The sequence below is a fragment of the Girardinichthys multiradiatus genome, chromosome 13 (genome assembly GCF_021462225.1).
Source record: "Girardinichthys multiradiatus isolate DD_20200921_A chromosome 13, DD_fGirMul_XY1, whole genome shotgun sequence".
Classification (NCBI taxonomy): Eukaryota; Metazoa; Chordata; class Actinopteri; order Cyprinodontiformes; family Goodeidae; genus Girardinichthys; species Girardinichthys multiradiatus.
This window is the reverse complement of record NC_061806.1, coordinates 11,669,948-11,742,036: the sequence shown is the minus strand read 5'-3', so window position 1 is coordinate 11,742,036 and position 72,089 is coordinate 11,669,948. Positions and strand designations below refer to the sequence as shown.

The window sequence follows — 72,089 nt, the reverse complement described above, 5'->3', positions numbered from 1 at the left end:
TTCTCCAACCCTGACAAGCCAATTCCAGCCTGATCGAAGCGGCTCAATATGGCCTATTAACTCAAAGCGCCTTTATTTACCTGTGCTATAGCTTTGCATTGCTTTGGAGGATATCTCTTTATTTCTAGGTGATCTAACATACCCACACACACAGCATCAACAAAAACATTCAAAGGCAGTGACAATCAATGGAGTCTCCACCATGTCTGCTGTTTTGCTTTTCACATAATACAGCACTAACCAGAGTCCATGGCCTTGAATAATCCTCGAAATTTCTGTATGTGTCAAAATGGAGCTTAAATTAGCCATGTAATACCACCAGTGTGGTGTTCTCTAATTGAACTTGTTTGATGTGTGCTCTAAAAGAGTCCCATCTGTGGAAAGTAACCATAAAGGTGAGATGTGTATAGCTGTGGATGTGCTGGGACGCTTTCATGCCCCCCCGCTGCGGCAATAAATTCATCACTTGATTGGAGGGTGCCGAGGTAATGAGGGGCCCACGGTGAACTCTGCAGCCACACAACGATAGGACAGACCGCACCCACACTTCTCTGTAAACAACACCACGACCGACCCTGACAGCCATCTGATCATCTCGGTGTGGCACGATCGCCTACCCACAGTAAATCTATCTAATTAACTCTGCTGCTGAAACCAACGAGCCTCTCATCCAGTCGGTCACTCGTGTGTGTCGCCTAATGGCTTCTGACAGTATGCAAATTTTAGTGGGTAAAATTAAAAGTCTTGTCTTTTTGCTATAAATTGTGGTTATCAAAAGTTTTAGACGCGCCGAACTGATGTCCGGGAATACAATTTGGCTAAAGACGGACAAATCACTTTTGAGTTGGCGTCAAAAACAAGGGAATGCTCATTGACAGCCCGTCACTTAACTGGATGAATTTCTGCTCGCCGCCATCATGCTTCACTGACTCCGCTTGTTTTTCGAGCCGTCTATTATTGATGTTACAGGCAGATTGAGTGGGAAATGGAGAAAACACAGAGGAGTGATGATAAGTGGATTAGAAAATTGCCTCTGTGCCCTTTAGCGGGCCTTAAAAGAACCTCTCTGGTTCTTTACTTTTGACTCCGACCACAACAAGCCAAGCCCAGCTGACCTTTCGCATGTAGTGTCTGAGTAATTGAATGAGAAAATGGATAAAGTTAATTGGCTGTTTTCTTATACTCTAAGAGCCGCTGATAATTAATCAGAGAGAACAAAAGCCACTACATCACTACCTAATTATGGGTGAGCGCATGGCAGGCTCAACACCCAGCACCCTCACTGGCGTGGTTTTCTCTTTTATCTCCAAGCAAGGTAATGTGTATGTGAGATATCTTGCCTGTGTCTATCATGCAAGCATTTGTTACCTGCTGTTCTGCCTCATTACATTCTTAACAATGTGGTTTGATTACAGGAAGCCAAACACAAATATCTGATAATATTAAGAGAGCGTTGGAGAAATCCTTTACATGGATTTAAGGTTTAATAGCTAGAATTTTCTGATTAGAACCACGAGAGAGTTAAAGGACAAGACTTAAGTTTCCCCAAATGCAGGATTTAGAACAACTATGTGAAGAATTTAAGCTGTAAACTGCAAGCCTGCAAATGCAATCAGATTCCTTAAGCTTTTCCACATTTTTGTATGTATGAGCCAAGAACTGTAATGCATTTTATTTGGGATTTCATGTGATACACCAACATAAAGTAGTGCATAATTATAAAGTGAAATGAAAAAGAAATATGTTCTTCAACAGTTCTTACGAAAGAATATTTGAAAAGTGTGGTGTGATTTAGTGTGACTCTCATACTCCCAAATCAATTACAGTGCAATCAATAGCTTCCAGATGTGAGTTAGTAAATAGAGTCCACCTGTGGATAATTTAATGTCAGTGTCAATCCAGCTGTATTGTGAATAATTTAGAAGTTTATTAGAGAAAATTAGGGAACAAACTGGTGAGGAAGAAAAACAACGGGTGGGTTAGGGATACAGTTGTGAGGAAGTTTAAAGCAGGGTTGGGTCATAAAACAAAATCCCAGCTTTCGAATATCTTACAATGATCTATTAACCAAAAATAATAGGAATATGACACAAATGCACACCTGTCAAGACATGGCCATCTTTGAATTCTTAAAGGAGAAGCAGCTGTTGGGACCCAGCCATGGATTTCAACATTAAAACTCCGGTACACACTTTTCTGGAACTTTCAAAATAAATTGCATTTAACTGACTTCCAGCAACTGAGGAAAGGGGGGTAGCAGCAGACTTTCCATGATGCCACTGTCTGAATAAGAGCACCCCCTCTCCAACAAGTCGACCTCTTCCACTGTTCCTCTTTGCGGAACCAGGATCGGAGAGGCAGCGCGCTGATGTCTCTTTGCTGGCATAAAGACACAACTCTTCAACTGGATCCAAGAGTGTCATAAGATCACGCGATCATATGCACAAGTTAGGTATGAGTGAATAACTGTTTGTGTACCCAGTATTCATTCAGAAAAACGGGAATTAAGGTACATGCCTGGCTTGACTTTCTCTCTCTGAGGCCCGCAGAAGCAAACTGTCCCAGAGAAGTCCCTGCAGAGAAGCGGTCTCTACGAAGCCGAGCGGAGCGGTCTCCCAGTCTGGAAGGAAGACAGCAGAGACCCCATCACCGTGGTTACGGTAACGTGTAGTGTGGTTAGCGGAGAGAATGGGCCGTCTTTCATCTACAGCCACGGAGGTTAGCTAGAAGCTAACCGTTTGTTCACAGAGCTCTCTTCAAACTTCGTCGTCGATTGGACAATGTTCCTCACCACAGTTCATGAGGTTAAGTGTTTGGGCAGAAAAACATAGAAGTGATTTAGATTGAAATGATCTAAACGTTTTTCATTTTATGAAGTTTGGTTTTGTTTGTGTTGAACTCAGCTATCTTGGTGCTAGCAGACTATCTGCAGCGCATGTGCTCAGGTTGTGTTCTTTGTGTGTTTTTAAAGTTAAGACAAATTTTATTTAAAGGGTGATTTTAAACACAGAAGATCGGCCATAACTCGCCGTCTGCGCTTATGCGTTTTAACCCTTTTTATTGAAGGTATTTTTAAAGGTGTGGGTTTGATTCTGGTGCTAAGCTAGCAGCTTCTTTGTTAGCTTAACTGCTAACAGGTAAGGACATGTGCTTGATGCTAAATAATATTTACTCAGAAAGGTTTAGTTTTCAATCCAGTAAATAATGTGTCCCTAACATCATTTTACTAATTTTTAAATAAACACCATTAAGCCCATTTCTCCAGAAAGATTTGGCTCTTTTCCAAAATACATCCTTAAATGTTTTACCATTCCCTTAATAATATTTCTTTAAATATTATTTAAATAAAGGCAGCTAATTAGACACCGTTGAGAAATAGACATCCAGAAAGTTGGTTTTATTCAGCAGATCATTCTTAAAGTATTATTTTATTAAAATATTTTATCTGATCTTGCATCGTGAAGGGTTGTCTAAAGGTATGCTGATTATTGCCCAAGTTAGTTCCAAGACTAACTTAACTTCATTTCCAGATTCTTCAAGATAATTCTTGGTTCTCAAACATAAATAACATTGCATGGTAATGTTGCATCACTCTTTTGGTCATGGTTCTCAATTATCTTTAATCAACTTGTTTATATGGTACATAGCCCATTAGTCTTCCTTATTCTTTAATTCTGCTTGGTAGTTTAGTTGTATTGTTTTAGCATAGTTAAGAGTTTGTTGATTTAAATATGTTTGACTTGACTTATTTTTGTTAATAAATTCTTGTATTTTAAGAAATTGTGAATTCATTCCATATATGTGCAGAGTTTATGCTGTTCAATAATGTCAGAGCTTGTCTCACACCTTTCTATTTTGTCCTAATACCATTGCCTTACTGGGCTGGTATTCACAGGACAACCCTTAACAGACCGAAACATTATTTGATAAAATATTAATATTAAATAATATTCTCAGATTCATAATCCCAACACAGCCAAGACACCGAGATTAACTCTGGAGCAGCAGCAGAGAGCCATGGCTCAGGTAGAAGAATTAGTCATCAATAGAAACTTTAAACATCCTCCACAAGATTTGAGTGTGTTCATAGTTGGATAAGGAAACCACAATTGCACCCTCTGCTCTTATTCTTCCAAAAAGTAATCAAGAAGGCTGAGGTCAGGACTCTGTGCAGGCCAGTGAAGTTTCTTCACACTGAACTTTTTTGTTCAGTATATAATTCCACATGTGTTAATTCATAGTTTTGATGCCTTCAGCTTAAATCTACAATATTCATAGTCATGAAAATAAAGAAAAATCTTTGAATGAGAAGGTGTGTCCAAACTTTTGGTCTGTACTGTACCTGGATACATTTTATTTTTCATGGAAATGTTCCCACATCAGAGGGGAAATTCCTATTTCCCCCACTTCAAGGACGAGTGCCTTCAGTAATCTCTGCCATTATCAAGAAGGATTTGCTGAAAGACTTCATCTGATTAAAGGGTCAGTTCCTTCTATCTATGGAAACAATGGACACAGCAAAGTGGTAAGCTGCAAATAATGCTAAAATGACTGCAAACTTTATTTTAGACATGAATATATTGTGTGTTGAAATGACATCTTGGCCATTGTGTTGATAGCAGCAGCATAGTGCCTTCTGCTTATGTGAGCGCTGTGTGCTGCTTTTAGCTCCATGAGGACAGAAGCAAACTGTGTTCTGAATAGTATTATTACATAAACAGTTTTGCATTTTTTGCCGTTTTTGTCTCGTTCCTGCGCCGCTAGATAATCGTATCTATGGTATCACACTACAAAAATGTATGGAGTGGAATGCTCTTTGACCTGGAGGGGGGCAGGGTGTGAAGTGCTTCAGTACCATTTACGAGTACCAAAACGAGTTGTTCTCAGATGCACCTTAGAACAGGGGTAAAAGTGGAACCTCTGGAGGTATAATAATGTGGAGTTCAGACCCCAGCATTGCAGTTCCACTTTATATAGACCACAACTGAATGATTTAAGTGTGAAAAGGAAGGATTTAAAAGCATTATATGTCCCCTTTAAAATGTCTTCTGTTTTTGTTAATAAGGTCCAAGACGTTATGTGTCCTTCTGCCAAACAGCACTTTCAGGGGAGAACATTTTGAGGATCATCCTGAAGTTCATTCATTTATCACAGTTATGTTCATCCTTGTTAATCACAGACTTTAAGTTCTTTTTCAGCTGCTCCACCATATACCATACTTTGTAGCGGTGGTCCAAACAGTGAGTTGCCAGGCACAAAGGTATAGACTGTAATACAATCTTAGCTTTTAGAACCTAGCTGGGACTGGACCTCAGCTTTTTCAGTAAATTTGTAATAAACTATTTAAACAACTACTTGCCCTCCTCTCAGGGAACAGGATAACATCATACAAAACAACTAATAAAGGTTTTTATAAATTAAATCAGAAACAGAAAAAACAGAACAACACTGTTAATATCACCTACTCTATGGATGCTATTTTTTGCAAATCGTCATGTTTTAGGTTCTTGTTTTTAAAAAAAGGTTACATCAGTGTATATCAGGGGTGTCCAAAATGAGGGCTGGCCCCTGGATTGATTTGGTGTGGCCCTCAACTGCAATTAAAGCACCAGACATATTTGGCTCACCAGCCCAAGACGTTGATGCAGAAGGATTGCTTTTTTTAACTTTTATTAGAGCTAAATATTTGCTGACCAATCAAAATCTTCCTAAAACATAAACTGTTAGTTCACAATGTATTCATCTTTCAGTCAACATGCTTTTTGCTTACTTTTTTATTAAATTTTTCAGCCAAATCTGGATTTAAGCGATTCCATAAATTTGGCTAAATATAGAAAACCTAATCAAAGAAAAAGTGAGCCAAATTCTGTTCTCGATGCTGAGACAACACAAGAAACTAAAAACCAGTACCCCCCCCCCAAAAAAAATCTAGAAACGATGCCTTTCTTTGAATAAGGCCCACCAACAAAACCCCTTTTTGTGCTTCGGATATACAACCATTTATAGATCCCTTTCCCACGAAAATGACAACTTTATTTGTTTCACTAAACTATTACATATGTAGTTTATCGTTGAGGAGGTAAAAAGTTTTTACATAATCTTGGGGGTTGTGACTTAAAAAACCAAAATCCTATATTTATGGCACGCAAGCATGTTCGACTTAAAAGTTTTTGACCTATATAGCAAAATGTTTGGACACACCTTGCCTTAAAGTTTGCAATACATCAAAGCCAACACTACTAGGAGGAGCAAAGATAGACCATAAACTCAGTTTGTCAGTCACTGGTGAGATAAATCAAATTTAACATTAAGGTGTTCTTAAATCATTGCAATCTTTTTAATTAGGAACATTTCAACCATAATCAGTTCATTAATTCTTTTACCTTCAGAGAATTAATTTAATGTCACATGTTGTCATTACATTGTTTTGACTGTTTAATTAAGACAGATCTTCTCTATTATGTAGCTGATAGCAAAGTCACTTTAATAGCGGAAGAGATTTTCAGGCCGTTGCCGTTCCCTCTCCTTTTTCTTTTCTTTCCTGGCCAGTCCTTATCTGCCTGTGGCATCTGCCTTTTATTAAGGGATGCAATATCTACCACACCACAGGGCCAATATTCCTCAGACTCTGCCTCTCCCCTTCCCCATCCCTCTTTCCCTTCTCCAGACCCCCCAACCCCCCCTACCCAATACGTTGACATACCGACACATACACAGCATAGCGGGAGCTCCATCTTTGAGAAAATGAGGGAAGCTGGGGAGCAATTAAATTCAGCTGGAGACATTTAATGTGAATTTCTCTTGAATGCAGTGTAGCTACCCTCTGGAGAAATCTTAAAGTCAAATACAGGATCTTTGATCATTTACTGCCATATGGTGCGGTGCAGGCTTGGACCAACATGATGTGTGTTTGCAAGGTCAAATGATGGAAAATTTATTTGAGATAGCACACATTCCTGAATACACAAAGAAAAATCATAAATCAGGTGTAACTATAAGGCAGCTTGCTAATGTTTTTGCAAAATAAACCAGCATGGAGGTGATTGCAATATTTGTGGAAAAACTCTTTTGACCTCTGATGGTCAGCCCTGTCTTCTTACAGCACGAAGGTCTTGGGTTCAAATCTCAGCCTGAACTCTTTTTACATGCATGGGTTATCTCCAGGTACTCCAGTTTCCTCCCACATTCCATAAACACGACAGTTAGGTTGATTGGTCTCTCTAAAATGTCCCTTAGGAATGAGTGTGCATGGTTGTTTGTCCTGTGTGTCTCTATGTTGCCCTGTGATGGACTGGTGAACCGTCCAGGGCTCTCACCTAACGAAGACTAGAAAATTATATGTCAACAAGGTTTGATTACACAGAGGATGTATTTAAAATGTATACATAATAATGAAAATGATGGTAGAGACAAGGGTGTGAAAATAAAAAAATATATATTCTTACAATATGTGATTTTTAAGATTGCCATAGAACAAAGTCATTACCTTATCTGCTTGTGTTTTAGGGTTGGGTAACCTAGAATATAAGACATATTTTCAGTTGTTTCACACTTTTTTGTTCAGTATATAATTCCACATGTGTTAATTCATAGTTTTTATGCCTTCAGTGTGAAGCTACAATATTCATAGTCATGAAAATAAAGAAAACTCTTTGAATTCAATTCAGTTTTATTTATATAGCACCAATTCACAACACATGTGTCTCAAGGCACTTCACAACAGTCAGGTACATACATTCCAATTAATCCTAACAATTGAACAGTGCAGTCGGAGTTAGCTTTTTATTCAAATTGGATAAAAAGTTTATCTATCTAAGGAAACCCAGCAGATTGCATCCTGTCAGTGACTTGTAGCATTCCCTCCTCCTGGATGAGCATGTAGAGACAGTGGACAGTCACTGGCGTTGACTTTGCAGCAATCCCTCATACTGAGCATGCATGTAGTGACAGCGGAGAGGAAAAACTCCCTTTTAACAGGAAGAAACCTCCAGCAGAACCAGGCTCAGTGTGAGCGGCCATCTGCCACGACCGACCGGGGGTTTGAGAGAATAGAGCAGAGACACACAAAAAGAACACAGAAGCACTGATCCAGGGGTATGTTCTATGGGAAGGAAAAGTAAATGTTAATGGATGTAGCTCCTTTAGTCGTCAAGAAAGAACAGATAAACTCAGCCAGTTTTCAAGGTTAGAGTCTGAAAGAGAGCACATAGAGTTAGTCACAGTAGAAGCTCACTCAATCGCCATGTCTAGGAGAGAGAAAGGGTTAATGAGAAAGGTGTGTCCATACATTTGGTCTGTACTGTATATATATATATAATATAATATATATATAATATAATATATATATATAAATATATATATAATTGTGTATATATATTTATTTATTTATTATTTTTTTGTTTGTGAATTTTGGATTAAAAACATAGATGTTAACCAGGAAGGTTACTTAAAATTAATTTAAGTGCAATTAGAGGGAGAAGGGGTATGAAAAGTAAGTTTTAGTTCTTCATACCCCTTTTTGGATAATTTATATTACTTAATAATCAATGTCAGATCTCAGGTTAAATATACTGACAAGTTTACTTATTGGAAAATGTTTATTTTACTTGTTTGTATTTATGTTCAAGTTAATTTAATTTATTTGGAAATTTAGTCAGTCAGTCATTTTCCACTGCTTATTCCATAGTGGGTCTCAGGGGAGCTGGTGCCTATCTCCAGCAGTCTATGGGCAAGAGGCAGGGTACACCCTGGACAGGTTGCCAGTCCATCACAGGGCAACACACAAACAACCATGCACACACTCATTCTTACACCTAAGGGCAATTTAGAGTGACCAATTAACCTAACAGGCATGTCTTTGGACTATGGGAGGAAGCCAGAGTACCCGGTGAGAACCCATGCATGCACGGGGAGAACATGCAAACTCCATGCAGAAAGACCCCTGGCTGGGAATCAAACCCAGGACCTTCTTGCTGCAAGGCAACAGTGCTACCAACTGCACCACCGTGCAGCCCACTGGAAATTTAATTTAATGTTTACCAAACACTTCTTCGTATGGTATTTGGATATTTGTTTGTTTTAAGCATTTCTGAAATTGATTTATTTATTTACTGTTATTTGTCATTGTCTGAAATCATTGTCTGAAATAAATTCTACAGTTCTACCACCTAGACTTATTTGTACTGATACTTACTGCTCCTTCAACTTTTTCATGTTTTGTAACCTTACAAAGTCAAAATTCAATGTACTTCATTGGGAGCCAACACAAAGTACTGTGCAATTGTAAAGGGGTATGAAAACAATGACTTTCCAGCAGGACAAAGACCCTGAACAGCAGTACTTTAAAAAAATTATTGATCAAAGATGCTTTCCATCCAAGTTGTCAGTGCTGGAGATATCAAGCAAAACATGAATGTGTTAAAATTTTAGCTTGTAGATGTGCAAAGCGGGTTGAAACAAGATATGCAGCTGCAGATGGAACAAAAGTGCCTCCAACAATGCAAATGAAACAATAATACTTTGGCACCCCACCTCATTTCAGTAGGAGACATATATACTGCAGACTCATAGCTGTATGCGGCATTATGCCCTGTCTAATAACCAAAAGAGCAGCTAAGGAAAATACATGACCTTTGCCATTAAATGTTAATTACACTTATTTTGTCCAGTGTTGCATACTTTTTTAATTGACCTAAAACAAGAGTGTGGTAGTTCAAGAACTAAATTTAAACCTATCATGACTTTATTTTTAATATGTGAGAAAACCAATTATTTTTCACATCACTTTGGCCCCAAACTGACCCACTGTTGCCCCATGGCTGCTTCAGACTTCTCAGCTGACACGGATGGTTGCGAAATGCTTTAGTGGCCTTTTTAAAACGTTTTTTTTTTCTCTATACATAAATAACTTTAAATTATAATTTCCTTTAACAGCTGTATACTGTAAGATTACTTTTCTAACAAATGCTGTAGACTGGGACTGTAGAGGCTTTTGACATGGAGACATAAGTTTGTGAGCCTTCACATAAGCCACGGGTTACAAACTCAAACCAGTTTTCAGGCTTTGCCGGATTGACTGCGTTCATTATTGCCAAAGATGATTTGTTACTTTAATGATGATACCACTTCAATCTGAGATATTAAGAGATTGAATTTAGGTCTAAACCTCCAGTTTAATGATAGCTCAGAGCTATCATTAAACTGGAGGTTTGGACCTAACTGAGGATTATGCGACAGTCGATGGACAAGTTCATGAAGAAATTTGTATGTGCTAAGAATGTACAAACCTCAGTTTTGTAATTGTGAAAGTACACACAAAGGGAATATCTTCTATAGTAGGTTATCAAGGAGTACTTTCTCTCTGCATAGATGTAGTTTGCCCAAATTAAAAAAGGCATTAGGCATGCAGTTAGGGGAAAGCACACTTTGTGCAATTCACCAGTACCACTTTTAGCAAAACAGACCCACAACACCATGCTTCCCCCACCGTACTTGACAGATGTTAAACTGTTCCGAAACAGTTTGAACTGTTAAACTGTTCGAAAGCCTCACCTCGACTCTTCCAAATATACAGGCATTTGTCCTATCCATGTGGCCAGCTGCAAATTTGTCAGTGGGCTTGAAGGTATCAGTTTTGGATCATTGGCTTCTTTCAGGGTTGGCAGCCTCTCAGTCCATGGCAATGTAAAACGCTGACCTTGTTGTTTCAGCAGCTTCCAGCTTGCAGTAAGCTTGAGCCTTTGTGCTTCCTGTATTGTAACTGAGCATCTGAACCCATTTTGTTTAATCTGAGGGAGACAGTTTGGATCAAATGGGTGAAACCTGTTCATCCCAAAGTCACATCAAAACGGGGTTTAGAATGGAAAAAACAGGCTAACATTAAGCTGACAAAGAACTAATGTAATCCTTTGACTGAAAAACCAATATTAATAACTTTTTCTTTCGAGGAAAAACAGTGTATGAAAAAGCATCGATAAGCTTCGTTAACATGATCCTGAAAACTCACTTTCAGTTCTTTCCCCTGAGTGTCAAACAAAATTAAAAGGAAATATCTTGTTGAAACAGGTAGCTGAGAAATAAATGACATCCCAGACACATAAAGGAGTATATACAGGTCCTTCTCAAAATATTAGCATATTGTGATAAAGTTCATTATTTTCCATAATGTCATGATGAAAATTTAACATTCATATATTTTAGATTCATTGCACACTAACTGAAATATTTCAGGTCTTTTATTGTCTTAATACGGATGATTTTGGCATACAGCTCATGAAAACCCAAAATTCCTATCTCACAAAATTAGCATATTTTATCCGACCAATAAAAGAAAAGTGTTTTTAATACAAAAAACATCAACCTTCAAATAATGTACAGTTATGCACTCAATACTTGGTCGGGAATCCCTTTTGCAGAAATGACTGCTACAATGCGGCGTGGCATGGAGGCAATCAGCCTGTGGCACTGCTGAGGTCTTATGGAGGCCCAGGATGCTTCGATAGCGGCCTTTAGCTCATCCAGAGTGTTGGGTCTTGAGTCTCTCAACGTTCTCTTCACAATATCCCACAGATTCTCTATGGGGTTCAGGTCAGGAGAGTTGGCAGGCCAATTGAGCACAGTGATACCATGGTCAGTAAACCATTTACCAGTGGTTTTGGCACTGTGAGCAGGTGCCAGGTCGTGCTGAAAAATGAAATCTTCATCTCCCTAAAGCTTTTCAGCAGATGGAAGCATGAAGTGCTCCAAAATCTCCTGATAGCTAGCTGCATTGACCCTGCCCTTGATAAAACACAGTGGACCAACACCAGCAGCTGACACGGCACCCCAGACCATCACTGACTGTGGGTACTTGACACTGACTCCCCAGTTTTCCTCCAGACTCTGGCACCTTAATTTCTGAATGACATGCAGAATTTGCTTTCATCCGAAAAAAGTACTTTGGACCACTGAGCAACAGTCCAGTGCTGCTTCTCTGTAGCTCAGGTCAGGCGCTTCTGCTGCTGTTTCTGGTTCAAAAGTGGCTTGACCTGGGGAATGCGGCACCTGTAGCCCATTTCCTGCACACGCCTGTGCACGGTGGCTCTGGATGTTTCTACTCCAGACTCAGTCCACTGCTTCCGCAGGTCATCCAAGGTCTGGAATCGGCCCTTCTCCACAATCTTCCTCAGGGTCCGGTCACCTCTTCTCGTTGTGCAGCGTTTTCTGCCACACTTTTTCCTTCCCACAGACTTCCCACTGAGGTGCCTTGATACAGCACTCTTGGAACAGCCTATTTGTTCAGAAATTTATTTCTGTGTCTTACCCTCTTGCTTGAGGGTGTCAATAGTGGCCTTCTGGACAGCAGTCAGGTCGTCAGTCTTACCCATGATTGGGGTTTTGAGTGATGAACCAGGCTGGGAGTTTTAAAGGCCTCAGGAATCTTTTGCAGGTGTTTAGAGTTAACTTGTTGATTCAGATGATTAGGTTCATAGCTCATTTAGAGACCCTTATTAATATGCTAATTTTGTGAGATAGGAATTTTGGGTTTTCATGAGCTGTATGCCAAAATCATCCGTATTAAGACAATAAAAGACCTGAAATATTTCAGTTAGTGTGCAATGAATATAAAATATATGAATGTTAAATTTTCATCATGACATTATGGAAAATAATGAACTTTATCACAATATGCTAATATTTTGAGAAGGACCTGTAAAAGATGATGCAACTACATTCTGCATGTCTAGATCATAAAATTAAGATTAATTGAATGTCGGTTTTCTTCAGAAACATCTTAGAAATCAAACTCAAAATTGACATTGTAACAATGATTGTACCCAGTATGAGGATAACATAAAGTCACATTTTAATTCTCTAAAAGGTAAGTTTATAAAGGTTTTTAAAAATGTATATTGCTTCAACATTACCCAATTTCTTTGCAAGTTCACTGTTTAAAGGACTCTATTTGGTAAAACAGACCAGTGAAAGTAATTACGGCACACATTGCTTTGTTCTCTAAAAACTAAAAAGTGCCACAGTTGTCCACTTGTGATCAGTCTCTTTCACCTTTAGGAAGTTTGTGTCATGTTTTTGATGCACCTGTGGTATATATATATTGAATGTGTATTAGGATGAAGAGGATGAAGGGTGTACTGTGTGCTGCTGCATCAGGACAGTATAAATTCCTTGGTATCTTGTTTTTTTCCTTTACCATTCTTTGTGATTGGCAGTCTATCTTGGGCTGAAAGTTCAGTGCCCTATACCCTGTCTGAGTGCCCCCAAGTGGGCAAATAATTGTTGGACCACTTGTTTGCTGAATATTGGACCATGTGCATGTTGTCGGACGTCACTATGCCTTTCCAACGGCATCGGCCATTTTGTATCCAGGACAGTCCACTCCTACATATCCGGTCGAACACTACGACTGATATGGCGTGGCGTCCCAAGTCTGACGTCACAAGACGCTATATAACAGGGCCTCCATTTTGAACCCCCGCCTTCAGCCGGAGATCGTGACCCGATCTCCCGAGTGGGTTTCATATATTCTCTCTCGTTGGCCAATGAACAATTCATAACTGAGGTTTCTGGACTAAGAAGGCCAGAAATTTCACTTTGCCGATCGAAGATGCGAGTTTAACATGTAACTAAAAACACGGAGTTCGAGGAGATGAACCGCCACCGTGTTTCATCCTAAGTCGACTTTGATGGTCAGATCACGTTTTTCGCCAAGGAGGCCAAAGGACGAAGACTGACCGCTTTCTTGGAGTTTAACTGCGGACGCGCAACAACGCTTCACCCCCCCTTTTTCCCTTCCTCGCTCGACCCCGCTCAGAAGAAAGCCGACAACAAGTAATACCCATCCTTTATTTTATTTCTTTCTTAGAAAGCCTGGGCAGAGTAGGATGTCTTAGTGTGATGAGATTCGCTAATTAGAATCTAATGTGTTCTGAATAATATGTGCATGTAACCTTGTTATTGAAACTTTGATGTGCCGTGTTGATGTCTGGAAGCAGCTGCGCTCCCAGCTCTTTGCGTGTTTTGTGGGGTATTTTACCACCTGAGAGTCAGTGCAGGTGCGCTGTGAGACTGGACTGCTAAAATAACCTCATGGTGAAATTCCCCATTTTTCTTTGTCTTCAACCTCACTGCTTGCTAGCTTGCCGCCAAAAGTTTTATAACTCTTTGTCTGCTCAGGAGTAGGGGGAGGTTTTATTACTGAGTATAACTGAGTTACAGTTGGAGGTGCGCCCCACCCTCCACTCACCCCCAAACCCTTTCGTCATATTCTCATTTTTGCCATAACTGCTGGTTGATTCAATACACACCCACTGCTGTTTTGCTTTATTTTGCTTAGTTAGATAATTTACCCCTTTTATGTAGAACTTTGCATGTTGAGTAGGTGATTTAATAAATATTCACACAGATGATAACAGAAGGCGTTCTTTGTTTATTTTGTGCAAGAGTTATTTGTCAGTCAAGATAAGGTTAAAGTTCCACACGTTTCGGCAGAAACGGTCGATTAAACAGTGACATCTCTGGTAATAGTTATTAATTATTATGGAGTATTTAACAGTTGTAATTGTCAAAGGCGTTGAGCCACAATTACAACACCTGAAACATCTCTGGTCTCGATTCATAAATGAGGATTTTGGTTAAGAAATTGATTTAGTCAAATTATGATTTTTAATTATAATTATTGATCAAGATTAATCAATCAATAATCATAACTCCCAATATATGGCGTCCCTGGGTGGGCCTTAAAAAGACAGACATCAAATCACTGTTGCACAGAATAAACAATTGTGATCTCCGTTAACTAGACGTTTTATTGTGAGATTTTTGGAGTTTCGCACAGAACGTTTGTGAATTAGGGGATAATTTGACTAGGGTTTGCTCAGTTCTGCTGCAGAGGATAAGATAATCTTTCAGAGGTGTTTGTTGTGGATGCAAGGTGAAAGTTGGATTAACTTGTGGAAAATTTAAAGTCAATTTCGAAGCGGTCAGCCTGCTGGATCAGCTGCGGAAAATCAACGCTGATAAGCAGCAAACCTGCCCCCAGTGTCCGCTGGGCGTAATTACAGTCGTGACCAACATTCTCCCAGTCAGGTAGAGAACAACACCTACATCTGGTGGCCATTCAATAAAATTGCAGTTGCAGCTGGATTTCCCAAACCGCAAACCTGCACTCAGTACGATCTGGTGGTCACTAGGGAGAATTGCATTTCCTACTTTGATTTTGATCACTCAATTCATTAACACAGGCAGATAATTCCATCAGCTATGATCAAAAGGGCATAACTTAAAGTTGAAAGTTGAAGTTACAGATCATTCATTACCACTTTTGGATAAAATTTAGGCGTTTTGCTGGGTTTTATTGTGTGAAGCATGTTTTGATCTAACTCATAAAACTAACTTAGTTGTCTAACAAGAAGGTAGGTGATCCATATTAGAGAACACTAACATTTATTTGAAGCTAAGAACAGCATTGAATGTTTTAGTTTTGTTTTCCCATTTTTAAAATTGTATTTTGAATTTGGTTTTGGGTTATTTCAAAATTCTTTCTCTTCTTTTTTTTCTTTCCCTTGTTGGGTGTGTTTGCTTGATTACTCCCATTAAAGCATAGACTTGGGTAAGCCACAGTTTGAACGGTCAAACCTGTGTGCCCATTTTAAGCAAACCCATACACCTGGAAGATACATATATGAATCAGCTTAGCCTGTTTGTGCTGCTAATTAATTTAGCTATCATTTAATCACTGAACAGCTTAGCTTGTTTCTGCTGTTAATTAATTTAACTATCATTTAATCACTGAACAGCTTAGCCTGTTTGTGCTGCTAATTAATTTAGCTATTATTTAATCACTGAACAGCTTAGCCTGTTTGTGTGCTGCTAATTAATTTAATAATCATTGGTCACTGAACAACTCAGTCTGTTGCGTTGCTGCTAATTTCTTTAGTGGTGGTTCATAGATAAACAGTTTTGTGTGTTTGCATTGTGCATTTTGGGCCAAAGGAGGGAACATCCCAGACTACAGCTGGAGATGTGTGTATGGTGGAGGACCCCATAGGAATGCAGGCACAAGAGGTGATTGGGTCATTGATTCTGTTGTCCCCAGAGGAGCATAACGGTCTCAATGAGTATGGCATTGAGCAATGTGAAGCCAGGATTCAGGAGTTGCTCCAAGTCATTAAAAACCCACCGAAAGACAGACAGGTCTCAGATGTGTTAGGACAGCTCACTCTGTTATATCAGCGAAGGTTAATGTTGGAAGTTGACCAGCGTGTTAAACTGCAGTTCGAGCTGAATGATACTTTGCAGACGGTGGATGTCCTTAGAGATGAACTAACAGAGGTTGGAAATAGACTGGAGGCAGTAGAGGGTAGCCATGCCACCCCCCCATCCCTGGAGGAATGGGGGGACGAACCGAAACCCACCTCACAGGTTGAAACCTTTGGAGGTGAGCCACACCTGCGTAACCCTGAGAGAACCTGCAGGTCAGATCTGGAGGATGTAGAAGCTGCTCTCCAGAGATTACCTTTCCAGGCTCATAGGGTTCCCCATACATCCACCGAGGCAAGAACAGGTGTAAGTAGTCAGAATAGGTTCAGTGGTTGCGGTGCCCCACCCCACTGCAATCAGCAGCCATGAACGGTACCTAGCTGGGGACCCAGCAGGTGTAAATAGTTCACGGCTCAGATGCGAGCAGCCTTCAAACTTGACTCGCAGTATGGTCCCCTACGATCCCTCACCTCCGCCAAGGTGACAGGAAAGCCACCCCTGGGATTCAGGTTGTTCCTACCGCCCTCAACTGCTGCCCAGGGCCCGAGTCCGGGAGGTACCGGGAGCATCCTCCACTGCCTCCTCCGAGGATGAGACGTGATGCACTGATACACCCTGAGTGCAGCCGGAGTGAACTCTCCGATGATGACTCAGATGGGCCGGCACCAATCCCTGAGAGTGGATTGCGCACCCGCCAGCTTGAGTCCCTTGCCAAAGACATAGAGCGTTTCGACCCTAATAATGCAGAATCAAACATTGATGATTATCTTAGGGAAGTTGAACGCTGTCTTCTAGATTTGTGGAAAAACTGAAGCTCATCTGGAAGACAACATCCAGGAGCGTCCATGTTTTCATGGAGAGCCTGACACTCGCAGTCCGAGACCGTTATTCAACCCTTTGCGAAGCTTTAAGGGAAGAATATTCTGTGTACACGGACCGGGCCTCCGCCACACTTGGTGCTTTCACTATCCAGCAAAAGAAAAGCGAAGCACCCAGGGAGTATTACCGGCGCTTGAGAGCCGTTTACTTCCAAGGAGGCAATGCACCCGGCATTGAGGAGGAACATGCTTTTAAATCCCTGTTCCTCCACAACCTTCATGAAAGTGTGCGATACGATGTTACTATGTATTGCAGAACCAAGGCCATGAGCATGCAAGAGATCCGCAAATATGCTCAGATGGCGTGGGAAACACGTGCTCGCCCAACCAAGGGATCGGAGAGCGAGGCTAGGGTTTTACAGGTCCAGACTGAAAGAACCAGCCTTGCGTTAGAAGGTCAGGAAATGCCTCCAGCAGGAACCCACGTTAAGAACCGGTTCAGGGAACAACGTAGGTTTGGTCAGCAGGACCGGGGGGTTGGCAATGAACGGCAACCAAAGTCTGGTAAATCTGATAACCCTAGGTCCAACAGGCGCCCTGACCACCAAGCGAGGCCGAAAGGTAAGACTGATGGAAAAGGGTGGGACCGACACACAGAAGGAATTATGGGGAAAGAGACGAAGGAGGCCTTACGCAAGATGGTAACAGAGGCCACCGCACCACCACCACCACCTTCGAAACGGGAAATCGGCCACCCAGGTAAACCAGATCCGAAACCCCCGTCAGCAAGACTAGGCGTGCAACCAGAGTCTATCTGGTTGGGTGAGGAGACAAACCTGAGAAACCTCAAGAACCCCTTGAGACCTCGTCAGGAGAAACACCCAGGACGCCCTTCCTAAAATTCTTAGGTGAACTAACCCACAACACACATGCTGGTCGCCTATACTGTCTGACAATAATAGGGGGCTGCGTTAAGGCGAACGCACTCCTGGACACAGGATCAGAAATTAGACTGATGTGCTCAACCCTGTTTGAGGAGGTGAGTAGAGCTATGGTCGCTCTTGGTAAACCATTTCAAATTGAGGGTTGCGATGTAAGCATAACTAGCTACACCCAAGACAGTTATACATAACCAGTCGGGTGTGGTTGGATGTTTCATTCCAAGACATGACTTTGGTCCACCCCATTTACATTTGCACATTGGACACAGAGCCTCTTCTTGTCGGCCAGGACCTACTGGGCAGGTTGGCCCCGCTCATTGACTGCCACCAGGGCCAACATTGGGCCCAGGTGGAGGCGCCAAAACCCCTGGGCGTAAGCAGTAAACCGCCCTTTTCCACCAACCAAGTTTCCAGTGTGGAGGGGCCCAAAGAACCTCTAGCGAAGCTCATGCCTTTGACAGAACCAGTCTCGGGCACCTGTGGGGCACAAGTGCATCCGCCCACCCAGGGAACTGCCCTTCGCGGTCATGACTCATTTCTCTGCTCTCTGGAAAGCGAAGGGGTGAAACCTTACAACCCCAAAATAGTGGAAGGTGTGCACCTGGAGGACACCTTCACACCGGAAGTGATCTTAGCACTTTGGCTGGAGAAGTCTGCAATCAGCAGGGAGCTATATGACCGTCTGTCCCGGGAAAACCGACGTCTAATTGAGGCGCGACGTAGCCACAGTCTGCTTTCAGCAGGCTGGCCACGCATTCGGAGTTTCTTAGGGGTCTGTAACTACTCCTGCCAGTTTATTGAGGACTATGCGGAGATGGCCAGATCCCTCACAGACCTCTTGCGCAAAGACTTGCCTTTTACTTGGGGAGAACCCCAAGAGCATGCCTTCCAACTCCTGAAGCAGAAACTTGGTTCTGCTCCTTGCCTGGCTAACCCAGATAAGGACAAGGAGTTCTACCTGGAAGCGGGTTTCTCCTCCAGGTGTCTAAGTGCTGCATTGAAGCAGAAACATGACCAGGACATGCGAGTTGTCGCATACGCAAGCCGACCTTTGAGTGACATAAAGGTTAAGTTCTCCGACTGTGAGAGAGCTCTGCTTTCTACAGTCTGGGCAGTTGAACATTTCCGCAGTTACATTGGGGGGCAGAAAGTCATTATTGAGACGTGCCATCAACCGGTCACTTTCTTGAACAGCGAACGGTTTAGAGAAAGAAGAGTGTCCAACAGTCGTATCGCAATATGGATGATGGCACTCCAAGGTTATAACGTTGAGGTCAAGTACGGTCAGAATAATAAAATGGTGTTGGGACAAGGGTTAGCAGAATGTCAGCACTGTGAATGCAACACCGTAGCGACCACCATTGACAAACCTGCCACCTCCCAGTTTTCCTCAAGCCACCGCTATTTTGATGAAAACGTGTGCGAAGTGCTTTCAATTGCCTACATTGACGGGTGCGCCTTTCTTCATGAGGGTCGACTACAGGCTGGTGTGGGCATCATCTAGGTTGGACACCACGTCACCGAACTAAACCACTACCAACTGGAGCCAAAAACAAGTCAATATGCAGAGATCGCAGCAGTACTTATCACCCTCCAGCAGGCTACAGCCCTGAACATTAAACAACTGGTGATCTGCTCCGACTCCAACTATACTCGGCACAGTTTCGTCTCCCAACTCCCGGTGTGGAAAGAGAATGGAATGAAGAATGCCAGGAATAAAGAGGTAAAACACTCTGAACTCTTCCTGGCATGTGACCATCTCACCACAGAACAGGGAATGGTAGTGTATTGGAAAAAGGTGAAAGGTCATTCTCGAACGTTGGGCCCAGACAAGGATGGAAATGATGAAGCAGACCGTCTAGCCCGATTGGAAGCTGAAAGTGGAACCCCATGGGGTTTCCAAAAAGAACAGCTTCCTCCCTCTCATACCCATGTCATCTGTGCCGTTACTCAGCGACAGAGGAGGGAGAGGCGTGAGGACCCCCAAAGCTCGGGGGAGACTATCCACCTTGGACGAAAACCCAGTGACACAGACTTGGCAACCATGCAGGACCAAGACCCGAACCTCCACACCATCAGGGAGCTAGTGGCCAGCGGTCTGTCAACGGAAACGTCGCCATTGGCAACGGGCCAGACCAAAGAACTGAGAACCCTCCGACGTAACCTGTCCCACCTGAAGCTGGAGAAAGGTTTGTTAGTCTACACCCACAATGGGCGCGGGACGCCTCGATGGGTGGTACCAACTGACCACAGGGGGGTCATGTTATTTCAGATTTGCCCTACCAACCGGACGCTCCAGAAAATTTCTCCCAAAATGGGCAGGCCCCTTCGAAATTGTGGGGAAACTCTCACCAGTGGCCTACAGAATAAGAATCTCAAAATCCAAACAGGCCCCGATGTACAAATGGGTTCATGCGATCCAGATCCATCCAAAACCTACCACAGACTCTCCTCCACAGGAACAGGGCTCCCTTCCGGAAATGAGGGAGGAGAGGGTAGCGCATAGGGTCAGCCAGATAGATGCATGTAAATAAACTCCACACTAACATGCACTAACCACTAACAACTCCACCCATAGAAAAAAAATGTCCCTTCTATAATCAGGATTTCTCTGTTGCAGGATGGAGGTCATCTGGATGATTGGCATTCTTGTTGGCTCCACACTCTACCAACTGGTGTAATACAGATAGGACCACCAACCGACACTGTCCTGCAAGACACCCCCGGGTTCCTTATTATGCACTGTAGACTCCACACGCAGAGGGTCTTTGTGCGCCTAGTGTACCGCAAACACATCCGTCTTCCGCCACTGATGACTGAAGGAAGACCTCAGGAGACTCAAACCTCCGACACCATAGACCATGCCAAACAAACTACAATCTATATCCTCAAACAACTGCAGAAATTCATGGTCACCGAAGAGGACCTCAGCGGCAGTAAACGCCCAAAGAGATTCTTAGGTGGATTGATAGCCTCAGTTGCGGCGCTGGGATCTTTGTTTTCCATTGGCCTTTCAGCAGCAAATTCCGTTAGCCTGAAAACTATTCAGAGGCACGTGCAAGAATTGGATGACGAAATGCCAGAAATCCAACAAAGACTCCTCCTCCAACAGAGACTATTAGAAATACAAACCAAGACCCTCCAGGGCACCGTGGTAACTGTAAACTTACACTCCACTGTTATTAACAATACCCTGCATGCACTGCAAACCCTCACAGAAGTGGTCAAGAATGATTTGATGTACACACAGGTTGTAAGAGATTTGATGCAGGACCTGATTAGGGAGGTTGGTTCATCGGTAGACAGCCTAACCGAAGGACGGATACCCACTTACCTAGTTCCGCTGGATATGGTAGAGAAAATCCTGAAGTCCACCACAACAGACACCTTGCAACCTCTACAAACACACCTAGCTTATAGCTTAGGCAGCGCAATCCCAATTTTCGTCAATCCAGATAACCTAGAGATAGGATTTATGCTCAATCTTCCTATCATCGAAAGAGCAAACGTATACAGGCTTAAAACAGTGTTAAATGTTGAGTTTTGGAAGGAAAACACACACATACAACTAAGAACCCCATCACTCTTGGCTTACCACGATGCCGACCCAAAGCTTTATTTGATCCCCAATTTAGACCTGTGCACCAAAACCAAGGACCTCCATTGGGTGTGCCCAAGTAACCCGTTTATTAGAGACGTCACCGATTATATGTGTGGTTTAAGGGAGGGATCTCCTGAACAAAACTGTCAGGCAAAGGTAACTCTGAAGGATGTAGGGTTAGAAACCAAGGTCGAACGTGCGGGTAACCGATGGCTTGTAAGCACACCAGTAACAGAAGCCTTGCTATCCTACGATCAGCATGACACAGTTACCAGAATAAAATTACCCAACCAAACAATGTTTGTCTCCGTACCCCAAGGTGCACTCCTACATCTCGGAGACATAATCCTTCATCACCTTAATCTCGATCGATATGATACAGAAATTGAAATTATGGATGCCTTCAAGGGATATAATTTCAGCATTGATGCTTGTATTGAAAAACAACTGATAGTGGAAGGTACCAAACAGATTAAGTTCAGCCTCACCCCTACAGAGTTAAGCTTCACACCTCTCCCTCAGTTCCCCCGGCGAACACAATGGACAGAAACCCACACTATGACCGTTACGGTAGTTCTCCTTGTAAACGGGAGGGTCGTGACGGCAGTAATGGCACACACCTCATACAGACCGGTTAAGCATTTACAGGCCAGGATTGATTCCCTCACATTCCCCCACGGTTCATAGCACCGCCCGTGCCAATGACACAGCCAGGTTCCAGTGCCTAATAGAAGTTGGACGAATAAGTTATGAACCATGATTTTGTTTTCTTTTTATATATATACATATATATGTATGGTATCTTTTATTGCTGTTTTATTTTGTCTCAGGGTTACCAAAGCTGATGACCAAGGAATGTAATGATGATATGAATGTATTGTCCTGTATTTTCTCATTGAACAACGTAGAAAGGTATGAGTTAGTCAGAGTTTAGTCCTGCCCATGCTAACCTCTACTCTGCCCAGTCATAGGTTTTGAGGAACACAGAGACAATTTTGTTTTGTTCTGCTTCCCCACGGATCATTGATTGTTCAGCAAAGGACAGAATGGTCCCAGTAGCTCCAAAGACTGCGATTCATCTCACCCTTTGGACCTAGGGGGGAATGTTGGACCACTTGTTTGCTGAATATTGGACCATGTGCATGTTGTCGGACGTCACTATGCCTTTCCAACGGCATCAGCCATTTTGTATCCAGGACAGTCCACTCCTACATACCCGGTCGAACACTACAACTGATATGGCGTGGCGTCCCAAGTCTGACGTCACAAGACGCTATATAACAGGGCCTCCATTTTGAACCCCCGCCTTCAGCCGGAGATCGTGACCCGATCACCAACATCTGAAGCATCACCTGGAGAAGAGTCCCGAGTGGATTTAATTGATTCTCTCTCGTTGGCCAATGAACAATTCATAACTGAGGTTTCTGGACTAAGAAGGCCAGAAATTTCACTTTGCCGATCGAAGACGTGAGTTTAACACGTAACTAAAAACACGGAGTTCGAGGAGACGAACCGCCACCGTGTTTCATCCTAAGTCGACTTTGATGGTCAGATCACGTTTTTCCCCTTTTCGCCAAGGAGGCCAAAGGACGAAGAGTGACCGCTTTCTTGGAGATTAACTGCGGACGCGCAACAACGCTTCACCCCCCCGTTTTCCCGTCCTCACTCGACCCCGCTCAGAAGAAAGCCGACAACAAGTAATATCCATCCTTTATTTTATTTCTTTCTTAGAAAGCCTGGGCAGAGTAGGAGGTCTTAGTGCGATGAGATTCGCTAGTTAGAATCTAATGTGTTCTGAATGATATGTGCATGTAACCTTGTTATTGAAACTTTGATGTGTCGTGTTGATGTCTGGAAGCAGCTGCGCTCCCAGTTCTGTGCGTGTTTTGTAGGGCATTTTACCACCTGAGAGTCAGCGCAGGTGCGCTGTGAGACTGGACTGCTAAAATAACCTCATGGTGAAATTCCCCATTTTTCTTTGTCTTCAACCTCACTGCTTGCTAGCTTGCCGCCAAAAGTTTTATAACTCTTTGTCTGCTCAGGAGTTGGGGGAGGTTTTATGACTGAGTATAACTGAGTTACAGTTGGAGCCGCGCCCCACCCTCCACTCACCCCCACACCCCTTCGTCATATTCTCATTTTTGCCATAACTGCTGGTTGATTCAATACACACCCACTGCTGTTTTGCTTTATTTTGCTTAGTTAGATAATTTACCCCTTTTATGTAGCACTTTGCATGTTGAGTAGGTGATTTAATAAATATTCACATAGATGATAACAGGAGGCGTTCTGTGTTTATTTTGTGCAAGAGTTATTCGTCAGTCAAGATAAGGTTAAAGTTTCACACGTTTCGGCAGAAACGGTCGATTAAACAGTGACATCTCTGGTCATAGTTATTAATTATTACGGAGTGTTTAACGGTTGTCAAAGGCGTTGAGCCACAATTACAACACCAGAAACATCTCTGGTCTCGATTCATAAATGTGGATTTTGGTTAAGAAATTGATTTTGTCAAATTATGATTTTTAATTATAATTATTGATCAAGATTAATCAATCAATAATCATAACTCCCAACATAATGTTTAGCTGAATTATTCAGAAAATAAAACAGATACCACTCCCTGGTCAACTATTTCAAGTGATTGGCATGCTGAAATGAGTGAATGATCAGTAGAGAGCTACATCATTGTATGTTATAGAAGCACAATGGAGATACACAATACTGGGATGGAAAACTTACATTTCAAACTAGGGACTCCAACCACTTGAATTTACAGTTGCGTTCTAAATAATTGCAGTTCAATTTGACTAACCAGACCAATCACTGTTTTTAGTAGAAATTACGGTATACCTACATATAATTTACTAGTAGGTGTAGTATAGTGATAGAAAACCAACAGAACAAACATTCACTATATGCCTGCCCCTGTGTCTGTGTAATTGAGTGTGTGCTTATTGAATAATTGATTGAAAGAGGTGGTGTGGAGTTCAATTAGTGAAGTCATGCCTGTGCAGGAAATTACCTCCCAAAAATCAGGAAAGCATATTTACAATTTAAGAGCAGGATTTCATTCTGTTTGCACACAAAACTTCTGCTTTCATTGTTTGAGCTTTAAAACATTTTGTTTTATAAAACATGGTTTATAGAATGATTAAAGTTATATTTTTGACAGCAGTGGATATCTTTAGTCTTTACTGTGTGAACCTGGTTATCTGCAAGTCAAAGAATTCCGTGTCCTCCTCTGTTTTGTGACTTTCATTGCAGTCAAAACGTAGACAATTTTGTTAATAGGATCCAGTTTAAATTCCTAACCAGATACTAGCGACCTCATTCTTTTAAAATGAAGCTAACTCGGACTGAATTGTATATTTTAACTCAGTCTCATCTGTTATTCTTCAAAGTAAAATGTTAATGTTTTTCTTTTTTTAAGTAACGCATCATTTCTTACTTTTTGGTGCATTTTTTGGAGCTGGTGTCTGGCCATTAAGTCTCCTTCAGCTCTCATCTCCAGGGTTCAATTGCTGTGCTGAACCTTTGTTGGATCAAACAATTTTCTTTTTCTGGTATAATGCAGGCTGTCTTTAAATTCATTAGCATTTGTGTAGCAATACAAAGGTTTAATATTATGTTTTTCACAGTGCTGACCATGATGTCCAGATGCTGTAGCACAGTTTAACCAATTTATGATTTACGATTACTGATTATACATAAAAAACATAATTTATAAGAAATAAATTTTAACCAAAAATAATTTCTTATGAATAAAGATCAGAGATACACTCTGGTGCTGTGATTATTGGTCTGACAGCACTTAATAATTACAATTAGTTAATTATCATTAATAACTTATAATTATTAAGCGAAACCACACCAATATTATCAACCGTTTCACCGAATGCAGCGGCAGAAGAGGAGATGTAGTAATCTCCTTTAGCCACACAAGCACACCCACTAGAAGGAAACAGGGGCACCCCAACTAAGGCTGTGACCTCAGTTGCATACTGCCAGGCAAGCAGGAGGAGAAAATATCTGTGCAAGAAGAAATAAATCTGAGCACGCAAACATAGATATGAGGAAGATCAGAGTACATTTGAAAAAATGTCATGATCCTCCTGTTTAGGCATTACCTTCCTGCATTCCTGCTCTCTGGGTTTCATTTCTCGCCACCGGATCATCCAGGTGGCCCCTATTTAAGGGTCATTACAGGCATTGTGCAGAAGAACAGCATACTTTAAGACGTTTAATAGAGAAGGGAAAACATATAAAGAAGTGCAGAAAAGGTGATAGGCTGCTCAGCTCAACTGATCTCCATACTTTAAAATGGAAAGCAAAACCAAAGAGTGGAAGAAAACAAAAAGTTACCATTAGAATAAATTAAAGAAAAGCCAAAATGGCAAAACTCAGGCAATGATCAGCTCCAGGGTGATCAAACATGGTCTGAAGTTAACGGTGAGTACTTTGACAATTAGAAGACGCCTGTGTGAAGCTAATCTATCGTCAAGAAGCCCCCACAAACTCCCCCTAGACATTTGTTGAAGAGGATACAATTTCACAAAGAACGCATCAACTGGCCGAAAGAGATAAGGAGAAACATTTTGTGGACTGGTGAAAGTAAGATTTTTGTTTTTGGGTCCAAAGGCCACAGACAGTGTCATATAAGAGTATATGAACAAGGTATGTTGGGTTACTATGGAAACAGGCACCCCTGTGCTTTGGCACTGGTGAAGTTTGTTTCCCCAGAGAGTTTCCAGTTATATTGCCCGACTGAATAGGGAGAATGCTTTCGAGTGGCTGCAAAACTGAACAAGGAGGACAGTGAGGTCCAATTCAGTTCCCACATATACACCATGGGTCCGGAGGCTGGAAACATTTTCAAGGCTTTTTCTTTTGCAGATGAGGCTGATGTTGTATTAAGAAAACATGACGGATACTTCTTTCCCAAAAGGAACATCATCCACGAGCGCGCCTGCTTCCATCAGAGAGTATAGCGGCTCGGTGAGAAAGTTGAAACGTTTATCAGAGCTCTTTATGATTTATCAGAAAATTGTGACTTTGGCACGCAGAGAGAAGAGCACATTAGAGACTGCATAGTTGTAGGCATTAGTGACAAGGAGCTGTCCTGTAAACTGCAGTTGGAGGCAACGCTCACTCTATCCTAAACTATTCAAGCTATACGCCAGTCTGAAGAGGTAACTACGCATGTGCACCAGCAGGGGGAGGCATATGCAGTGGTGCAGGAAATTGCATGTGCTAAACCTACATACAGAGGAAAACAGCAGTAGAAATCTAAAAAGAGAGAGAGTGGGAAACAAACAAGATCAAAATGTGGAAGATGTGGGAAAACAAAGGACAGAGATCAAGATAAGTGCCCAGCTATGAAATCAACATGCAACAAGTGCAAAAAGGTGGGATACTGGGAAAGAATGTGCCACAGTAAATTGGTAAGAGAGGTGATGGAGGCAGAGATTGTTTCAAATTCACCATACTGCCTAAGGACAGTCACAGACACTAACAGAGGGTGTTATCAATAGACTGTAAAGATTATCATTGTCTTCAGTTAAATTTAAAATTGATACAGGGGCAGATCTAAACATTATGGAGGAAGAGACTGACCTACTGCTGTCTCCTAAGAAGCTAGCAGCTATGGCATCGGAGGCTTGCTGCTGCAGCAATATGGCGGTGAGTGGAAACCAGTCGCCTACTGTTCACGTTGACTGACAGACGTGGAAAAGAGATATGCCCAGATCGAAATAAAATGTCTGGCAACCGTCTGGACATGTAAGAGGTTTCAAAAAGTATCTTGGTGGCCTTGAGAACTTTAGATTGGTCACCAACCACAAGCCTTTGGCGCCAGTGATGAATAAGAAGGATCTAGATAATGTCCCTATACAATGTCAGAGACTCTTGATGAGGCTTAATGCGATGAGATTTAAGCCTACTGCTGACTATGCACCAGGCAAAACCCTCACTGTAGCTGACACCCTCTCGTGCAGCCCTCTACAGTGCATGACAGAAGTCAGTGATACCCATTCAGATATAGAGTGCTACATTGCAACCATTATGAGCAGCATGCCAGCTATACTAGAGAGGCTAGATGCCATATGAGATGCCACATCAGCTGAGAGTAACTTACAGATGATACTGCAGTACATTAAGTCAGGTTGGCCAGAATATGTTGGAAATATCCCTATTGCCATCAGAGAGTATGACCCAGTTAGAAGTGAACTGGACTACGATGGGATTGTCACAAGAGGCTGTCGCATGCTAATCCCACCCTCTTTGAAAGCTGACATACTAGAGAGAATCCGTGATGGACATCAGAGTCTGTCTAAATGCAGAGAGCGGGCTAATGTATCTGTGTGGTGGCGTGGCATCTCGTCTGAAATCAAAGTTAGAGTTGAATCTTTTCAGACCTGTTGTGAGATGAAACACACAGCGAAGGGAGCCTCTCATTTCGACACCTCTGCTGAACAGGCCATGGGAGAAACTGGCAATTGACCTGTGATCATAACAAGCACACCTACCTAGTTGTGTTAGACTACATCTCTAGGTTACTGGAAATCGCTTTGGCTGCCCGGACCAGGTCATTTTGGACAACGGGTCCCAGTTTGCATGTGCAGAATTGCAGGTGTTTGCTGGATTTCGACTTCCAGCACATCACCTCAACTCTGCATGTCCTTGGGGAATGGACAGGCTGAGAGAAGAGTACAAATTGGAAAGAGCACTCTAAAACAGAAAAACCCTCTTACATCATCAGAGGTCTTACATCATCGAGACACCCTAGGGGGCAACTCTGAGACGCAACCACCATCACCTGCGGCGCATCCCTGCTTCAGCTGGAGATACACCAAGCATAATATAGGGATATTTCTCTCACTATGGTGTCAGGAATATTTACGGCATACAAGGTATCATGGATCAGTTTGCATATATCACTTGAAGAGGTCTTGTTGCTATATGCCGAAGACGCAATGGCTTTGAAATGGGTGTTTCAACAGGCCAACAACCCCAAACACACCAGTAAGTGAGCATGGAGAGGCCAGCCCAGTCCAATGGAAAACCTGTGGGGGTGACACTGCTATTTTGTTGAATGGCATGATGTTTATTATTCTTCATTTTTGTGTAATGTAATTAAAATATTGCTACATTGGTTTGATTTAAATGTGTGCAGTGTTCCCAATGCATGGAAATAAAAACTATTGTGAGGGTTTAGAGTTTTGTTTTTTGAGGTTTTAAACACAGATAAACAACATTGATCTAGTTCAATTAAGTCACATCCTTCAGTCACACACCTCATCTTTTAATTCTTCTATTTGCATAAAAATCTACTTCTGTGTACATTTCTGAACTTAACTGCTATTAATATACAACTAGATTTTTTAAGTACTCTAAATAATGACAAAACAGTTCCGGAAAGACAAGGCTGCAAGTCTGAATGTCATCAAAGGTCTTTTTTTGTAAATATTAATATTTTCCTTGTGTTTATATGGGGTTTTTTCAAGGCACTCCACTTTTCTCCTACATTCCTGTTTGGGTCCATCTCCAAATTTCCTTTACCATTGATTGAGTGTGTGCTTGGTATTGTGCCTTTGTGTTGGCTGTCTGATGGATTGGTGATGCTAATTGTAGTTTGTAAAGCAGATTGTGCCTTTGCTGTTGGCACAGACCTTCTATGTTAATTCAATATGGCCAATCCATTAAGAAAAATAGGATAGTGTGGTGTTCAGCTTTTTGTAAAATAAGAGATCCAAGGCCTCTACTTAAACACTGTGTGATGAGTGCACTAGAGGGAAAAGGTAAGAGTTACAAACAAATCCTGGGTAAGTTTCATAGTTAAAATGACATATTGGGATTTAGAAGAAAAGGTTTGCATGGAAACGTTTGGGCCCTGAGGTGCCCCGGGGGTTAAAGTATGAAACCAAACCCTTTCTCTAGTGGGAACTAACATGATTAACACTGCCCACTGATATCAACATTATTATACAGCATCTTTTACCATTTCACCATTTCTTGTTTCATCTTGTGCAAATGTTTGAGTGAAACCTAATTAATCTGTTATAATGACAGCCCATTAGAAATGGCGTGGCTCCTTCTGCTTATTCTCCAACACAACAAACTGGACCACTTTCTTCAACCAAAGGTTAGGTTTAAACTACCCAACCTCTGTCTCAGCAGTATAAACTCAGTGTTTGGGTTAAAGTCACAAAGAGTGTGTTTTGCCTTGCTGTGCATTGACATTGTGGACAACACTTTGAAAATCCTACGAATAACCGAACCTGATAAAAGAATCATGTGTTTCCACAGAAAACTTTTGCCTGTCTTCCTGTATAAGTTTTACCTGAGGTCTTAGTTATTCCCTTAACGGTGTAATTTTGTTATTCCAAACAAGCACCGTCAAGGACTGGTGCTTCATAAAAACTGCTGACTTGGTATGATTTAAAGCACTGAAGAAAACAAGCAAGATCTTTGAAAAATACCTTTCACTCCACAGACTCGTAAATCACATTTACTAACTCCAACACCCTCAGAGATACACTGCTCCCTCGAGAGGGTGGAGGATGGGAAAGAGAGAGAGGGACGAAAGACAATATATTTTTTTAAATAAATAATAACTTTTCCTCAATATTTGCATGGTTGTCAGTTGGGTTGAACAGAGAGCTTGAATAAACCAGTCAAAAGATGGACTCTTGCCGGAGTCTGTAAGGACATGTTTAACCATCAGAAATTTAGTTTAGTTTTCACCTGACTGTTGAAGTGAAATTAGTGGAGTAGAAAGAGCTGTCCGAGGCTTTGAAAAAGAAGATTGTAGCCGGTTATGAAAAATAATTTACAAGTGGAGAGCATTCAAAATTAACTACAAGTGTGCCCAGTACTGGTTATCCAGGTAGCCTTACCGAAAAAGCAGACAGAAAGATGCTCAAAGGAGTCACCAAAAACCCCACAATGTTGTCAAGGGACCTAAAGCAGCCTCTTGCTACAGAGACTGCACGCACCTTGGGTCCTCCCATGAATTTAACTTTGGTGGGAGGAGTGCAAAGGTTTGTGTTAGGCAGTCTTCAGACTTTATGAAAAACCACAAATGCCAGATGGACATTTTCCAGTTGGCATAAAATGTATACAGCATTGTAGGAAAAAAAAAACAACTGCAAGGCATAGAGCTGAAAGTGTCGTGGTTAAGAGGGAGTCTTTGCTGCAGCAGGATAGATACCAACATAGAATCCACTTTGAATTCTACTGTGTATCAGAGGGTGCTTGATGATATTATGAGACCATCTTTAAAAAAATAAAGCTGAAGCAGAACTGGACCCAAGCACGGCAATGCACATTAAGCACATTGTTTTGAAGTTAGAATTTTGAGGTAAAATAAATAAATATTTATCCATTCATGCAGGACTAAACTGATAGTTTTTAACATCAATGTTTCGCCTTACAGTAGAAAAAGATATGCTATTTCTTCTTCTTGCTTAGAATAGCTAATGTTCACTCTTCCAACAGATTTCACACAACAGCAGAGCGAAAAGAAAAGCTGAAAAAAGCCCTGGTGCACTCTGATGTTGCTAGGTTACAGCGAGTGTTGCATTCAGGGTCTAGCACTACTCTCTACAAACATCTTTTTGCTACTGAATGTGTTTTTGTTGTTTTTTTTGCATGGTTTTCTTATGAGTGGCTGGGATTTGGGTCGGAAGCAATTTCTGGGTCACTAGAAAGTTGCATTCGGGCCAGATGTGGGTCACTGGGCGCCATTTCGATAGTTCTGACTTACGGTTGAAGATGACATAAAAGAAAATTAAACGATACCGGAAATACTTTTGAATATAAAAGTAAATACACTAATTTCCCAATATGCTACCCAATGTTCATTAACATTTTAAAAAGGTTTTATTTCATAGAAAATTGAAAAACAATATTAAAAGCTGATTTGTACTTTAATTAAAATGTAAAAATTTTAATTAATTCCATTTTAGTATGCACAAGTTGAACATTGGACTAGTTATTTTATAAAGAGCTGTTTTTTCTCCTCTCCATGTTGGGTCAATGGCAGACTGGTTTGGAGGGTAAAATATGATAGATTATGTAATGAGTAATTTGCTGTTGAGTGATTATTAATAAATTCTTTAATTAATGGGGTGTAATTGGTAATTATTTTGAAAGTAAATGATTAGCACCCAAACGATACTTGCACACTAAATCCCACACATAGAGGCTGTGTATCTCTGAACTGCATGCCAAACCAGATCTCTGGGAGACACACAATGAAGTTAAGGCACTGAAGCCTCCAGAAACCCTTGCTGCTGGAAAGCTCTGGGACAAAGGCAAAAAACAAAACAAAACAGAGCCATGTCCCCGGAACCTCAACTGTTATTATCCCAACGTCTTCTCCGAAATAGATGGCCATTTCTGCAGGGAAGGTCCTCACGGTTAGGATGGAAGGAGCCTCCCCCCGTGGAAAGCTGGAAGGTCCACTCTAGTAAATCACATCACTGCAGAGGCCACACACACTGATACACACACAAATAGACTACCGGTGAATGGCTACATGCATGAATGCAGCTGAGCACACACAGCTCCTGTCTGAGCTCTTACAGTAAAATATTGCTGAATGCTTCCCAGAGGGAAATAATCTGCTTTCTGGGTTTTATCGCCCAAATGTAGCTCGCCATCTTTTTCCTCTTCCAGAGATGTCTCAGATACCCTCATCTTGAGACAAAGACTTGCACCCAGATTAGTTGGAATGAATATATTGACTCACTCGGACAATTGTGATGCATACAGATTAGAGGGTTAGCATTGCTCTACTGATTTCAACCTTTTCTTATATCATTATATCAATCCTGCTCACCTCCCAAACTTCTCCTCACCTTTGACTGTCTTTTCCGTTAAGCCGCCTGACCCCTCAACATCCCTGCCTCTCACATCTTAATCCCACCCGTCTGACCCTCTACCTTTCCCCTGAAATTTACCTTCATTCTCCCCCGTTCTTGACAGCCCACTTCTGAACCTTTTGCGTTCCCCAATCTGATTGCTCCAAATCTCGTCTGTGTCTGTGATCCGGGTGACATTTCAACAGTCACGTCTGACACCTTGCTCAAAAGGGAGAGGATTGCCCTCGGAGCCATTGCCGATTGAAGAGAAGTCCCATTAACATGTGGGCTGCAATGCTCATACAAATGGAGAGGAGTTCTCATTAATGTACATCCTTTTTATTTGAGCACAGAGCTAGTGTGCATTTCATTGAATATGCAAGAGCAGATGAGACGGAGGGAAACGAGAATGAAAGAGCATCTAATTACATGACAGACTTGGCTTCTGCATCCCGGTGATTGAATAATACGCCCTTAGCCGATATTACTCTGCAAAGCTTTCATAAAAAGCCCTCACCCACAGCTTGTGAAACATGTGTGTGCACTTTCGGCCACTTTGAGCCCATCAGGACTGCCAATTCTGGGCCACACTTTTTGCTCTAGTCCCAAGCGTTCATCGGGCTGTCTGCCTGGGTTAAATTACTCCCAGATATATTGACCCAGCGAACTAGACGAAGCTCGGGTTGGTGAGTCTCCTTATTTGTGCAAGTCCTCGGGGGGATAACTAGATGTTACACGCCTGCTGCTGTTCGTACACAGTAGATCTTACTTTTTCAGCCACTGGATAACAAGGTTGACTCCTCCACCGGAGGAACTGCAAGCTTTCTGCTCCGTCTTGCTAAACAGACAGTGCCTCGGCTGTAGCAGACTATGTGGGCGTTCAGCTCCACTCTGCTGCTTCTCTCTGGAGAGATCCTTCAACGTGTCAGTGGATGGCCTGGTGGGTGTGAGCAACAAAAAAAAGGTGCTTGCATACATATGCATGTGAGACTTCTTGGCCTCTAAGAAGTTTGCAGTTATTACAGAATTATAGCTTCAGGGAAAGAGGCACTTTATATGGAGAAAACGTTTGCCTGTGTTAAGTCATTACTGCAGAGTGAAACTTTATTCTTATCGCAGATGATTGTTTTCTCAAATGATTCACCTACTGTGAAAAGTATTTACCCCCTCACAGATTTTGTCTGTTTTTGATTTTTTCCATGCTTAAATATTTCAAATCATCACATCAATTTTATTTATGAGACAAAGAAAACTTGGTTAAATACATAATACAGTTCTCCAACTGTTTTTTATTTGTTAAGGAGAGAAAACGTTATCTAAACCAACCTGGCCCTATGTGAAAATATAGTTCTCGTCTTCTATAAATAATGAATTAACTTTGATTAACCACTTTTTCTTTTCTTTAGCACCTGTCTGACAACACGAGGTAGGCTAAATGTAAGCAATGTATCATGCTCTGATCTAAAGAAATTCACGGATAGCTGAAAAAATCCCCATTGACATCTGTCAGTCTGGCAAAGATAAAGTCATTTCAAAGGCTTTTTACAGCAAACTATACTGGTGCTAGAGTTTACAGGGCTAAAAGTGTATCAGAATAACACAATCTGACTCCCTCTCATTTTACCACAGTTTATTTTGATACCGCTGAGTAGGACAAGGCACCACACCACAGCTAAATATTAACCCCTAGAATCCATAAACACCATTTTTAACTAAGTTCCTTAACACTCTTTGTCCTTTAATATCTCTAGATGGTGTTAATAAAACTTTATCTAAAAGATGTGTTTAACTCCGGCTTTCTAGGTAATGGTGCGCAGAAAAGATTAGCTGATCAGGAATTATCTGATCTGTGAAGCGTTCTCAAGCACAACTGGTTGTTTTAAAGAGTGTTAAACTAAGATCATCATATAAGAACATTTTATTAAATCTGTTTCATCTGGGATGAATAATACTGTTCGTGTGGTTACATGTGTCATGATTTGCCTCTTATCATGATTGTTAATGTTGCCCAGGTTCTTACTTATTCTGGTTATACCACATTTAAGTTCTGTTACTTTTAGATCTATCTTTTGGTGTTGTTGTCTTTGTTTCTCTGTTTAGATCCTATCAGGTTTTGTTTCCACAGCCATTGTCCATAAACTGCTTCACCTTCTGATACCCATACAGACTACTAAATGATAAGTTTAGCTAATTTTATAGATGAAACTGGGACACTGTTTTAAAAACACCAACAGAGTTGCAGGGTTGATTCTCTATGAAAAATACCAAGATCCCTCTTACGTGTGCAGGTAATTTCTATAGAAACCTATTGTTTACTATGGGAACTTCATGTCATTCATGACTCGACAGCCTTCAGTGGGGTTTTTTTTCACCCCTTGTTAGTTTCTCTTTTCAAGTGAAAAGCCATGGCATTTTCTGAACAGACAGAAACAGATTTTAATAAAGCATTTTGTGTCAGCCACAGCGTGTGAAAGGCTAGAAACTGCCTGACCTTGTTGGCATGTTGAAGAATGTGACAATGACAACTGCGTGACATGCCTCAAAGAGTAGACGTTTATATTTACGCCTAAGTATGGGTTTTGCATATCACAGAGTTCCATGCATTGCTTGGCCTTGCTGTGTTTTTTTTTTCTCTCTTTTGCCTCCATCACATTTATTTATATTCTGCTCATTTAGACAGTGTTTTATTAGGCTTCTCAAAGCAAACATAACAGGTCAGAGATAAACATGTATCTCTGGCGCTTATGTGACAGCAACAAAACAAAAGTCTGTTTTCACCCCAAAAGGAGACATCAGTTTTCCCTGGTATACATACTGCTGCAGGATCAGTGTGAAGTGATGGCCAATCGTAAGCTCTCACACTCTGTGAGAAGAAAAATAATTAAAGTGTGCACTCATGCTTTATTTTTCAATTCCATTACCTTCCCGAGATAAGTGACAAAACATCACGCCCAGAAAGGTGTTTTAATAGAGTTTTCCACACGGAGCTGAAAATACCATGAAGACAGAGAACCATTTGTATCAATAAAACTGCAAAACCATCTAATGGTCTCTGCAAAGCATTCCCCTGTTTATACCCCTTGAACTTTTTTGCATGTTTTAATTTATTAGAAAATGATGTTATACAGGCTCCACATTGGCATAATTAGTAGAATTGTTGCCTTGGAGCAAGAAGTTCCTGAGTTCAGATCCCAGTCTTCAGTCTATCTGCATGGAGTTTGCATTTTCTCTCTGGATACTCTGGCTTCCTCCCACAGTCCGAAAATATGACTATTAGGTTAATTGGTCTCGCTAAATTTTACTTATGTATGAGTGTATGTGTGCAGGGCTCTTTGTCCTTTGTGTCTCTATCTTGCCCTATGATGGACAAGAGGCCAGTCCAGGGTGTACCCTGCCCCTTGCCCAATGACTGCTGGCACTAGCCCCCCTGCACTAGCCCTCCCGGGGACAAGCGGGTATAGACAATGGATGGATGTTTGTGATACACCAACCCAAAACAGTGCATAACTGTGAAATGGAGGGGAAAGGATGCATGATTTTCAAATGTTGTGATATGAAAATATGTAAAAATTTAATTTGAAAATCTAAAAGTGTGGTGTGCAGTATTTTGTACCTACACAGTGGCATTTTGTCCCTGAAAACAAAACCCTTTTGTATCTTGTACTTAAACTATGATATATTAGATTTTTCTTATAGTTAAGTATTTAAATATTTGTATGATAAATATTCATACAAATTTTAAATCAATTTCTATCTTTGTCCAAAAGGTTCTGATTACTATTTTGTCACATGACTCTTACAAAATGACAGATTATGATCCCTAATCAAAGCATAGTTACTCTAAGTGACTCTGTGCAAGAGTCACTTAGAGTAGATAACATTTATTGGAGCTACATAACATGTATTTAAAGCAGACTATCAGTAAAATATAAAAAGTTGCTTAAAAATTGGTGACAAAACGTACCCCATCTGGGACGGCACCATTTTGTCTACAAAAAACACAGGTACAAAATGGCCAAAATTACAAAAGTGTAAAATGACCAGCACTGTATCATGTTACGAGATGTATCTACATGGAGGGGTTTGAGTGCTCAAATGATCCTAGAGGCTATGTTGTCTGGGCCTAAATGCCCCTGGTAGGGTCTCCCACGGCAAACAGGCTCTAGGTGATGGGTCAGACAAAGAGTGGTTCAAGAATCCCTCATGAACAACAAAATATCGAGGCATGTGACGTCGCCCGGTATGGCGGAGCCGGGGTCCCACCCTGGAGCCAGGCCTGGGGTCGGGACTCATCGGAGAGCGCCTGGTGGCCGGGTTGCTCCTCGCGGGACCCGGCCGGGCCAAGCCCGAACAAGAGACGCGAGGCCATCCCCCAGTGGGCCCACCACCTGCAGGGGGAACCGTGAGGGACCGGTGCAAAGAGGATTGGGTGGCGGACGAAGGTGGAGACCTCAGCGGCCCGATCCCCGGATGCTTAGGCTGGCTTTAAGGACGTGGAATGTCACCTCGCTGGGGGGGAAGGAGCCTGAGCTTGTGCGGGAGGTCGAGAGATATCGACTAGAAATAGTTGGGCTCGCCTCCACGCACAGCGTGGGCTCTGGAACCCATCTCCTTGAGAGGGGTTGGACTCTCTTCTACTCTGGAGTGGCCCACGGGGAGAGGCGGCGGGCTGGTGTGGGGTTGCTTGTTGCCACCCAGCTCAGCCGTCTCGTGTTGGGGTTTACCCCAGTGGATGAGAGGGTCGTATCCCTGCGCCTTCGGGTTGGGGGAGAGGTCTCTGACTATCATTTCAGCCTACGGGCCGAGTGGTAGTGCACAGTACCTGGCCTTCTTGGCGTCCCTGTCGGGGGTGCTGGATAGTGCCCCTCCCGGGGACTCCATTATTCTGCTGGGGGACTTCAACGCCCACGTGGGGAACGACAGTGACACCTGGAGAGGCGTGATCGGGAGAAATGGCCTCCCCGATCTGAATCCGAGTGGTGTTTTGTTATTGGACTTCTGTGCTAGTCACGGATTGTCCATAACGAACACCATGTTCAAATATAAGGGTGTCCATCAGTGCACTTGGCACCAGGATACCCTATGCAGGAGGTCAATGATCGACTTTGTTGTCGTATCATCAGACCTTCGGCCGCATGTTTTGGACACTCGGGTGAAGAGAGGGGCTGAGCTGTCCACTGATCACCACCTGGTGGTGAGTTGGATCTGCTGGAGGAGGAGAAAGCCGGACAGACTTGGCAGGCCCAAGCGCATAGTGAGGGTCTGCTGGGAATGCCTGGCGGAGCCCTCGGCCAGGGATGTATTCAACTCCCACCTCCGGGAGAGCTACAACCAGATCCCGGGGGATGTTGGAGACATAGAGTCCGAGTGGAGTCCAGCAGCATCTATTGTTGATGCTGCTGCCCGTAGCTGCGGCCGTAAGGTCTGCGGTGCCTGTCTTGGCGGCAATCCCAGAACCCGGTGGTGGACACCGGCAGTAAGGGATGCTGTCAAGCTGAAGAAGGAGTCCTATCGGCTGTGGTTGGCTTGTGGGACTCCTGAGGCGGCTGACGGGTACCGTGAGGCCAAGCGTGCTGTGGCAGAGGCAAAAACTCTGGAGGAGATGGACCGGATCGTTCCTGCGTCTGGCCGTGACGCTCCGTTACCGACACGTGCTCCGAAGGGGAAGAAGGTATTTTTTTGGATGATCATTTTAAATTTGATGTGCTACAAATGCTCTGTCAGTCATTTCATTGCATTTGTTTTGTCTTTTTATTTAGAAAGCCAGTGTGAGACGTCGTCCACGACCCGATCCCTCCAAGCCGAGACCGGAGGAGCTGCAGGTCTGAAACTATTTTAACCTTTGATCTATCATTACATAAAGGATTTCAAACTGTTTTCTGTGTTTTAAAGTTGAATAGTAGTGGATGTAAGTTGTTTTAAATTATATTTGCAACAGAACATGTTGTGGACAGAGCCTAAATCACAGATACCTCAAGATGTTTGGTGCATCTTCTGTACTTTCCACTAAACTCAAAGCTCCTGTTGATTTCAGGTGGAGGGAGCTCCGACTGAGAGGACCAGGCCAGCCTGTCGCCAGCCCAGGAGAGCCGCCTCCACGTTGGAGGTTGACGCCCCCGCCGAGTCCTCTGCCGCACCTCTAGAGGACCATGTCAGGGATGACAGCTGCCAGGTAACTTTCATGAATAATCTACTGTTGTAATGTCAAATATTTTAAATATGTAAATACTGGAAACTAAACTTTATTAACCTTTTAAATGGCAGCACCAAAATCACCAAAAACTACTGAAGCCGGTGTTGTGAGACACTTGCCTGGTTTCTGGTACAGAAAGGATTTCAAACTGTTTTCTGTTTTAAAGTAGTTTCAATAGTTGAATAGTAGTGGATGTAAGTTGTCTTAAATTATTTAAAATATATTTGCAACAGAGCCTAAATCAGAGACCTCAAGATGTAGAGTTGTGTGCATCTTCTGTACTTTCTACCAAATTAAAGCTCCTCTTGATTTCAGGTGGAGGGAGCTCCGACTGAGAGGACCAGGCCAGCCCGTCGCCAGCCCAGGAGAGCCACCCCCACGTTGGAGATTGACGCCCCCGCCGAGTCCTCTCCCACGCCTCTGGAGGACCACGTCAGGGATGACAGCTGCCAGGTAACATTCGTGAATAATCTACTGTTGTAATGTCAAATATTTTGAATATCTACATCCTGGAGACTAAACTTTGTTTGACCTGTTAACAGGATAATAAAAGTTTTTGTTTAATACAGTTGTATATTTTTAATTCATTAACTTATGTTTATATAAATTTATGTAAAAATGCTAAATTTATGCAATTTTCTGATTATGATTCAGGCTTCTTCATTGGAACCCTGTTCCAGTGGTCCACCTGTCCAGACTCTGAGGGCCACACATTGCCAGGCTGACTACAGATACGGTACATTTTCCCGTAATCACCAGTGTACCTGTATGGCTCTGACATTTTTAGCATACCACAGTGAGGGGTTGCAGTTTGACACAGTCTTACTTGACAGAGTACTTGAGCAAGGAGATGCACTTTATGTTGGCATTAAACAGCAGCTCATGTTGGACGGTAGATTTGTTGATAATCACTTGACAGTTGAAGAGATGCCCCAACAAGTACTGACAGATGGGAACATCTACTCTGTACACACAACGGGTGTAAGAGTTGGTCATGTTTTGTGTCAGAATGATAGCCCTCAAAGGTCACGGCGAATGGGATTGCCTCTTGCCTCACAACTAGAGTGCCTGTCTGAAAATGTCACCCATGCTTTTCTTTTGGTGACTCCAGAGTGCATTGCAGTTTTCCGGGACAGAGACGGTAGGTTTGGAGTTTTTGATTCTCACTCAAGAAACTCAGCAGGCCTGCCCTATCCTAACGGAACTGCAGTGGTCATGACTTTTAGCAACCTAACGCTCATGGTTGAACATCTGTACAAACTCTTTGAGAACCGTGGCCCCTATGCCACGTATGAGTTTGTACCCGTATCGTTTGTCAGTGACGACATTGGTGATGCCCCTCCTCCGGCCTTGAGCAATCTGAATATTTCACCTGGATCCACACAAGCAAGCCCAGGTGCTAAGAAACCAGAGAGCGCTTCTGATGAAGAGGAAATGCCAGCTTGGCTTGTTGAAGTTGGCAACATATTAGAGGAAACCATCCCAACAGTGCCAGATGTGTCCAAAATGCCGAAAGCCAGGAGAACAAAAGTAAGAGACAGGGTCAAAGCACAGCTGGGACAGGATGTAGTTAAAAAAATGAAACAAAGAACATCTGAGAAAGAAAAATATGATACATTGCCTACATTTAAGGTAAAAAAACTACAGGCAATGAAACAAGCATATCTTCTTCAACATGCAGAGAGGAAGATCCAGTTAGCTGCTAGATACAAGCGTGATGTTGCTTTCCGAAGGAGACTAATGAAATATGTGAAGGAAAGATACAGCAACGATCCCAACTTCACATCCAGACAGAAAACATTTATGAAGAAGTATATAAAGGAGAGATACAGCAACGATCCCAACTTCACAGCCAGACAGAAAACATTTATGAAGAAGTATATGAAGCAAAGATACAGCAATGATCCCATCTACAGAGGCCGAAAAATGAAATATGTGAAGCAAAGATACAGCAACGATCCCAACTTCACAGCCAGACAAAAAACATTTATGAGGACGTATATGAAGAAAAAGTACAGCAAGTTACAGTTCCGGGTGCAACATAATAAAAATGTGCTGTCAACAAGAGACTAAGACTGTCAAAGAAGACACTTTCTCAAAATACAATGCTGCAGTGTGCACTGAGAATCAGGCGAAAATACAGAAGGACTTTAGGCTTTCTCCAAGGAACTCCACAGCCTCTGATTAGCAACAAAATGAAAGCTGCAATTCTGAAATTTCAAGAGAAAATTCAATTTGGACCCACACATGTCTGCACGGTTTGTCACAGAGCTCTTTTCCCGAGTCAAATCAAGCATTGTAACAGAGGTAAATATACCAAGAACATTCGTGTGGAGGCCGAATGCCTGACAGGTACGTATGTTCACATGTGTGGATCCGCATGCTCCGCCCCGTGTTCTGTACCCAAAGAGAGAACTCAGGAGTGGATCTGCTACACATGTGACAGCTACGTAAACAGAGGAAAGATGCCATCAATCGCTGCTGCCAATCACCTGGACCTGGCTCCTATTCCCACAGAGCTTTCCCTATTGAATGTACTTGAGAGGCAATTAATTGCAAAAATACTGCCTTTTGCCAAGATTGTTTCATTGCCCAAAGGACAGCAGAGAGCAATTCATGGAGCTGTTGTTTGTGTACCTTCAGAAATGGAAACAATCGTGAACTGTCTTCCCAGGCCCAGCACAGAAGCACAGCTTTTACAGGTTAAGCTGAAGAGGAAAATTAAATACAAAGAATACCAATACTTTTACACAGTAAACATGGAAAATGTTTTGGCTGCACTGAGAAAGCTTAAAGAGACCCACCCGGATTACAAGGAAGTAAATATAAATGAAAGTGCAACATTTGAGGATTTCCAGGAGGACCAACCTGTTGAGGAATCTGAAACCCAAGCAGAGGATGCAGTCACAGACCAACCTGACCACATAGGGGAAGAACATCAGGCTATTCGACCGGGTCTGATCTTGGACACTTGTATGCAGCCACCTGACATAGCACAGGAAGTGCTCTCCTATGGAGATGGAATTTTTAGTGTCGCTCCCGCCCAAGGAAACAAACCCGTTGGCTTCTTTACTGTTCCAAGGCTGGAAGCCAAGGCTTTTCCTGTGCAGTTCCCCGCTGGCCAAAACACGTTAGACGAAGCCAGACGAGTTATACTGTCACCAAGTATGTATTTCTCTGTAGACACTCGATTTGCCAAAGTTATCTTTTCTTTGCTCAGTTTGTTACTGAGACTCATATGGCCAACAACAGCATGTCAATTCAGTCAAGAAAAGGCAAAGCCAGGAGCAAAGAAGGACAAAACATTTCCAGCAAGATGCTACAGGACAAAGAAGAGTTAGAAAAACTAATCCAAAATAAAGAGGCCACTCGTTTTATGCAACCCCTAAGAGGAACTCCAGCTTATTGGGAGAAAGGTTTGCGCGATTTGCACGCCATGGTGAGGCAGCTGGGAAAGCCAACGTTCTTTTGTACCTTCTCTGCTGCTGAAATGAGATGGCCGGAAGTCATTGAGGCCATCAAAGCTCAACACGGAGAGCAAGTCAACTTTTCAGAGCTCGACTGGAACACCAAGTGTGAAATTCTTAGGAGTAATGCTGTTACTGTGATGAGAATGTTCTCCAAGAGGGTGGATGCTCTCTTCACAGATCTCATTTTGTCCCCTGCGCAGCCCGGCGGACCATTTGAGGATTACTTTTATCGTGTGGAATTTCAAGCAAGGGGTTCCCCGCATATACATTCTGTGATATGGATTAAGGATGCACCTGAGATGGAGGACCACTCATGTTGTGACCAAGTCATCAATTTCATCGACCGTTACATATACTGTCAGTTGCCCGATGAAACCACAGACCCTGAGCTCCACAAAATTGTAACGGAGGTTCAAATGCACAGCAAAAAGCATTCCAAATCATGCAAGAAAGGAAATGTGCAATGCAGATTTGGATTTCCCAAACTACCCATGGACCGCACCAGAATCACAGTCCCTCTCTTATTCGACTTTGAAAATGATTGTGATGAAAAAGCTAAGCAATCCAGACAAAAGGATGTCCAGAAGAAGTCCAGAAAATCTAAGCCAATAATCATCTCAAACCAACAAAGAGAAGCAAAGAGGAAGCTGAAATCAATAAGGGATTTGCTCATGGATCAAAAATCTTCTTTCAAGGATTTGTCAGAATTACTCCAGGCTTGTAAGATGACCAAAGAAGAATACAACCACTATGTGGATGCTCGGACTTCTGGAATGGTAGTGATGATGAAGCGTGATCCCAAAGACAGCTGGGTGAATGAATACAACCCGGATCTCCTGCGTGCTTGGAATGCTAACATGGACATTCAGTATGTGATCGATGAGTACAGCTGTATTGAGTACATGATGTCCTACATAGCCAAGCCAGAGCATGAAATGGCGCAGTTCCTCAAATCCGTTGTTGAGGATCTAAAGAAGTCCGATGTCAACCAACAGGACGAGATGAAAAAGATCATGCAGGCCTATTCAAAACAGAGAGAAGTTAGCGCTCAAGAGTCAGTAGCCCGTACATGTAGTCTACCCCTTAAAAAGTCATCACGCAGTGTCCTTTTTATCCAAACTGATGAAGACTGTGTGAAAATGAGCCTTCCCATGAGCAAACTGATGAACATGGCCCCAGATGAAGAGAATGTTTGGATGACAGGATTGCCTGAAAAATATCTCAACAGACCTGAAACGTTAGAATTTCAACACATGTGCCTGGCAGAATTTGTGTCGGAATACAGGGTCCTTTATGGAAAACAAATTGAAGGACCAAATGCAATCCCCCTCCTAAATGATGCCGGATACATCCAGAAGAGAACAATGGGCAAACCAGCAGTTAGATTTACCCGTTTCTCAGAGAAGAAAACACCAGAAAAGTTTTACAGACGGCTTCTGAAGTTGTACTTTCCACACAGAAGAGATGAGGACCTGAAAAATGAGGAACACACAATTTACAAAGCCTTTTACGACAATGGACTCTGTGATAGGTGGCAAGTTAAACAGTACGTTGAGAGGAACCGCAAAAGATACGAAGGTGAAGGAAAGAAAATTGACAAGATTATGGAAGAACTGACAAAGCAAGGACCGGTTCGCAATGCTTGGAACACTTTTGCTCCTGAAGTTGAGTTGGACCATTTGGAATGCGTAGCGGAGCGACCCTCAATCGATGAAAATGAAGAACAAGACCCTGTCCCAGAATACCAAGTTGATGTCAACAGTGGAGCCATGCCAGCAATCGAAATACCCAAATTGAGCCCTGATTTTATTAGACAAATGTACCATAGTTTAAATGAGACTCAAGCGTCCATGTTTTACGCCATTCGCCATTGGTGTTTGCAACGTGTCTGGGGTCAAAATCCAGACCCGTTCTTTTATTTTTTGACTGGAGGGGCGGGCTGTGGCAAGTCTCATGTTATCAAATGTGTTTACCAGGAAGCAACCAAGCTCTTGCGCCAGCTTCCCAGATTTCGTGATATTGGTGACATGTCTCAGCCCACGGTACTCCTCACAGCTTTTACTGGAACTGCAGCTTACAACATCTCAGGCAAGACTTTACATTCAGTTTTGAAGCTACCCAAAAGCTTAAAGCCACCATACAAAGGACTTGGAAATACACTGGATGAAGTGAGAGCCGTTCTTTCCAATGTAGAAATCTTAATCATTGATAAAATCTCCATGATCTCCAAAGACTTGTTTTCATATGTCCACTGGAGATTTCAACAAATCAAGGGAAACACAAGACCATTTGGAGGGATTTCTGTTTTGGCTGTGGGAGATTTCTACCAGCTGCCACCAGTGGGAGGAGCAAAACCTCTTTGTGTCACTGAGGCTGGCGTCCTTGATATCTGGAACGGAAATTTCCACATGGTCAGTCTGACGGAAATCATGCGACAGAAAGACGACAGAGCATTTGCGGAGCTCCTGAACCGGATTAGAGTTAAAGGGAAAGCAGATTTACTCAGCGACGATGACAGATCTCTCTTAACGCAAACTATTACTGACCCCAAAGAGTGTCCAATGGACGTGCTGCATGTTTTTGCGACAAACAAAGAGGTGGACGCTCACAATGCAGCAGTTGTGGCTTCTTTATCAACAATAGTAGTTGATGTTCAGGCAGAGGACTACAAGAGGGATACAAAAACAGGAAACATGACAAATCTAGGTAGCCAAGAAACGAGATTTGCCTGACAATCTACAGGTCGGATTGGGAATTAGAGTCATGATCATAAGAAACCTGGATGTAGAGGATGGTCTTGTCAATGGAACATTTGGCACTATTGCAGATATCATCACCAGGACTAAAGATGGAAACAGAACCGTGAAGTTAATAGGACTGAAACTGGATAGTCCCACAGCTGGCCACACCAAAAAAATCAAAGGGAAACCAGACAACTTTGTTTACATCGAGAGATTTGAGGAACAAACCAGCATAAAAGGAGTTGTTCGACATCAGTTTCCAATCAAGTTGGCGTTTGGATGTACAGCACACAAAGTACAAGGGATGACCATGAAGTCTGCAGTTGTTTCTTTGAAGAGAGTTTTTGAACACGGAATGGCATACGTCGCCCTCAGTCGCACAACTTCTCTGGAAGGACTTAAAATCATTGATTTGGATGAGAATAATATCTACGCCGATGAAAATATCAGAGCAGCTATGGATTCAATGAGAACAGCATCGTTCTCAAACGCCAGACTGCTGTTGAATTTTCAATCACGTCATCAAAGTGCAACTTTAACAATTATTCATCACAACGTTGAAGGTCTCATCTCTCATTCTGAGGACATGAAACACCATCATGAACTCAGATTGGCAGATATTTTATGCCTTACCGAGACTCATTTATTTGGATCTTCTGCTCCAGCTTGTTGCCAAATGGAGGGTTATTGTTTCTTTTCACGTAACAGACATGTTTCTTATTCCAACCGAGTGGACATGTCTACCAAAGAGGGGGGAGGAGTAGCCACTTACTGCAGGAGTCTTCTACAACCCCAGGAGCGGAGATACTTTCACAATGTTACAGATCTTGAATACAACGTTGTGAAAGTGGATGCTCCGATCACAGCCCTCATTGCCACGGTTTACAGGCCACCAAGTTATGATCTAGCTACGTTTTTGAAAAACATGCAAAATCTTTTGGATGGCCTGAATTCAATGGATATTCAGCCAGTTGTGGTATTGGGAGACTTCAACGAGGACCTCCTCCGGGGAAAAAAGCAATCAAGGAGTTGTTTGGAAGCAAAGGATTTACTCAACTCATCTTGGATCCAACAACGGAAAGGCAGACTCTCATTGACCACATTTACATATCTCAGCCAGAATATTGTGTTCAGTCAGGGGTGTTGCAGACTTATTACAGTTACCACAACCCTGTATATTGTATTTTGGCTTCATTTTCAGCTGCATCTTCACCATGACTTCTGAACATTATTTTTGAACACTGTTTAACTGGAAACTTGAGAGGAGGGCTGGGAAACAAATTACACTAGGACAATAGTCATTTTTAATGGTACTCCATCTTAGGCAAAAACACCAAAGTGAGAACAAATAATCAGAATCAAATGTCCTCAATGATTCGCTTGGATACTGGAAATCCAGTTGACGTATTTAAAAGGTAATAAGAATAACGGTGTCGGCTGATGGCCTGTACAGGTCCAGTAACGGCTGTAAGCTTATTGCTCATGAATACTTAAACTTCAGATGACCACAGTACTCCATTTGAGGCACCGAGTGGTCACCTAGGATGCCCCTGGGATATTGTAAGAAAGTGAATGTATTTAACAGGTAATAAGAATAGCGGTGTCGGTTGACGGCCTGTATAGGTCCAGAAACGGCTGTGAAGCTTATTACTCTTGAATACAGCTACTTCAGATGACCACTGAACTAATTTGGAGACCAGTGCATTTTATTTAACTCCCCTAGAGAACCTGCTAGAGCTCTCTAGTATTCTTTTTATTTTCCTTTTTTGGTTTTCTTTCTGATCATGAGCCAATACTCCAGTCTGATGGAGCAGTTTTTTCCACACTATGGACATTCTCCACTCCGCTCTGTTTGCTTGGCCATTATGTTAATTTGCTTTGAGTGGAAATAACCGTTTTTTGCCCAGTTTTAGTAAGTTTTTGCAGGCTTGAGAGCATGCAATGCAAGGGATGACTCATGAGGGTTCCAAGAAAAGATGGAGGAGGCTGGACCTGGTCGATTTGCAGAGCGGCCCATCATACGTCACCAAGGTATCCAAAATCTAGCTGATGATAGACTATGAACCTAAAACGTATTTTGTATGTTTCAATTATAGTAGCTGTTGGTAAAATTTCAAATATAACATGAATCTCATGATTGTAATTATTCATGTATCCATGCTTGTAGCGCAGGACACCCCAACCCACCTGGCAGCCTTGATCCTCCAAGCAGTCTACGGAGAACAAGATATGGCTTTCATTTTGCTTTTCATTAACTGAGTTTAGGATAAGTTATTTTGTGTGCTTTTCTCATTGAAGTAATGTGTGTCTCTTTATGTCAAGGTTTCTGGACTCCGTGCCCCATGACCAGGTATGTCCATGAGAAGTTCAGGGTAATTTGCAACAACACAATGAAGTTGTGATTGTAAATTTTTCTCAAAACTTACTGCAGTTGCAACATCGACCCCTCCTGGGTCACCTATGTAGTTAGAAATCTGCATGTTCATGATTTTAAATGATGATGATTTTTCTTAAGGCTTGAAAGTTTTATCTTGATGTCTGTGTGTCTTTCAACATGCCGTGGGACGGGTCATCGCCATTGACTGAACTCTGCCACCATCAACAACTCGACCAACAGCTGGAGTGTCAACGAGGCGGGAGCAAACATCAAGCATTTGCGGCACACAGTCTGCAACCTCTGGACTTACGTAAGCTTAATTTCCACTGCATTTGTTAATTATCAAATAAATCAAAAAATGTACCATGTATATTAATGTTTTATTTATTTCAATTGAATTTTACAGGTGCCTATTTTGAACTTTCCTCCACTTCTCACCATGAAGGCTCTGATGTGAAGCAGCAGATCACATCCCAACAGGAAACTAAAGTGTCTCAAGTCAAAGAGCTTCAGAAGAAACTATAGCAGGAGATCACTGAGCTGAACTAATTACATGTATTGCTTTGTCAGACCAAATGTTATTGTTCAAATCCGTTCTGAAGGAAACTAATTGTCATGTTTGTCATCGCTAAGGACTTCAGTCATTTCTTAGTGCTTTCTCTTAGTTCTTCAAGTTTATTTGGATCAATAAATGTCTATCAGTCGGTCGTGGCAGATGGCCGCTCATACTGAGCCTGGTTCTGCTGGAGGTTTCTTCCTGTTAAAAGGGAGTGTTTCCTCTCCGCTGTCACTACATGCATGCTCAGTATGAGGGATTGCTGCAAAGTCAATGCCAGTGACCGTCCACTGTCTCTACATGCTCATCCGGGAGGAGTGAATGCTGCAAGTCACTGACTGGATGCAATCTGCTGGGTTTCCTTGGATAGAAAAACTTTTTATCCAATTTGAATAAAAAGCTAACTCTGACTGCACTGTTCAATTGTTAGGATTAATTGGAATGTATGTACCTGACTGTTGTGAAGTGCCTTGAGACAACATGTGTTGTGAATTGGCGCTATATAAATAAAATTTAATTGAATTATCTCAAGTATCAAGAAGTGGATTTACTTGTGTAAATTACCATTAAAACTCATGGTGCAAACGCATGCTGATTCAGAAAGTTTTTATTTCCTCATCAACATGAATCATACTCTTGGCTACAGAATAAAATGTAACTACAATATTTAATAAAAACATTTAGTCATGTAAATGTAGAATGCTGAATTTGGTTGAACATTATTATTGCTGCTAAACCATTGTTCCCAGCTGTTTTTGAAATGCATTATTATGACAGGTTCAAGTCTGAGGCCATGTTTTAACCTCACGTAATGAAACCTGAATCCTGTTTCAGGTAAATGGAAACAGGATTCCAGAGAACCTTTGTGGTCCCAGAAGCACGCACCAAGAGGCAGGCCCCGTCTAAATTTCTTCCGAAATTTTCTAGTTTTTTTTATTATTGTTTTGAGACGCTGAAGGCTGTTGAATACAGTGTGTCACAGAGGTTCATGGCATGACACGGTTTTTTCCTCTGTGTAATCTTAGAAAATATTTTACTCTTTTTAACAGCAGAACAAACAGAGTGACGCAGAAATAGCAAGAGTGAAACAAAAAGAGGAAGAACCTTTTGAAGAATATAGGATTAGACTGACAAAAGTGTTTAAAATACATAGTGGTCTACAAGAAGATGAAAACGAACAAGGAGCTTATCGACAGCAGTTAAAAAATCCACGACATGCTGGTTCCAGGGATGCAGAGAAAGTAATGAAGGATAAAAAACAAAAAAAAGATAGCCAACACCTTTTTTCAGCAAGAAGAAGAAGAACAGATTTATTTTCAAAACAACAGAGGAAGAGGAAAATTTAGAGGCAGAGGACAAAACCGCAGGGGTCAGAGAGGAAGAGTGAGCAGAGGAAATTACAGACAATACACCTCAGGGTGCTGGTGTTGTGGGAAAGAAGGACATCTGGCCAGAGACTGTCCTGAGAGGAAAAAAAAAAAAAGATTCAGCATGACTAGGACAGAAAACAAGTGAAATTGTTCCAAGTACCTCAGACAACGATGAAAACAAAAAACCAAAAACACAGGGACAGGATGTCCTCCTAAATTTCCAGGACCTTCTCTCCCTAGACAGCATAAAACCTGAAGTTACCTTACTGTTGAATGGAAAATCAATTACTTTTCTTTGTGATACCGGAGCATGCAGGACCACTTGTAGAGAAACAGTCCCAAATTCCAAACTTAGTGATCAGCAAATAACAGTAAGGTCAGCTAGTGGGAAACTGACACAAGTCTGTGAGTCAGAACCAGTTTGGATAAGAGATCCCAATGGACAGTCATGCCAGCTATCTATTCTAATGTTCCTTGAGTGTCCGGTGAATCTATTGGGACGAGATGGATTATTACATCTGGGATTAGCATTAATTCCAACCCCAGAAGGACATATTGTAGTAAAGAGAAAAGCAGAACTCAGCCAAGGAGATTATTTCGTGTTAAAAGGAGTGGGACCACCTCATTACCACTATTCACTGGATGTTCCAAATAAGCCACCCCTAGACGTAGGGACAGCTTTATTAACAGAAGGAAGAAATGTCATAACTCAACTACAAGATTAGATGACACCAGATGACCTACATATTACCATGTGGTATAAAAATACTATTGGACCAGATAAAACTTATGAAGAAGCATTAACTAAAGTAACCCCTACCGAAGTCATGGTAACTTATGTTTATACAGATGGGAAGAATAGTGCAGGAAGGGATACATTTGCATACAAAGCAACGATGAGAAATATTTCTTACTGAACAGGAGGAACAGTTCTTGAATGAAGTCCCGAATTAGTTATGGTCAAAAGACCCTACTGATATGGGTTTAGTAAAAGGAGTGTTACCTGTCCAAATTAGAGCAAAAACAGTGTAAAACAATACATTTTGAAATATGATGCTTGTGAAGGAATACAACCAGTAATAAAGGATTTAATAACTGCAGGGGTGATAATAAAATGCGAGGATTCCAGTTAAAAAACAAGCTCCATCAACAGGATGGCGCATGGTACAAGAGTTACAGACAGTTAATAATGCAGTTGTTCAGAGAGCACCATGTGTTCCTGATCCTTATACATTATTAAATTCCCTAAGACCAGATGCTAGAATATTTACTGTAATTGATATAAGCAATGCATTTTTCTCTGTACCTATAGATAAAGATAGTCAGTTCTGGTTTGCATTCACCTTTGAGGGACAAAGATATACTTATACCAGACTACCTCAAGGCTACTGTGAAAGTCCAACTATATACTCTCAGGTAATGAGTGCAAATATGGCCAAGTGTGACCCTCCAGGAGATAGTCAGGGTTTATTATATGTTGATGATGTGCTATTAGCCTCTCCTGATGAGGAGACCTGTAAAAATGACACAATAGCATTATTAAAACATTTAGCAGAAGAGGGACACAAAGTCAGTAAAAAGAAACTTCAGTTGTGTAAAAATGAGGTTAAATACCTAGGCCACAATCTTAGTGCAGGGGGACGCACAATTGTAGAAGAAAGAAAGACTGCAATATTACAAGTTCCAAAACCAGTAAAAAAAAAAAACAAATGATGTCCTTCCTTGGACTAATTAATTATTGTAGAAACTGGGTGCCAAATTATGCAGAAATAGTAGCTCCATTAAACAAACTAATGTATGAGGAAGAGCTGACAATGACGTCTGAACTGAAATAGAGAGTAGAAGCTGAAGATGGAAATTAACATGATTGTCAAGAATTAGCAGAAAAAGAAGCAAAAAACTAGAAGTGATTTGCAGGATCATGAAATAGTTTATGTGAATGATTTCTCCAAAAAAGATGAGAGAGGGAAGACACAAACAGGATATTGGTGGCATTGGTGACAAAAGACATAGTGTTAAAAGAAATGCAACAACAAAGCTCACTACAGGAGATAGAAATGTGGAAAAAACATGGAGCTGCATTAAAAGATGAAAACTATATTTGACCAGATAATAAACCTGTCCTACCAAAGAACCTGTATAAATGGTCGGCAATATTGAGCCATCGTGTTTCACAAAGTCTCGACAGGGAGGAATGGTAGGACAGATATATTAATATTATAGAACATATGGATTTAATTCTTAATTCTTATTTAAAAAAAAATAATTTGTAAAACATGTTTAGCATGTGCAAAACATAATCCACAAGGGAATTTAAGACCACGAAGGGGACTATTTCCAAAACTAAAATACCCTTTCAAACAATTCATATGGATTTTATTGAGCTAAACCACAGTGAAGGGAAAAAGTTCTGTTTAGTCATTATAGATGCATTTTCTTAATGGATATTACTATTTACAACTAAACATTACAAGTACCTCAGGGCTAACACCCTATGAAACGTTATTTGGAAGACCATACAGATTACCACAGTTAAAAATAAGTGGGAGTTAGATGAAGAAGCTAACCTAGCTGATTATATAAGGAGTATGTTAGAAAAGCAACAGAAACAAAATCAAACTAATGAGGAATGTTCTATTTCCCAGCAGGAAAACCAACTAGTGGAACCAGGAGACTGGGTGTTAATAAGGAGTGTAGGAAAGAAACATTGGTATTTCACCTTAGCGGGAGGATCCATATTAGGTATTATTAACCACTGCCATGGCAGTAAAAATAGCTGAGAGATCAACCTGGATTCACCTTACACATTGTAAAAAGGTCATTTCGGTTGAAAGCTCCGCCAGGGGAAGTGATTTACAGACTGATAATAGGGTGGACCCAGACATTTAGAGGCTGGAGAGACCCGAAAGTCAGTGAAGAAAATTAAGACACTGGAACCACTTAGAGGAGTAAAAACAAATTTCAGCCAAAATGATTTCTAGATGGATGAGCAATGCTTTCCGGTGCTGGGTATTTATATTTTTTCTCATATTGATTTTTTTTTTATTTTTCTGGTACTTCTGGGAACCAGTCAAGATGAATCAGAATGTAACAACACCTGCTATGAGTCATATTAAACAAGTATCGCTAAATCAAGGAAGGCAAGATAACCTAACTATGTGCACTAAACAAACTTCTTATACTTATGGCATTCAAGTGTGCGTGAAATCTAAAACCACAGCTGTGGTGCTGATCCCACTCATTAGCTTGACCAAACGAGGAAGGAAAGGGCAAGATTATAGAAGTTATAAATGGTACTTAACTAATGACAGAAGAGACACCTCATGGTCCATGATGGTAGCTGATGAAGGAAACAATTGGACACCAGAGTGAGGCACCACTGCTTATGCTAGTCAATTAAAAGAAGTTGTTTAAGCTCCATAAAGCGATAATGCAATCCAGGTAACAAAGCGAAGAGAGTAAAATAATGTTAGAAAAGTTAACCACAAATGACTAAGTTCCAGGTTATTACTGGAGTATCAGGAACAAATAATTGGTTATTGATGGTAGAGCAAGCGGCTAACATGACTAAAAGAGATTGTGTTGTGTGTATGGGTCCCAGGCTTTTGTTACAAATAATTCCAGCTTTGATACCACAACCCTGTGTGATGGAAGTAATGAATCAAACTAATTTTAATGAAATGTGTCAGCACTGGGATTCTGTTTTTCCTGTAACCACAGCAGATAAGGACAAACCAGTATTCCATAAACGGGTCACCACTGGAAACTACACATGTATAAATATGACAGAGAGAGGCAATAAATTAGGAAATCTCACTGCAGTATGGTGTACTGCAATTGTAAAAGTAAATAAGTATTTTAAACCAGTCTCTAGAGGAGACATTTGGTGGTGGTGTGGTGACGACAGGTTGTTTGATCGATTACTTTCAAAGGTAACAGGACTCTGTGCTCTAATTACTTTATTGTTACCAGTTTCAGTATATCCTATGTTAGTAGATGAAGTAACAGATGGACTATCTTGTGTAACTCCACATGATTGGCGTAATAGAAAGTGCAGAGCAGTATCTTGGGAGACTCTACATACGTAGATGCTATAGATGAAGATAAATTAACTGATCAAGTAGCTGCAAGATTTGAATAAAGTATCTGTAGGTGGTGTACGATGAACAAAAATGTAGACAGGATCAATTATATCCACTAAAGCGGGTTTTGAAACTGTCCATGACCAATTGGCTTCAACTTCCCTGATGGCATTCCAGAATAGAATTGCTTTGGACATGTTGTTAGCTGAAAAAGGAGGAGTTTGTGCAATTTTTGGAGAAAAATGTTGCACATTCATACCTAACAACACTGGTGCTGACTGACAGCAGCCTCACTAAAGCCATAAAAGGCTTGAGATCTCTAAGTGGCAAATGAAGGAGCATTCTGGAGTAGACACCTCGATCTGGGACTCCTGGCTGGATGTGTTTGGGAAGTATAAAATTTTAGTATCATCAGTAATAATTTCCTTTGCAGTGTTTGCTGCAATTTTTGACATTGTGTGGATGTTGTTGTATTCCCTGCCTTCATTCTCTGCTTAACCGTCTCATCACCACAGCTATTTCTCCTATGGAAGACAGTTACCCAACTCTAACCGTTACTTAAACATCAGGATGATGAAGATGATGAGGATGTGACTGACCACTTTTCTGACCTTTACCCAGATCCATCTCTATATGAATCTGCGATTTGAATGTCAGTAAGTAAAAATCTAAAAGAAATGGCTGTTTAAGTGATATGAGAATATGAGCAAATATAAGATAAACAGGGAGGAAATGTTGGAATAATTTAATATAGATTTCTCTTATATTTTCTCCTATCCTTTAACTTGACTATTTGATTTTTATAACCTTTCATGATATTTGTTTGAGTAAAGGATGTGATGAGTTTGTCTGCAGGCAAAGGTCATAAATGGAGCCGAGAAGGAAGCGGTCCGCAGTTTAGGAGGTCATAAAAGATGAAGGCTGATTGTGCTGAACGGACAACACGCTGATCCTAAGATTGGAGGAGACTGTGGAAGTGTGTTGTTAAAAGATAATGGTGTTTATGACCTGTTTACGTTGCAGCTGTTTTTTCCCATCCTTTAGAGAACAATGTTTTTGTAACTAGGGGCCCCCAAAGATAGTAAAAAGAGGGGAGCGGACAGATGTTTTTCAGAGCGATGGAGAGATTGTAACTGAAAACATCTCTATCCGTTCTCCTCGCAGCGAGTAAATAACTAATTCTTTGTCTTTCTCTTATTTTTGTGATGTTATAAGTATTTTAGATTGTTTAAACCTGACAAAAACAAGGTCGAAGTTCCCCCACCTTTGGTGAAGTGGTTGAATAAACAGTGACAGTTGGTGGTTTTGGTTAATAATTTGTAATTATTAAAGAGCTTTGAGTCCATAATCACAACACCAGAGGATATCTCTGATTTCTATTTGTAAGTAATGATTTTTGGTTAAGAAATTAGTTTTTTTCAAATTATGATTTAAAATTACAATTCTTGATGAATATTAATTAATCAATAATCATAATCCTTACAGTTCTTATCAGTAAATAAATTTCTAATATTTTTTGTTGACATGTAATTTACACCAGACATTTGTAACCACTAAAGTAATCCACACATACAAAGAAACCAAAACAAATTAGTCCATAAATAAAGTTACATGTAAGGAAGTGGAATGGTACAGGAAATACACATGAACACGTGAAAAAAATGATGTGCAAAAAGTCATAGAAAGCCACGAAACCTGCTGAAATATGTTAGTATTTAGAAAGCATCCCTGTTGGTTTAATATTAACTGATGGCCTATAAAAAGCTTTCTCATTACCAAAGTATTGCACAGGGTGGTACAACTGGTAAAAGCAAAGAGATCTTCACAAAAAGTCTTAACCAGGCACAACCAGAATCCCAACATAATATTTTTGACAGTAGAGGTGAAAGAACAGTCTCATTAGTTGCCCTAGAGCTAAGGAACCCCCACAGGGAGCTTCAGAAAGACCTGAAAATAGCAGTACACTTCTAAAAACACAAAGTAATGCAATCAGTTGTAATGACCTTTATGCACAGTCAATGTGCAAGACTCCACTGGTGAAGAAAAAAACATCCTGAAGCCTGTTTAAAGTTTGCTGCAAAATATTTGAATAAACAAGTTAAGCCAAAGCTGAACTCTTTGGTTGTCATTTTACACACCATGTTTGGGGGAAGAACTGTTCTGCATATCACCCCCAAATCACCATGCCAAAATTGAAGTTTGCAGGTGGGAACATCATGCATGATATATTCTGCAGAGTGTGTGAAAAGTCACTTATGAAGCAGAAGAATAGCTCTAGCTCACTGCTTGAGTCAGCTTGTGGCGTTTCCTCATTTGTGGACTAATTAACTTTGATTTCTTTTTATGTGTAGATTACAACCCGTTGCGAGTTTTATGATAATGACCCCATTAGAATTATTTAAATTCTAATTCAATACTTATCTTACCTGCTGTATGATTTCCCTGAGGTATAAATATGTTTTTCCCATTTCTCCAAGCTGCTTTTCAAAAGGGGAATGACCAGAAAACATACTAATAAAGAAAGGGTGTAATAAAGAAATGTGTTTATACTTAATAGTCTGGAAAGGGTGACAAGAAAACAGCTACTCACCTGAACTTGCCAACAACTACAGCTTCAAGTCTCAAAAAAGCAGTAGACACCATCTACGCTGCCAGCATTTATTCGGGAGTGATGCCAGAAACAGTTTTCCTTACCATCGCAAATATAAATATGGTGTTTGATCTGCTCGGACTTTAACAGGAACCATGATGGAACTAATCAACCATTTGATGGTACCGTCAGATGGAACTAGAGTTTATCTTTTAAATAGCAAACACTCCAAATGGGCCTGGCAAAAACAAAAATTGAATATGGGGAATAGTATGGTAAAGACTGTGTGATGCTGCGGGCCTGTTTCTCTTGCAAAGCCCCTGATACCTTACCTGGTATGATGAACCCTCTGAAACATCACGGCATTTTAATAAAAATTCTGGTGGGCTCTGCCAAGAAACAGGAAATTAATTGTCACTGGATCTTTCAACATATTGCCAAATCAGTATAGTAATTGTTCAACAGATACAAAATAAACCTCTAACCAAGTTGATTTCTGAGATTGTACTGAAAATAATTTTTCCCACCATGAGATTCTTTTTCCCTCAGCTGCATAAACGTTCTTAAATTAAAGGTTGGATCCTTCAACATTTTTACTGTGAGATTATGCTACCGCAATACAAGTTGAATTTATTTCAAGGCTTTTTACACATCTTAAACAAGGGACACCATTAAGTGTTAAAGTGTCAGTTTGTTAACCTAAATAAATTTCCGCCTTATATTTCCTTTGAAATTATTATCTTAAATCTAAATGTACTTTTATGCAAATGGTTAAATGTGAGTTATGTGTGTACTTGTTAGAACAGAAATACAATATTTTTCTCCTTCCTAAAACAAATGTTGGAAATGTTGTAATTTATCAAATAAAAACCTGCATGTTTTCAACTAGAATACTGAGTTTGGATTAAGTGGGAGAGGGTAAACCAATGTTTGTAACTCTTTGATGTGCACCTCTCATATCTTTTTGAATGATAATATGCCAACAGATGTGCAACAATCTGGAGGATCTTTTATCATTTTAACCAGACAGAAAAGCTGTGATGCAAACCGATACCAATCTTCCCTCTTACCCTAATCCTTCAGAAAAATATAAACAATGTGCACTTTAAAAGCATGCCCTAGACCTCTAAACCTTTTTTTGCAATTTCATCTGCATTGATTTCAGGCAGCGAGAAGATCTAATGTAGACAAAAGGTTATTGGGTAAGTTGCTCAGAGTTTGAATATGAAAAAGTGCAGGTTTTTTGATGCTAAATTGCCCTTTCATGTGACTGTGATGAGAAAGATTTTATTTCAACTAATGACCGAGTTGACCAGGAGATAACATGCATAGCCCTGACAGATTTGGAACGAATGAAGGAAATGTCAAGTATGAATTCAGAATGGCAATGAGACTCTGACTTACCTTTCTCTCCAGGTGGATACATGCAGTGATCGTGTAGGTTAGATTTTTCTTTCAAAACATACCCTTTTGCTACTTTTAATGTAGGAGCTCTACACAGAGTTCAGGGGTTACTCTGAAGTATTACCTCCTGAACATACCAGCCCCGTGGTGAAACATGGGGGTGGCTGCATCATGTTGTGGAGATGATTTTCTGCAGCAGGAACATGGAGGATTATCAGAGCAAATGGGAAGCTGGAAACCTCTTAAACACTGCTCAATAGCACACTGCAAGGTAAGAATAGGGTGATGGTTCCCATTCCAGCAAGATAATCACCCCAAACACACAGCCAGAGCTACTTTGTTGTTAGGGGTGTTAGTGTTGTTTCAATCAAAACATATTTACGTGTTAGGATGAGCTAGCCACAGTACAGAACTAAATCCAATTTAGAATGTTTAACAAAACTTAAAAATTGCTTTTCAAAGACTCTCCATCCAATCTGATGAAGGAGCAAAGATTTTTGCTTCTAGCTCTGAAAAGTGGCTGGAAACATACCTCACAACCTGCTCCTGAAAACTGAACCGAAAGTTGGGTCTGCAAGCTGTTGACTTAGGGGGACTTAACACAAATGCACGCCACACTTTTTAGATTTTTATTTGTAACAATTTGTCAAAAACCATATCCATCCATCTTCTTTGTAGTCTGCTGGTTATGCAGTTTTTAAGCCTACTGTAAAGTAGGCTTGCAGAAAAATACTTTTCATATAATTTCTATTACAAATTTAAGAAATCTGGAAATTTGAGTTTGCTAAATAACTTGAAAAGGAATTTCATCATGAAAACCTAAGTGCCATCCTTTTACTCACCCGTTTTCGCTAAGGATGAGCAATTATTTTCAAATTTTTAAATAGCTGAAGCCTTTCTTTTATCAACAAATGATGACATTATGCTGATCTACCACACGAGGGCAGCAATTCACAAAATTGCCCCCCAAATTCTTTTTTATCTCTGAGTGATGCCGCATCTCTTTTTGGCATTTTAGGATATTTTGTAAAGCCAGCAAAGTTGAAACAACAGCAACACGCAGGCAACAATTAATTTACTGCCACCTTTCTGCGTTTCCACTGAGCAGTTAATAAATTAAGGAACAAAAATGTAACCTCTGTTTTATCAGAGAGAACAATAATACATTGGTGATTTTCATCTAAAATCTTCATATTAAACCACACAGACTTGCTGTTCTTTGCAGAAACAAAACATTAATACATAGTTAATGCTCATAAGTGATCAAGAGTTTTCTTTTGAGATTATCCCTGTATATTAAGGTTGATATCAGTGTTACCTCTTTTAGATGTGTAACATTTTCAGAATCACATTATAATGGTGATGTTAAATAACAACTTATTATTGTACTAACAAATGTCCAGCTATGGAACATAATTATGATAATTCGGAACATAATTATGTGCTACATTGTGTTAGGACATCACATAAAACCCTATTGAAATACATTGAAGTTGGTTGTTGCAATGTTTTTGATTTAACCTCCATATGCTCAATCAAATAATGTAATATTTTCCCAACTCTTCCACCACCCACATGCTTTATCACAACAAAGGTGTGTTAGGACATAACCCCAGTTCAATAGTCTATTTATGTTAACAACAACACTTAGAAAGCCTACATTAGGAGACTGAACTGATCGTCAAAAGAGCACCTGAGAGCTTTGAGCAATGTGGTCCTCAAGGATCTGAGTAGAGAATAGGTAGAGAAGGAAAGGAGACACTCTTTGGTTATTTCCCGGTTTAGATGATCACATAGGAAGGGGTGAAATGTGCAGTGAGCGATCACTGATGAGATACACCGCTGTTGGAAACAGCCCGCTGCAGATCAAAGCCGAGCGGCTGCCGCAAGGTTTCATAGAGCGCCAGTCACCTCATTATATTTGCAGCTTTCATGTGTAAAGTTGATGAAACAGAATGATATAACTGAGTCGTTCCATCATGCACAAGGTAAAATTATAATAATTTGGGCTGTGAATTACATTTTAGGTGGTCAATAACAGCGCTCAGAGAAGCTCTGTGTAGAAACACCAGTTACATTTACGTAAAAGTAACGCTCCTCAGCTTATGTAGTTAAATTCCAAATTGACTCAATGTAGTATTCACACAGATCTATGTGAAACTTTTGACCTTAGAGTAGATAAGCAAGACTAAATGAAACCTTGTTTGGTTTCCATATATAATACTTTAAAAGTTAATTATTGGGACTGCCTTTTTTATATACATCATTATTTAGCCCTTAAGAGTCTATAATATTTTAGAACTTAAATGTCAGCTCTTTTGGTGTTTGTCTCTAGCTAGTTGGATGTTTAGGGTCGTTGTCCTTCTTGAACGTAAGCCTCCTCCCCAGTGTCAATTTTCAAAGACGTTCAGCGTTGGTTTTCTGTCAAACACAGGATTTTGCATGCAGGCTAAAAAGTTCAACTTTGGCTTCATCTGTTTAGAGCGCCTTCTTCCAAAGATTTACTGTTTCACTCACTCAAGGTAAGGTAGTTCTTGTAGTTGTTTTGTACTTTGGCTTTCTTCTTGATATTATTCGATAAAGGCAGATTTGTAGATTGGACAAATAAGAATTGTCTTGACTACAAGTCACCTGAGCTGGGGATCTCTGCTGCTTCTCCAGACTTACCATGCGCCTCTTGGCTGCTGCTCTGACAAACGCTCCTCTTGCAAGGCCTGTCAGTTTAGGTGGAGGAACATGTTTTGATAGGATTGAATTTGTGCTATCCTCTTTCCATTTTCTCAGAGTTCTATCAAATGTACAAAGGTTGGGATATTGTTTTATAATCATTCAAGCAGGAATATGTGCTGTTCTAACTTATTAGTAGCAAGCTAAGTAATGTGGTAGAAGCTAACTGGTAACAAGCTAAACGGAGCTAATATGATTTCCTTTAATGTATTCATTTGTATATATATTTGTATACATCTGTACATATAATTTTGTATTATATCAGTTTTACGATGTCGATGGTGTATGGCAATGGTTGGAAGTCATTCTTCAATAAATGAGCAGAAGAGAAGACAGTCTCGTTATTGGAGCATCGTTAAGGTGGCTGTTTAGGCGTGAACATGTTAACTGGTAGCAAGGATAGCATATTTACAATGGATTTTATTTAGGTTTATCAGTGTAAAGGGGACTGAATTGCTATGAATCAGAAAAAGGCAGACCCAAGATTCAGCCAGACACAGTACTGAAAGTTTAAAAGGTTTATTCAGCCACAGGAAAACGTCACACAGGTAACACTCCTCACAGCTTCCAGGAATCACTGAGGCAGAAAGAGGGGTTAGTGACTTGTAGTCTCTCCAGATTTTGCAGGGATCAGAAAAGTCACTAACCTGCTTTTGTCTTGAGTGGAACTTGAAACCCAGAGGGGAAACCTCAGTGGGCGGCAGGCGGTGATCTCCACAGCACAGGTAAAAAGTGACTTCAGGCTGAATAATCCAAGGGCAAGGCTGGCTCAATAATCCAAGGACAGAAACAGGGTCAACGATCGGAACAAGAGGCGTCAGGCAAGGGGCAAGCAGAGGCATAAACCAGATGCAGGAAACAAGGTCGACAACCAAAATCCAAATAGTCCGACAGGGAGCAGGCAGAGGCAAAAATCCAAAAGGCAAGGCAAGGTCAAGAACAATGATCAGACAGGAAGGAACGCTGGATATCTACTCACACAATGGCTTTCAAAAATCTGGCACCGTCTGCTTGTCAGAGTCGGTATATATCAGGGAAGACACAGGTGCTTGGCATTCCACAGATTGCACAACACTGTGGCAGCCACCAGGTGCATCTCATCTACTGATTGCAGCCAGGGGGTCAGGGAAGAGCAGACGTGCCAGAATCATAACATGAATACAAATGCATACCAAGATTCAGATTTTTCATTGCTAGAGATCATGTATCATTTCACGTCTGCTTAACAGTTATCAACCACTTTGTGAAAGTCTATCATAAAAAAGCATACAGTGATGTTTTCGGTCTTAAAATGGGAAAAAGTAGAAAGAAACTTCTGTAATCCTAATCTGGCTGCTTCACAATAAGACTGCCTTAATATGAAGTCATATTCAATACATCAACATATGTGTTCCAGTGAGACTTATTTGTTAGATTAAAAGTACCATTTGAAAATAACATTCTTTAAGCAGGCATCATCCCTAAAGGAATCAATCTGGACCTAAGGGAGTGGCGTCACCTCTGTAGAGCCTTGGGCTAATTTGACAGCATCACTAAATGCACCCAGTACCCCTTCATTGATAGCCTTCACCTTTCTCTGACTTGGTTACTGTACTGGCAGTAGGTTGGGTGACAGGGAACACCCAACCTAAATCTATCGCCTTTTCTTCTTCTTTCATTTGTTACATTTCAGTTAGTTGCCAGCTGGATCGTGAGCTCAGGACACCAAACAGAGCACAGATAAAAGAATGTTGAGGTGACTTTATGGGAATTTCAGAGTGGTTTTCTATTTACAGGTAGAAGGATTTAGATGAGATTTGGATACAACCTAATAATCTGTCGCAGGATTTATGGAGCATTGCACATGTTACATACAGCCGATTCTCCAGTAGGTGTTGAAGGACCAGACGGACATGCATTTCAAATTCTTTAAGGTCTTTTGAAAAAATAATAATGTTGTCAAGATAAACAAATACAAAGATCTTTAGAAAATCACGGAGGACATCATTCACTAAAGCTTGGAAGAGGGCTGGGGAGTTGGTGAATCCAAATGACATCCGCCCACCATGTGACACTGCCGCTTCAGGAGAGAAAAGAGAGAGTACAGACAGAACACAACCACATCCCTGACAACAAGAGGGTCACTGTAGCTGGCTGGCACCTCATCGGCTTTATGTGGAGCATATACTGTATCACCAATCCCTTGTAAACTAAGACCTTCTCCATACCATCATGACCAGTAGTGTTTTAACTCTGAGCTGTTAACTTGCCAGAGTGTGCTTTTTATAAACACAGCATCACATGATGGCCTATGATCACATCTGTTCCACTCTGGAGATAAAAACAAACAATAAAAAAACAATGTTGTTTTATTGCTGCTGACTCAGATCTGTGTTTTCTTTAAGTCTGTATGGATTCCGTTTAAAACATGGTCCTTTACCAAATTAAAAAAAAAACCCTCTTTGCTTTGCTGTTGCAATTGTTAATACTGTTGCCCTGGAGCAAGAAGATTCAGTTATGAGATAAAGTACAAATATAAGTATGGATCTGAATGATACTAAGAGTTTTCACAGGCAAAACCTGCTGACGAAGTGTGCACAATTTCAGTGCAGTTGTCCCAAAGAGATTTAGGCATTGGCTAAATTGCAAACTTCTAAAAAGGTAGAGTTACAAACTTCTGTCTTAGATAGACGAGTTAAGATGTACAAAATGTTCATGTTCCGTTCGTCCGTCCATCCATCCACATGTACTAGTGATTTGAATGATCATCTTTGGGCTGGTGAGCATCAAGATGCTTAATGGAGGTTTCTTCTTGAATTTGAGGGTTTTGAACTTATACTCATTCATCTTTGAGCTTATAGGAACCAACTACAACAATGAAAAAGATTCCCACTTCTTCTCTGTGCTCTGTCTGTCTCAGTCTGGATTGGTTAACGGTCCAACAAGCTAACCAATCAGTTCTTAAACTAGAAGGTGTTACTGTGAAATGAGGAGAAGGCAGCCCTACTTAAAAATTAACTCACTGTGTGAAAATCAATAGCTCATCATTTTTCATGAGGACAGAGGGGCTGGTCCCATTTTCAGATTTCCAATGGGGATTGATTCCCCATGGAGTGTTGCACACTAGTAAATGGAATATAGAAGATATATTTTGATAGAAATATATAGATATATATAATCATGTCTTTATTTTGCTTGTTCTTTAGACAGAAGCTCATCAGTTAGAATGATTTATTTTTAACTTGTACGACTACTAGCTGTTTTCACAATGATCGGTTAATGTTATGTAAGCATAGTCCAGTGGTGTCAAAGTCCTTGAGATCCAGTGTCCTTCATGTTTTAGATGCATCCTTGGATACAATTTCATAATGTTCAAAAGAGTCCATGAAGCACTAGGGTCAACTCCCCCTGAACATTTCTCTGCAGAATGGTATTGCCTCCAGAACAGAGTCTTGCTCGGTCAGCTTAATGGGAGCATATGTTAAATCCCAGTAAGCCCAGTATGTTAAAGCCCTTTAAGACAACTGCCTGGTAACAAGATGGACAGTAATAAAGCCTCATTTGCCCCAGAAAACACTAAGAACTGCTGGAAATACAAGATTACATTGCAGGAGACTGTTGCTAATCTATTTAGTACAGTTGAGTGCCAACAAAGAAACATTCCATGTGTTGGATTACTCTTGAATCTACCCAGGAACTTTACTTCAAGAGCGAGGCTGCCAAATAATCAATCTACAATTTGACCATAATCAAAGTATTTTCCAGAATAATGGAGCACTGTGTCACAAAGAACATTTTGTGATTTATTCTTTCAGTTCACTGAAATTCTAAGTAAGTCTGAACCTGAACATTTGGTAACTTGTGGTTTATCATAAAATCCATCAGTCAATTTTTTTCTGAAGTTTGCAATTCAGCTAAAGCCTGTATCTCAGAGTCTCTTTGCATCTTGGCTTTGGAATTGTGCAAACGTTTTCAGCACACCTTTAGGCATGATTCAAATCAGTGATTCTATTTATGCCAGCTAATGTATTACGTCTTGGTGTGCAAATAAGGATTAACAGTTTTTCTTTAAACGTCTTTAATCAACAGGCTTGAAAAAAAATCAGATACAAGCTTGGACATTTGTGAATATTTTGAGAATATTTTGACAATTCCAACATTTTTTGTGATGTTTTAATCTTGTGGTTGATACTATAATACAGTTATGAAAGACTGTCATTGTTTTCCTCCTTATTGGAGAGTCCTATAGGCTTGAAATTATTTACAATAATACAAATTTCTTCAAAAGGTAAACCAAAAGTTGTTTACAAAAATAAGCATGGAATGAACTCAAAGGGTGCTAAAAAGCTAACTGTTCTCATAAGTGGCTTTTCAAAGCAATGCATTGAATATTGTTTAACATTCATGGTGTGGCCTGTCTATAAAGCTTACAATTCATACAATTCAGTTACCATGTAGAGCATAGATAACTACACTACCGGTCAAAAGTTTTAGATACACCTTCTCAATTAATGGGTCTCTTTATGTTCATGACAATTTCATTGTGGAATCTCACCAAAGTCAACAAAACTATGAATGAACACACATGGAATTATGTAAACAAAAGTGTGAAATAACTTTAAACATCTTTATATTTTAGATTCTTCAAAATAGCCACCCTTTGCTTTGATGACTGCTTTGCGCTCTTGGTGTTCTCTCCATGAGCTTCATGGTGGTCACCTGAAATGGTTTCAAAGAGTCTTAAAAAAACTTCCCAGAGGTTCACTGAGAGATGGCCAAACGTTAATATTTCAGTCATTACAGCAAAGGGCATAAAGTTATTTTACAATTTTTTGTTTCCTACATAATTTCATATGTGTTCATTCACAGTTTTGATGCCTTTAGTGGGAATCTAGGTACAATGTAAATAGTCATAAACATAAAGAAAACCATTAAACGAGAAATGCTTTCTAAAACCTTTGACCGGTAGTGTATATCTATAAAGTTGTTCTACAAATGCTCATTGAGTTGACCCAAGACAGATGGCATCTGCCTGGATGCCGGTAAAAAGGAAGGACCACCAGAACAGACTGTTACGATTTGGGTTTGTTTGGTTTTTGTTCAGGTTTTTTTCTTTATGTTTTTCACAGTTAAAATTTTGAATTGTTCTTCTGTTTATTATTATTATTATTATTCTTGTTAGATTTTTGAATCATGTTTCTGTTTGTTTTTCTGGTCATGCTTTAGTTTTGTCGTCTTGTTCATGTTTTGTCAAGTTTGGTTTTCGGATCTGGTTATGCTTTTGTTTCATGTTTATTCTAGTTTCTGTTGGTTTGTGTTCAAGAGTCTCTGTTTTGATCCAGCCACGTTTTGTTCTGTCTGTTAATTAACGTTATCTGGTTCACCTACACCTAGTTAATCTGTCTTCTTGTTTCACCTGGTCACACTCCATATATACACACCTGTCCTGTTTATTCCTCGCGGAAACATTCTCATGCTCATTTCTTGTTTTGTGGATCATGCCAAGCCTGTCCTGCCTGTCAGTTTATTGTTTTTTTCCTGCCTCTTCTGAGAGTGAGGTTTTGTTTTTTTAATTAAATCGTTTTGCACTTACCGTCATGTTGCCTGCTAGTCTGCATTCCGGGGTCCTCTATCTCGCAAGCCCTAACACAGACATATACAGGGAGGTACATATGACCTGGACCCCTATCATAACTGCCAGTTCAGTGTTATATTCTACAGGTTAAGTGATGTATTTGTTTACTACTGTTACCATCAAAATACATGCAGTAGACATGTTTGCACGGGAAATGTCCATTTGCACTTTCACGTACAGAGGTTGCTCTGATGTTACTTTAAAAGAAAGAGTTACATTTAAATGTGAAGTTCTCTTTTCTAATGTCTGCAGATGAGGAATCCAAGGTGAAACCATTGAACATCACTTTCTGTGTAATAATAAAATAGAAGTGGGGGGGTTGGCAAAGTGTGAGAAAATGGAGCAGAACATGGTGCATCAGAATCGTTTACTGTGGATTTATGCCTGCTTTGGATATTTGACATTTTGGAAAACAGACCCCACAACCCCCCTCAAATCCCCACTCTCACCCAGCATCTACGGTGGCCAGGAGGTGGAAACCGATATTACAAAATCTGTAACACTTTTACAAAGTAGGAGACAATTTCACATAAACATGTTAACAAGAACTAAAATACTTTAGTCCTGAAACAAATTTACATTTGAGACAGCAAATTAACATTTCAGAAAACAAATTAACATTTCAGAAAACTAATTTATATTTCAGAAAACACTTTAACAGTACGCAAAACACTTTTAAAAGTCCCTAAACACTTTTACAAATTAAAAAGTGTAACGAAAAGGGAATGTACCAGTGGCGATTGCTCTAAGACTGCAAATGTCAAAAAATAAGTGATCAAATATATACTGTTGTGTGTACATGTCATTGACTAAATATGCGCTACAACATGCTCATCTTTTGTTCAAAATCAGCTTCTTATCACTGGTAACGATGCAGCTTTCGTCTCACTAATTCCCACAGCTTCACAGTGCTTTAAACAGTGAGTTCAATAGCGAAGCAAAAATGCTGGGCTTTGTCCCGCCCATCGGACGCTCAGCATCTCTGGGGGTCTATGGGGCAGTGGGCTGGCTTCGGCTGGCCCGGACGCTCAGCTTCTGCATGATGATTGGATGATCTGTCTGAGGCTGAATCCCTTTTTGATTGAAAGCGAAATGAGCGAATCAGCGATCTTGAAATTGAGGTTCCCCTCTTTGAAAGACCAGCATCCACCATTGGAATGTACCAACTCTGAAGCTGGCCCGGAAGTGATAATGGGAGCGCTCATGGTGATTCAAGATAGGCAGCAATCGAGAGGCAATTTGTCAATTTTGTGGAACGCTTTTGAGTAGATTAACTTGGTTTTGTTTTTTGTGTGGTCAGTCCTTAGAATCTGATAGACAGCAAGCTCAATTTGTGGCAGCGGCAACTAGAAATGGTCCTTCCGCCTCCGGAAGGTGCAACAGGGTGCCAGACGAGCTGTAAAAGATGCTGCCATGCCGGCTGCTGCTTTTTTTGTCAAAGCCAATGCTGATTTTTGGCAAATGGATTGTCATTATAGTTATTAGCTATTGACCGTTAGTCAGTAATTTAATAATATTCAGTAATTACTTTCAAATGATTATGTCATTATTGGTAATTATTTAATAAACAGTGTTAGACCCATAATATAAGGTGACTGTATTTACTTCAGAAGGAAACTATGTCCTAAATAGCATTATGTATACGTATAACGTGCTGAAAGGATGATGAAGAGACATTCCATAAACAGTCAAATAAAATGAATTATTTAAAAACATGCTGGCACTCAGTAGAGTCCCTGGCCACGAGGGTGTCACAGGGTGCCACAAGGATGCCAGAGGATGCCAGACCAGCTGTAAAAGCCTCTCAGATGCTGCCTCGGCGTCTGGTGCTGTTTTACTGCAGTCAAGCCAGCTCCCTCCACTACAGTCAAAATGACGGTGAAGTCAGCCCTCACGCAGTTTTGTTGTGGACTAAAACATCATAAATGACGACAGTGGTGCTTGCTGAGATCCTAGTAAGGCAATATCTTTTAAATTAACCGACTCGAGGTGGTTGATGTCATTGTTGCTGTTATTTATATTAGATATTGAAAAATCCACCCGCAAGCCCTTGTGTTTGCCACTGTTTTTTGTTCATTATTTTAGAATACCCATTAATATTTCATAAGCTTCAACATTTATTAAAACAAAATTGTTTCCAGTGACCAGTCTCACTTCACGTTGACAGAACACCTCCAGGTGTCACTTATGAAAGTTCACCCACATCTGATGTGGAATTTCAAAATTAAAGCCCTTAAAAATAAGACATTTTAGACATTACTGTGTTTATAGCAAGAAAACTGGTTATTTATAATTGTTGCCCATTCTGCTTTGCAATTGGTTTGAAGTCTGGACCAACTCATGAATCTGCTTTGATCTCAAGTACTCCACTGTAGCTCTGGCTGTTCATTTTGAACCATCCTGCTGGAAGGTGAACCTCTGCCCAGTCTCAAGCCTGTAACAGGTTTTCATCCAGTATTGCAATATATTTAGCTTCCCATAAACCTAACTTCCTTGTCCCAAAAGAAAGGCATGCCCACATCGAGATACGCCAACCACCATGTTTCATGGTGGGGATGTGTGTTTTGTGCCACACACCGGTTTTGTCTGTAGGCCAAAATACTTAAGTTTAATATACACATATTGCTGTGTGCTTGGCTTGAGCTGTGGATCCCTGGAGCTTCCTCAGAGTTATCACGGGGTTTCTGGCTGATTACTATCTGGTTGTTGGGTAACGTTGTAAGGCAATTAATTGCACTAGGTTTTATCAGAGTATTGGATATAAATGCAGGCCACATGTTTCAAATATTTAGAACTGGAAAATAATTTGTTATTTTCCTTCAACTTCCCGATCATGCTCTACATTGTGTTGGTCTGTCACATAAAATTCCTTTGAAATACGTTGAAATACAGGGGTTGGACAATGAAACTGAAACACCTGGTTTTAGACCACAATAATTTATTAGTATGGTATAGGGCCTACGTTTGCGGCCAATACAGCGTCAATTCGTCTTGGGAATGACATATACAAGTCCTGCACAGTGGTCAGAGGGATTTTAAGCCATTATTCTTGCAGGATAGTGGCCAGGTCACTACGTGATACTGGTGGAGGAAAACGTTTCCTGACTCGCTCCTCCAAAACACCCCAAAGTGGCTCAATAATATTTAGATCTGGTGACTGTGCAGGCCATGGGAGATGTTCAACTTCACTTTCATGTTCATCAAACCAATTTTTCACCAGTCTTGCTGTGTGTATTGGTGCATTGTCATCCTGATACACGGCACCGCCTTCAGGATACAATGTTTGAACCATTGGATGCACATGGTCCTCAAGAATGGTTCGGTAGTCCTTGGCAGTGACGCGCCCATCTAGCACAAGTATTGGGCCAAGAGAATGCCATGCTATGGCAGCCCAAACCATCACTGATCCACCCCCATGCTTCACTCTGGGCATGCAACAGTCTGGGTGGTACGCTTCTTTGGGGCTTCTCCACATCGTAACTCTCCCAGATGTGGGGAAAACAGTAAAGGTGGAGTCATCAGAGAACAATACATGTTTCACATTGTCCACAGCCCAAGATTTGCGCTCCTTGCACCATTTAAACTGATGTTTGGATTTTGCATGAGTGACCAAAGATTTGGCTATAGCAGCCCGCCGTGTATATTGACCCTGTGGAGCTCCCGACGGACAGTTCTGGTGGAAACAGGAGAATTGAGGTGCACATTTAATTCTGCCGTGATTTGGGCAGCCGTGGTTTTATGTTTTTTGGATACAATCCGGGTTAGCACCCAAACATCCCTTTCAGACAGCTTCCTCTTGCGTCCACAGTTAATCCTGTTGGATGTGGTTCGTCCTTCTTGGTGGTATGCTGACATTACCCTGGATACCGTGGCTCTTGATACATCACAAAGACTTGCTGTCTTGGTCACAGATGCGCCAGCAAGACGTGCACCAACAATTTGTCCTCTTTTGAACTCTGGTATGTCACCCATAATGTTGTGTGCATTTCAATATTTTGAGCAAAACTGTGCTCTTACCCTGCTAATTGAACCTTCACACTCTGCTCTTACTGGTGCAATGTGCAATCAATGAAGACTGGCTACCAGGCTGGTCCAATTTAGCCATGAAACCTCCCACACTAAAATGACAGGTGTTTCAGTTTCATTGTCCAACCCCTGTAGTTGTAACATGACATTTGAAAATATTTTAGGGTTATTCAACATTTTGAAACTCACTGTAAGCAGGTACATCTGGCTTGGCGGATCCTTTGTACTGTAGCAGACTAAAAATTTAACACACTGATGGGTGTTGAGCTGCGTTTTGTCTCACACAACATCCCTCCTTCCTGCCTCCCAATCTATTTCTGATCTTAACTTCATGGACTGACCTTGGACTGAGGAGAATGCTATTTTATTAAAATTCACTTTGGCAACTGTCAGCATGTGTGTGCAGGTGTCTGTGTGAGCATCCACGCTCCCACGTATGACAGCCTGTTGTGGTTTTTGAGAGAAAAAAGGGAAGAAAAAGGAGAGAAGAACTAGAAACCCCTTTGAGCTTTACTTTTTTGTGTGGAGTGTTGGAAGCTCTCACTCTTTGTCCTGTGACGCGCTCAGAGTCTGTCAATCAATAGCCTCCAATTACAAATATAATGCACCCAATTGACTCGACGGGCAAGCAGCTAGATTGCAACGTAGAAAGCTATTAAAGGCATGCGGCGTGCCGTGCAGAGCGCTGAGCCCCGAGAGTTGTATGTGAGTGTGTATGAGTGGGGAAGAGCGGGTGGGGTGCAGACAGGGCTGAATGGAGGATGCTGTCAGGAACTAATAGCTTTGGGATGTAGTGCTGGGTTGTGTGTGTGCAGCAATCTCACCCTGTCGTTCAGAGGAAGTGAGGTGGGGAGGCAGGGGAGGTGATGCTACACATGGGATGGCCTTAGATTTAAAACGGAGGACCACGGAGTGTCATATGCATGTATGTCTTATCAAGTTTGTGTGTAATCCAATGTGTGCATGCCTCCGACGGGGCACAGGCCTCGCCAAAGCAGCTCCACTACCTGCAGCCCACTGCTACATGATAAAGTGACTTCTTGGAGATTGAGAGCCACCTGTGCTGCGATACACCTCTGTCAGGAGAAGACAGGTTTAGAAAAAAAGAGGGACTAAAGCAAGAATAGTGATAGACAGTGAGGGGGTCTGGGAGGAGGATAAAGAGGTCTCTGGAGATAACTAAAGCATTTGAGAGACAGGTGCAATATACAGCAGGAAGAAAAAGGAACGAGGAGCTAGGAAGCAATGCGTGGGGAACGTTAGAAATGGAAGATGGACTGAGGAAATGACAGAGAACGAGAGGCAGAGACAGGGTATTGGACAGGCATTTGAATATCCGCTATATTCTAGAGAATAATATGAAACCTTCCAAGACGGAGAGTTGGGGGTTTGAGCGCCCATAAAGGAGGGAAAACAGTGAAGCACAGATAAAGATATTGAGCCAGAAGTTGTTTGCGTTTCTGACATTATTGGATTCCGCCCATGTTTATTTTTCTGTTGATATCCCGGGAGCTCTCACAATCCAAGGAATCGAGTGAGGTATGCGCCTAGATGAATCCCCCTTTGGTTTAAATGCAATATTTGATATTGACAGATCGTGTTTGAGCCTGGGATTTTTACAGCTTGGGTACCACCAAAGTAGTGAAGACATGTTTTGCTAAAATCAAGACCTGCTATCAAGGGACTTTACACTGTTTTTAAGATGCAGAACAGGTCTACTTCAATTAAAGATTGGATATATTATTACACAGATATCTTTGAGTGATGCTTAAATCATAGTGTTTTTCTTGAATACAATAACTGCACTCAAGTTTAAACCAAAAAGGAAAAAGTTATCTAGTGGCTGTATCACTAAGGCAAGACCTATGTCTGCATTTTGGGCTCCAATTTGAGTTTGACTAAGGCAACGGGCCCCTTACCACTGACCCTGATTTAGTGCAATGACAACCTTATGATGATGTGATTCTGAGATTCTGTGATTCTGTTGGTGACTTTCAACACGATGCTTGGGTGCACTCCGGAGCAGTTCACCATTGACTGTAAAGCAGCCAGGAAGAGCTGTGGGTCTCAGCTGGAAAGGTCTGGAATGCCTCTTTTGGATCTGGGATGAGTCTTTGCCTCAAGCGGAAGAGTTCAAGTGTCTTGAAAGCAAAATGGGGTAGTAGATAGAAGGACACACTAGGGCTGCAGTAATAAGGACCTTGCTCTGTTGTATTTTGCTGCTAAAAAAGTCCATCTACATCATTCTAACTGTCCGACATAGACATGAGAGGAGGGTGGACTGGATGAATGAAAGAATGTACACACACACACACACATACACACACACACATACACACACACACACACACACACACACACACACACACACACACATATATATATATATATATATATATATATATATATATATATATCTGTGTGTGTGTGGATCTATGTATGTTTGCTCAGGTATGT

The 72,089-nt window shown here is 41.1% G+C and overlaps 1 long non-coding RNA gene across 1 annotated transcript; it reads left to right on the top strand.

Moving 5' to 3' along the window:
• The first annotated feature begins 46,454 nt into the window (after nucleotides 1-46,454).
• Nucleotides 46,455-48,015, top strand: LOC124879832. Its single transcript, XR_007041131.1, has 4 exons — nucleotides 46,455-46,917; nucleotides 47,054-47,236; nucleotides 47,504-47,573; nucleotides 47,670-48,015. It is a non-coding gene; the product is annotated as an uncharacterized LOC124879832 (long non-coding RNA).
• Nucleotides 48,016-72,089: the final 24,074 nt, after the last annotated feature.